Source organism: Staurois parvus, unplaced genomic scaffold (assembly GCF_062004578.1).
Source record: "Staurois parvus isolate SC_StPar_1 unplaced genomic scaffold, SC_StPar_1.0 ptg000030l, whole genome shotgun sequence".
NCBI classification, from domain to species: domain Eukaryota; kingdom Metazoa; phylum Chordata; class Amphibia; order Anura; family Ranidae; genus Staurois; species Staurois parvus.
The window spans coordinates 2,766,362-2,838,450 of NW_028317826.1; the positions used below are offsets into that span (position 1 = coordinate 2,766,362).

At 41.1% G+C, this 72,089-nt stretch overlaps 1 protein-coding gene across 1 annotated transcript; it reads left to right on the forward strand.

Moving 5' to 3' along the window:
* Positions 1 to 4,838: 4,838 nt before the first annotated feature.
* SLC30A8 (solute carrier family 30 member 8) lies at positions 4,839 to 59,093 on the forward strand. The gene is made up of 8 exons (XM_089659076.1): positions 4,839 to 5,094; positions 27,732 to 27,922; positions 32,453 to 32,599; positions 36,710 to 36,863; positions 39,635 to 39,818; positions 40,735 to 40,840; positions 46,366 to 46,500; positions 58,874 to 59,093. The coding sequence occupies exons 1-8, from the start codon at positions 5,024 to 5,026 to the stop codon at positions 59,017 to 59,019; spliced, it is 1,134 nt and encodes a 377-aa protein (XP_089515202.1). The 5' UTR covers positions 4,839 to 5,023; the 3' UTR covers positions 59,020 to 59,093.
* Positions 59,094 to 72,089: the final 12,996 nt, after the last annotated feature.

Genomic DNA, 72,089 nt, shown 5'->3' on the forward strand with positions numbered 1-72,089 from the left:
AAATGGTCCCATGGGAAAGAACCGCCCATACTGCAGTCGGCTCACATCGCGCATGCGCACCTATGTCAGCTCCGCTTATAGAGGTGTATGGGCAGAAGTGCCACTCACATCTGAGAAGCAGTCATGACACCCATCTGTTCTGGATGTTAATCCCATAACTAACCATCGTATGCATATACACCATCCTCAACAAAGTCCACAGGCCATCCAACAACCAAAACTCAAAAACACAGTCGCCGCTCGGCTTCCACCACCTCAACTCCACCACCTTGGTGGGTCTAGGACCCAAAATCAGTCCAACCCACCATATATTATCAATAGCTGAGTATATGAGTTACATCTATTCCAAACCAATGGGCAAAGCCTTGTTATTATATCAATCAGCTCACCCATATATAAATGGAATCTGTAGGATGTCTATAAGGGCAGCCCATTAGCCAAGGGTCCAAACATCCATCCAGACCAAACCACTAATAGGCATCACCAACCCCATAGCACCCACCTCCTTGAAACGTGTTACATAAATGTGGAGAATAATAAATGCAAGAATTAAAAATAAAATTTACATATAGATTAACATTAACGCCCCATAACATCATTTTCACAAATGGGATGTTCCAGTAACAGCAAGGACCAGATGGTTATAGCCTGGCCCAATCATATTAACGTAGCGGGGAAACATCAAACATCCAACGGGAGAACAGACAGACTATCCATAACATTTGTTTATATTGATAATTGTCCATCATGTCTACATTACCTTCCTTGTCTGCAATTTTTTTTGTCGGAGTGTTATTAAGCTGTAATCCCTCAAGTGCCTGTCATTGGGCCAAGGTTAAAACATAACTGTATTACTTTTCTATAGGTACCTCTTGGCCTGTTTCGGTGTATCTTGAAGAATCATATACAGGGGTTGGACAAAAATATAGAAACACTACATGATGCGCAGGTGAGAAAGTGACTACATGTTTCATGTTGAAAGTGGAAGTGATGTACCATTCTTTTGCTTACACTGTGTGATGAGACACCTAGCTAATAGGTGGGAAGCCTCACATTCATCATTCACTACGTGCGCTGCTAGTAATATGGAGTCATGTCAGAGATTACTGAGCATCAAAGAGGGCAAATTGTTGGTGCCGCTTAGTTGGTACCTCTGTGACTGAAGTTGCCAATATATTTGCTGTGTCTCAAGATACAGTATCAAAGGTTATGACGACATAAACAGTTTCTGGGAAAACGTCACCTGATAAGCATAAGCGTGGTCGACATGGTCCACTGACTGAAAGAGACAGGACATTGTGCAGGATTGTGACCTGGAATAAGAAAACAATGGCTGCATAAGTGACTGCAGAGCTCAGTCTCAGTCTTCCAAAGCCCATGTGCACAAAAACTGTGTGGAGGGAACTCCTTAAGCAAAACATTCACAGGCAAGCTGCAATTGCCAAACTGCTAGTGATTGATATTAATGCTCAGAAGAGGAGAGAGTGGTGCAACACCCACAAATCATGGACTGTTGATCAATGGAGGACTGTAATATGGTCCAATGGTTCAAGCTTTACACTGTTCCCAACCACCAGATGTGTTTATGTGTGGCAAAGACAATCCCAAGCTTACAACCAGGACTGTCTTGTGCCAATGGGAAAGCATGGTGGCAGCACAATCATGGAGTGGGCAGCCATATCTTGGTATTCTGCTGGCCCCATCATCACCTTTAAAGGTAGAGTCACTGCCAGCGACTATGTACAAATGTTGGCTGACCATATGAATTCCTCCATGGTGCAGACATTGGGGTAGATTTAGTAAAACTGGCACATTCAAAAACCGGTGCAACTGTGCATGATAGCCAATCAGCTTCTAACTTCAGCTTCTTCAAATAAGTTTTAAAAATAAAACTTGGAAGCTTCCATACAGTGCTGCACCAGATTTTGGATCATGCAGTTTTAGTAAATAACTCCCATTGCTTCCTGAAGACAGCCATTTAGATAATGCTCTGATTCACACAGTTGATGTCAAATTGTGGTTTTATGAGCATACACACAAAGTCTCACACCTTCCATGTGCACCGCAGTTGCCAGACCTCAATGTCATATAGCCACATGGTCAATTTTGGACAACAAAGTTTGGGCTCATTTTCCATCTCCGGCATCTCTGCGAGAACGTGAATGTTTTTTGCATGAAGAGTGGTATCAGATTCTATTATCCACAATCCTATACTTATACTTGTCAATTCCCAGGAAAATTCAGGCACTCTTGGATGCCAAAGGTGGTCCAACACCATAGATAGATAACGATTTAGTTATTTTACCTGGTGTTTACATAATTTTGTCAAACTCTTGCATAAGTTCATTTAATTGCCTCAATCACCAGCAGCCTATACATACCTTCCTCTCACTCCTCTACCTCTCCATTCAGCTGCGGGGAGCGAGGAAAGACATCTGTGTGTAAGCTCATTTCAGATCTCCAGTTGGTGCTTACACATGGCTGACTATCACTCCAACCCGAAAGTACTGGGCAATTCCATTGATTCATTACGGCTGAACAGAGAGGCGTGCAGCAAAGGAAATGTAAGAATGCACTACTGGGGGACCAGCATTCAAAGCATGTTGCTGTGTACTGCATAGGCAAAGCACAAGTTCACTTATAAATAACCCTTTTATTAAAGAAACATCCAGGCTACCTCTACAGCACAGGTGTTAAACTAGAGGCCCCCCAGCTGTTGCCAAACTACAAGTCCCATGAGGCATTGCAAGATTGACAGTTACAAGCATGACTCCCAAAGGTAGAGGCATGATGGGAATTGCAGTTTTGCAACAGCTGAAGGGGCAACTGTTTGACACACCTGCTCTACAGCATAAAGCTGCATTGAAGTTGTGTGGGGCCGGTGTGCTTATGGTTAAGCCAGCCATACATAGATCAAAAATTAGGCCAGTTCAGCAGGGACCAGAAAATTTTTGATCCATTTATGGGCACCGTGGTTTTATAGAATTTTACTCGTTCGATCAGCACTGCAGGCTATAGCCTGCAATGCTGATCAGTGTATTATGATGTAGAGATGTGCGTGACGAAAAAATTAGTTTCCTTTCATTTCATATTCATTTGTTAGTAAACAATTTTGTTTTGTTATATCTGTCATGTTAGAATGATACGTTTACCAAATTTGTTTTGTATATTCAGATTCGTGTCCTATATATATGCTGTTTGGAATCATTTAGTATTTTCAGAAGTTATTTTGGAAGGTTTGGCTATATTCATCTTAACTCATTAATTCATTATTTCGAGAGATTAATTATGCACTCTGAGTCATCCCTGCTAGTCCAACCCACAAAGAGAGGTGGAATGAGTTGATTGGATGATATTGACTGGAGTCATTTGTTATGTTGTGATTCTGATGGATCCACCTCCATCCAATCCAGACACAATATGTAGGAATCATCATATTATTTCACTTTTATACCTTACTGTATTTATTGAAATATGTCTCCATTTCATATGCAATGCATTTTTTATCATAATGAGAAATGTTAATGCAAAACAAATCGGCTGATTATTCAAGAGACAAAGACTACCACGCCTCCATCATCCGAATAAAATGAAAGGATCCAAGTCAATTTGGATCATTCGTTATGTTGTTACATTGTTTGGGATAATTCAAACATTAACAAAAGGCCCAAACTATCACATCATGTCATCGGAATGAAACAAATGAATACAAATTAATTCCTTAAAATTGATTTTAGATTTATTGAAATTCACTACTATTGTGATTCGGATATTCTGATGTAATGAAAATTTCAACTGAATTGCAATTTCTAATGAAACAAGTTGCACATGTCTTTTCTGATGGCGGGGAAGTCAGAATACAATAGCTCAGAAGGGAGGATTGCCCCATAAAATTTTTTGATGGGGGATTTGAGTTTGGTTGAGCGAAGTCTTCCTGCTGGTTGAACTGACCCATCTATGGACTGTCTTAATTTGTGACTGGACAATGCTGACAAATAGCCTTCAGGCACAGACCACTAAGAATAGTGTTTATTTACTTGTTACAAAATGGTGTCTATTAATGAGTTTAGTATTATTAGTATTTAAATAAGTTTAGTATTAGCTATTAGTACTTAAATGAGTTTAGTATTACATTAAAATTTTGTTTAAATTAGTATCATTTAAAAATTTTGTATAATTAAAATTTCACATAATTTAAATTATTTTCATATTAAATTGTAACTTTAATTCAGGATAACTTGATGGAAAGATAATATTTAATTTAATTAGTGAACATTGCAAATTCAAGGGACCTTTGACTTGCGACAAGTTACTTGGCACATGCCTTGAGTGTCTAGTGTTGTCTGAGGTCACAAGTATTAAAACTTTGTATAAATTAGTATCATTTGAAAATTTAGTGTAATTGAAATTTTGAATAATTTTAATTATTTTAGTATTACATTGTAACATTATTCAGGAAAACAATAAAAGTTGGAAAGATAATATTTAATTTAAATTAGTTAACACTGCATATTCAAGGAGCCTTTGATTTGTGAAAAGTTACTTTGAAAACAAAAGTGTTAAAAAAATGTCCCTTTAACCTGAGTTTGTCACATCTCAATAATGACTGTTTTTCTAAGTCATGTTACACATTAGCTAACAAATTTTCCCTGAGATAAAGCTAATTTTTCCATATCTAAGGTTTTTTTTGTGTGATGAGGCAGAAGAACATCTAATAATCTACTGCACTGGTCAAACAAAGCCTGCTCTAATTGTGCTCCCTTCCTGGGCTCAGAGCCTGATCCTCACATCCTAGCATTCCTGTTCTGAACGAAATCTAGAAACACCTACTCCTTGTGTATAAGAAGAATGCATGTAGTAGGCAGGTCTGAGAGAGCAATCTTCCTTACACTCCTCTGTATGGTTTGAGAAGTGGGTAAGAGCTAGGAGCACATTTACTAAACATGGTGCATTTCATCAATTTGGCAATTTTATCCTAAAGAATACCTGTTCCAAGGTTCACTGCACCGATTTCGCAATAAAGATGAAAGGTTTGGAGAAAGCCTGCCTGGTGAGCGACAAAGCCACAAAAATGTACTCGCTGACTGGCAACAGGTAACAAAACTTTACTTGCTGTTTCTCTATCTTTTACTATTTTTTTTTCATTAATTGTTTGTATTTTTATTTTGTATTTATGGAATCCAAAAAGTTCTAAAGACTAATATTTTTTAGCTGTGGCTATAGTTGATAGTTTTCAGTTATTTGTTAAATAGTCTATCACATTCTCCCTTTTTCTGACACTATCTTTTTGTCTTTCCCTCTCTCTATTGTATATATTTTTTATATTTTGTTGTTATGCTACATGTGGCTATAGCCATAACTGCTAGTTTGTAGCCAGTCTATCTATCTATCTATCTATCTATCTATCTATCTATCTATCTATCTAAAATTAAGCAGTTTAGAAAGAGAGAGAGAGAGAGTGAGAGGGAGAGAGAGAGAGAGAGAGAATGAGAGAGAGAATGAGAGAGAGAGAGAATGAGAGAGAGAGAGAGAGAATGAGAGAGAGAGAGGGGGTAAAAGAGAAAGAATGAGAGAGATAATGAGAGAGAGAGGGGGGGGGGGGTAAAAGAGAAAGAATGTGTGAGAGAGAGAGAGATAATGAAGGAGAGAGAGAAGGAGAGAGAGAAAGATAAAGAACAAGATACATTTTATTCTGGGTTTTACAAATCCTTTTTTCGCTAGAAAAGAAAGAGAGAGAGAGAGGGAGAACAAGATACATTTTAATCTGGGTTTTACAAATCCTTTTTTCGCTAGAAAAGAGAGAGAGAGAGAGAGAGATTTTATTCTGGGTTTTACAAATCCTTTTTTCGCTAGAAAAGAAAGAGTGAGAGAGAGAGAGAACAAGAGAAATTGTATTCTGGGTTTTGCAAATCCTTTTTTGCTATCTTTTGATTGATGTTAAGTTCTGTTGGATGTTATGCATTGTTGGTTTATTTTCAATACATTCATAGCAAGGCTTGCTACCAAAAAAGTAAGATATTAACCTCTCTTTGGGTTCAGAAAGTACATAGAATTTTTGAGCCAGGAAGCTTGTTTTTTAGTTTATATACTATAGTGCAGCCAAAATAAGTGAACTATTATGTCCTTTTAAATGTTAGCTACAACATTCATAGCTAATCTGTGGAAAACTAAGGTAGAAAAGAACATAAATAGTACAAAATATAAGAACTGAAAAAAGAGAACATGTAGCATGCAAAGTGAACAAAAAGCATTTTTTAAAATGTTCAAGTATATACATTTTCATAGTGTTTGGTTTAAAAGTAAGAGTGGCTTGATATTTACATGTCTTGAATGAGCACCAATATTATGTGTGGGGGCTGGAAGATATATTGGGGGGGGAATTCAATAAAGCAGATATGTTATTTTCTGGCACTATTTGCTCATGTTAGTGTGTTACGCCAAATTAAAAAAACATCTGCGCTAGTTTTGTTTTAACAGTGACTTCTCCACCAAATTCAGATAGTTCTAATTCACTCCACTTTTACATTGTGTCAGAACACCTACGGCAAATTCAAAATAAATTACTGACAGTTCGAACCTTATGAAAGTGGCGCTAGTTAAGATTTGCTTTCTTTTGGCATACAGAAACAAATTTTGCTAAGGTGCCTCCCGTGCGTTCTAAAAGTGGCGCAGCATATGCCAAATTCGAGTCCAAGTTTTAGACAGGTTTTTGAATTTGAAACATGCTGCACCATTTTTAGAACACAGGTGAGACACGTTTGCAAATCTGTGTACACCAGTCATATGCAGAAATCTCCCAATCTGTATGGGATGAGCAGGGCTTTCCCTTTCTCATTGTGAACAGGGTTAGATCTTTTAAATATGTGTGCACTAGGATGAATGAATCTGCTTGGATTTGATTAACGGGGCTTCACTGAAATCCACAAAACCCCAACTTAGCTGTGAACTCCATTGAAGTCTATGGGGGCAAATATGTAGGGACAGTGTCCTTTTTAAGCTACATTTTTAATGTTACTTTAAGGTCAACATGGAAAAACACCAATCCTTAATCCTGGGCCAATTCTGACATTTGTCTCATACATGTAAAAATCATATATATTTTTTTTTAATTACTTAGAGCTTTCAAACATTATATATGTTTTTTTTTAAGCAGAGGCTCTAGAGAATAAAATGGTGAGCGTTGCAATTTTTTATGTCACACAGTATTTGTTCAGAGGTATTTCAAACACAAATGATATATTTTTTTAATTGTATATTTGAATTAAAATTTTTTTTAACACAGTACCTTTAACTATTTTTTTATCAACTTTATTGCTATTTCAATGGATGAACAACATCCCTTGTGACGTCATGGGCCATGACAGATCCTCTATATGGAGAGATCTGGGGTCTATTAGACCCTAAATCTCTCCTCTGACCTCCAAAGCATCTGATCAAACTGAGATTGGTTTCATCAGAGGCTTTCACAAACCGGTAATGGCTTGTTTACATCAAACTGAAACCAGAAATGACAAATTCCTTGAAGAAAGAGATAAGGCAGGATATATCTGGACATAAAAATAAAAGTGTAATATCTGAGAGCCAATAGCCACAACCATTTTTCAGTGGTTAGACAGTTAGTGAATAGCTTAAATGGGAGAGATGAGGCATGTTAAAAGTTGAAATAAATATTAGAGTGTATTACTTGACAGACAAAAGCCACAAATATTGTTCAGTGGCTAGACACTATGTAAGCTTCTTGGTTATTCAAAATAGTGTACCTTGTGTACTGACGCTAAAGGGTGCTGTGGGGCCGCCAGTAGAAAAATGTCAGATGGCTGCTGCTGATATCAGATGACTACCCATCATTTTTTTGTGTGTATTGCATGACGCTGCAGTGTCTATTGTATTTGCACTGCAGTACTGATTCTGGCCGTCTGACAGTGGCAGTTCAGAGAAGAAAAAGACTCATTTTTGGCTCCTGTCACATGACATAGCCAGAGGGAGGACTTCCCGCATTCCGAACAACCACTGCATCTATTGAGGGAAGGAGGGGGAGATATGTACATATAGGTGTTTCCTTATAGTAATTTTTTGTGGATGAGAGTACTAAAAAGTGATTGGCTGAGGCTGCCAGATATGCTAGGTGCACCTCTGGTTAGACTGCAATATAAGAGGGTTTAGTCTTGAAGTAGAAATGCCTGTGCTGTTTGCTCCCAAAGCTGGATGGGAGTAACACCTAAAAGAGAAAAATGAGCTGCAAATGGTTGGCACTTCTCCTCCTGTTTCACTTTTTGTATCTTCTCCCTCCACAACATTCTCTTGCTGCATCTGCCACAACAGCTGTGGTCTCATGTGACGGGCAGAAGTCTCTCAATGGGTATCAGAGGGTTAGGATGTGTCAAACTGGGAATATGCTCATAGGTCACACTTAAAAGTGTCGAGTGAAGGCTTAAACCTCTGCAGAATTTTTAACTAACCAATATCTCCAAAGGCATCCTCCCCAAGGCAAGTGTCTCTTCTGCAGCTGCTGGAACAGCAGCAAAAATGGTCCCAAATCATCCCCATGCCCAGTGTCTTCATGCCAGTTTAGTAAACGACTGCATTTGTAACTGCTCCTTTTCTAGCTCATGGGATCACCCCTTCACATGAGTTCATGTCCTGTGCTGCAGGTACCCTATTGCCACTATTTTGCCAAGAAGGCCATCCTTATCCTCTACCAGCATGTAGAATTCAGTGAGGCAGCATGAGGTAGAGGAGGAATATGAGGAGGAAGGTTATTGTGCTAGCTGTGAGGAGGAGGAATAAATAGGGCAGGCTTCCAGGGGGATATTTACCCATCACAAATGGCGGGAGTTGTATGTGGATGGGGTAAAGGTTGGCATGGACTCATGGTCCACTTCTGAAGGTTGCACAAGGGTTTCCAGATTCGGGTTATCAAAGATCACTATTGTGTGGTTACCCTATTAGATTTGTGATAATGACAATGGTAAAATGGCTAATCCACTGCCAATAAGCCCAAAAATGTATCAGTTTGAGTTGATGCTGTGTAAGAACCTCTTTGACATATTTCCTGACAGTAGGATTTCCTCCGATGAGCAACATGCCTGCAATCCTCTGATCCCTGAAAGGGTTTTTTTAAACCACAGAGCTACAGGCAACACGTACATGCAGCTCCTGAACCAAATTATTGCTGATCACATTGGATCCAGGGCTGATGAGGACATTTTTAGAAGTGAGGACTCCATGGACTATCCAGACATCCAGGCTGGACAACTAGCTGGAGCTTGCATAGTATGTGCTGAAGATTCTGGCCTGCCCTGTAGGCACTGAGTTGTCTGAGAGGGCCCATCTGGAGCTGCAGAAAACAGCCACACTATAACTAACCTTCACATATAACCTAGCAGAAAGTTCCTGGCCTGGGTGGCCCAAGTGTGGGAGATTCCCAACAGCCATTTTTTTCCCTTATTTACTGCTTGTTAGTTTTTCTTTTATTTTCATATTTATTTATATTTTAATGTATTTTTTTCTTATTATTTGGCCAATCTCTTTGTGCTGCAACTCCTTACGTATAATCTAGTGAACAGTTCCTGGTCTGGGTGATCCCTAAGTGGGAGATTTATAGCAGCCAGATTATTTATTTATTTTATTTCCTTCATTATAGTCAGGGCACTGGACGCATATATGTAAGAGGAAAACCTATGGCCTTTAGGCTGCCCATTCTTCCAAAATGCAGGGGAAAGGGTAGACAGCAGGAAATGGAGTAGGGAAAGCCTATGACCAGGGGAAATGGCAAGCAGCAGAAACAATAAAGTGAAGAATCATACAGTCGTAGGCTGCCCACCTTTGGCCAAATCAGGACATTCTAACCATGTGAATAACATCACCATACCCACGGTTTGTGGCCAGGATTGGCATGTTTGTAGACTGTACCCCTTCAGCACAATACCAGTGTCATATCAAAGCAAACACTTTTTCAGAAGGATAGTAGTGTAAGTCACTTAAGGGCAGGAATTCTTCACCTGCTGATGAGGTACCAATGACTGGGGGCAGTGCTGGGGGCAGAAGCAACTGACATGGAGACACCAACATGTTTCCTGTGACTCCACTCACAAGAACTTATGGTTGAATGGTGAGTCCTCCTTTGCAGGTCACTGGCCAGGTAAATGCATACCATTGAGACCAACTGAACGTTACCCACAAGTAATCGGGCAGCTGGGGGTGGAAAAATGGGGGACAGCAGCCTTGGCACCAGCAGGAGATGATGGGTATGTGCCCTGGACACCAGGCACTATTTAAATTTAGTAATCTTGTAAAATCCACATTTAGACTCTTAGGTATCAATTTAAAAGGTTTTTTGACTCATTCATATTCCACGTGGTTACAGGGTTGTCTCCAAAAGAGGTGGAGCTTCATTTTTGAGACCCTTTTTTGTTTATTCCATGAGTGCTCATTCACACCTTTCCAATTTGTTGTGGTTTGTTAAAGTGCATTAAGTTGCATGTTAACCTTTATTGCGTTAAGGCATCCCATTCATTTGAATGGACTGCCAATGCACCACTATGGACAGAAAATTGGACATGTATTGATGTTACATGTTTTTTTTAAAACAGTACACCATATATGCGCCATTTCATAACCACACTTTGGTGTATGCTGCAATGCAGATATATTACCTAGACCAGTGGTTCTCAACCTTCCTAATGCCGTGACCCTTTAATACATTTCCTCATGTTGTGGTGACCCCCAACCATAAAATTATTTACCCAGTAATTATAATTCATGAGTGTCGTTTTACCTCCAATACTGCTGCTTTTAACAGAGTAGCTGCTTTCAACACAGCAGCTGCTTTCTACAGAGTAGCTGCTCTTTACACATCGGAAATATGTGTTTTCTGATGGTCTTAGGGGACCCCTGTGAAAGGGTCGTTCGACCCCCAGGTTGAGAACCACTGACCTAGACAAACACCTGCACTGCAACACACTGATGTGTATAGTGCATTGCAGTATTATGCATGTTACAAAAATGCATAGGTATTTGGGATTTAGGATCAACACAGGTTATAAACCAATACTTGTAAATAATATACAGCAGCTGCCCATCCTATTACTTGTTCCATCTTGCAACAGCTTGCGCAACCTTAGTCACTGTCTGTTGCTGTACTCACTGCATACATCATGTAATGGGTATTTTCATATAAGAATCCTATAACTGTATGCTAAAAGTGAATTTACTAATTTTATTACTACATTCACCCCTTAAGTGCACCTTTCAAGATTTGAAATAGACTGTTTAAAAAAAAATCTTTGAATTGTGACATACGAGTGTTTCCTGCAAACGTTATTCAGCAAAGCATAAATCCAAACTACATGCTCTTAGTGTATGCATTTCTGTGGGCCCTCAGCTAGGATAACAAAGAGAGTTTTTTATGAGTTCCCTAAATAATGCTCTTTATTAATGGTATATTGTGGCACATTCTTCTCTTGTATGGTAAGAAGGTACAATTGTATGACTTTCTGAATACCCTATTCGATCGTAAGCTCTTATGAGCAGTGTCCTCTCAATCCTCTTATTTTTTATTGTATTGTAACTGTACTGTCTCCTTTTATTTTGTAAAGCACTGCACACACTATTGGCGCTATACATTCAATGGCCACTTTATTAGCTACACCTTGCTAGTACCAAGAAAATATCCCCCACACCATTACACCACCACCAGCAGCCTGAACCAGAGATACAAGGCAGGATGGATCCATGCTTTCATGCTGTTTATGCTAAATTCTGACCCTACCATCTGAATGTCACAGCAACCAGTCTGCCCATTCTCCTCTGACATCTGACATCAACAAGGCATTTTCATCCACACAACTGCAGCTCACTGGATACTTTCACTTTTTTGGACCATTCTCCGTAAACCTTAGAGATGCCTGCGTGTGAAAATCCCAGTAGATCAGCAGTTTTTTTAAATACTCTGATCGGCCTGTCTGGCACCAACAACCATGCCGCGTTCAAAGTCACTTAAGTCCACTTTCTGTCCCATTCTGATGCTCGGATTGAACTTCAGCAAGTTGTCTTCACCACGTCTAGATGCCAAAATGCATTAAGTTGCTGCCATGTGATTGGCCGATTACAAATTTGTGTTACCAAGCAATTGAACAGGTCTACCTAATAAAGTGGCCGGTGAATGTATAAATACATGTATAATAATAATTTTTTAAAAAGTTGCTCCACCTTTTGCTTCAGTACAAAACCATCCTGCACTCTGCTCAGAGCAGGCTGATTTCCCTCAGATAAGAAATAGATTTTAGGTCAAATGGCTAAAACAAATTAAAAAAATATATAGTAGCTTCTTTTCCTGACAAAATATTTGTAAAGTAAATAAATTTTTGTGGTTCACCCATCCCTGCTGTGTGGTAAGGCTGCAATGCAACAGGATGCTGACTACCAATTCAGAACGAAGGTAGCAGTAGTAGACCATTGAAAAGAGGAGTCAGCATACAGTAAAAAAGCCTGTTGGTGGTCTAAACCACAGAGACACCCAGCAAGGATAGGCACAAGTCATCTGCTTAATTGAAACATCCAATTACTTTATAGTGCTGATGTATGAGACTGTGGTGGATTCCTATGCTCCAGTTTTTTCTTTAATTCCTGCTGTCTCCTTACCTCTGCCAGCTATTTAACACACACATGAGCCATGTGCTGGGCCTTGCTTGTGGGTTTGAGTGGAGGACAATTTTTTTTGAAGGATACACGTTTTCAGCACTGTAGTGCTGAAAGTCATAGAAGCTGGTACTGTATCAATGTAGTAGAGGTCTGCAGACATGTGGGCTCTTGCTGTGTGGATATTAGCTCATATGCCTGGGAGGACAGTATGATATCTTTTGGAGAAATTGGACTTTGTTTTTCTTGTTTATTCAAAAGAAGAAAAATAATAAAGCAGGAAAGGCAGGCTCAATAAAGTAGATAAAAAGCCTTCACACAGAACTACTGGAGTCTACTGGAGCAATTCCAGTGACTGTTCTATTCTTTTAATACGTTTTAGCTTTCTGGCATTTCACAATCACTTTTAATCTTGTACATCTCTTAGGAATCCAATTGGCACCAATATATTATTCTATATATAGTAGATTAATGGGTTAAATTACCCTATTAAATGAACTGTTGAAGTTGTATCACCTTTGTTTCAGCATTTTAATTTTAAAATGTATTTTATATGCAACTAAGGTACGCACCCCATATTTCGACATGGTATCAACCACTTGCAATCCCTTTCATAGCTGAATGAGAGAGAAGGGCTATGAGCTAATCTGGTGTGATGCAGTTGACATGGGTTGACATAGAACACGTTGACAGAAGGAGAAGAGAGAGTGAGGACCTTATCAGTCTACTGCTGCTGCTCCTTTACTGTCAAAGGCTAGGTTTTAAGGGCCTAGCAGTAACATTACTTAACTGCAGTAGGAAGAAGTGAGGTCACTCAGTTGGCTGTGTTGTCTCAGGTAGTAAATCAGCACCCTTATATACATTTCAACTGTGTTTTTATCTGCTGGTCTGGAGTTCAGCTCTAAAGCCGAACACCAAGTAACAAATCTGGCTTTTCCTGCAAAATTCAGCTTCAATATAGAATTTCCTCTGCAGTACTATTTGTCTGCTCTGGCCAACATCATTCAACCCATTTCCTCTGAGCCCAGGTTGTCTTGGATCTGCCCCCAGCCTGTGAGTGGACATTGAAAGGAAAAGCAGCACAGCCACAAGCTTATCTCTGTTTCACTTTGCCTTTTCTTCCTGTTAACATGCAAAAAATGAAATCTAGTGGCATGCTTTATGTTGGTGTTTATTTCCAGTACCCTTTTTGTGTTCAGCATCTGTTTGTAGCATAATTAGCTACAAAGTAACCTGCCTAGTAGAGTGGCTCCATTGCCTTGCATGGCCAGTTGCGTGGCCTGTACTAAAGGATGGGGGTTTGGAGACCCTGCAGTAGGAAAATTTGGAGGCCCCAGGCTAGTAAAGGTGGTGCCTGCAGGGCCCTTTTTTGCCAAGAGAGGGGGTTTTTGAAGGCCTCAGAGCAGGAGGGGAGGTGCCTGGAGGCCCCACACTAGGAAAAGGGGTGTTTGATCTATGGCCCCAGACTAGGAGAGAGGGTGCAAGGAGGCCCCAGACTAGGTGAGGGAGTGTCTGGAGGTCCTGGACTAGGAGAGGGAGTGCTGAAAGGCCCTAAAATGGAAGAGGAGGTGCCTGGAGGCCCTGCTGAATTCATGGAGAAAGAGTCTGGACCTAAATCTTGGACTGAGGGAGAGCCTGCCTGGGCCCTGGAGGGTGAGCCTGGTGTCGGTGAGTTCACAACATCTAATGCCAAACAGGAGCCGAGAGACAGGTTGTGTGAAAGATATATAAAATGCCTGACATCTCCTCTTTCTTGCTATCTGACCCAAATTACAATTAGGACTTGTTCAGCTGGGTCATATGCATCTGTGCCTCATGGAATGGCTGTGTTTACCTACATGGGGATTACACTGGAGTTCTGTGCATCCCCGTGTGGGCAGTCCCATTAAAGTCAATTAGGATGCAGTAGTTACACAGACACAGCTGCTGCTCTCAATGCCACTGAGCGGGTGCACAGCCCAGATACACCCAGGATTTGACTGCACCCACAATTTGACCATTCCCACAATTTGAGCACACCCACAATTTGGTGTGGTACATGGTGCACTCCGCTATATTTCTTCCTACCATTTTTTATCTTTGGGGGTGGGGAGGGAAACAATTACAGTCCCCAAATGCCAATTCTGCCGGGTACGTCACTGATAGAGAATGAGCTTTGTCGTGAGGAAGTGAGGGTTGGAGTTGAGGGCAGAGCTCTGTACTGGAGGTGATGGAGGAACTTTATAGTTGTGTTTCTTAGAATGACACCACCAACGCAGGGGCATTTTTTTCATTTCAGAGAAACCACCAACCCATGGACATTTTTTCCTTAGACACATATTTGCGCACCTGTTTTTAACTTTCCACTAGTTCTATTTCACTGCATGCTACAAACATAACAAAACATTTTCGTGCTCACCACTATTGGCACCATCCCCTTCTCCACTCCCCAGGGGAAGGAGGGGGAGGTACATTTTCACATCTTTGCCCTAAGCACTGGTTGACAATATCCAGCACAGCGATAATATAGCCTGGAGTTTCTTTCAAAATGCAAATGTAAGGTTTTTTTTTCTTTGGTAAAATGAAGGGAAAGGTATTTGTTGCCACGGTTAGTTACCAAGACAGGCAAAACCTTAATAAACCTCAGTTTGCACTGAAGGTTTGATGCTACTTCAAAATAAACTTTAGAACATATTAATGATTACAGAGATGCATTCATATATGTGTTTTATAGCTGCCTGGAGTTCAGCTTTAACTAGTATACAGGCATGATTTATTTATGTGTGAAGTGAAACTGCTCAATTAAAGTATCCATTCATGTGAGAAAGAAGCCTTTTTCTTCAAATTTCAATACGCATGATTGGTTGAAGTTAAAGTGGGTTCAGTTTACTTTACGTATGTTATTAAATTATGCCTAGTTTCACTTAAAGCCTGTCACTGACCAAAAAATTAAAAAAACATTTCCTTGCTTCCCACTCTCTGCCCTCCCACCCATTCACCAATTTTTTTAAAACTCACCTGAATCTGCCATTGCATGGCATGTGCGACAAACCTTTTCCATCTCTGAGGGCCAAAATGTTCTGTATGGTAAAGGTTTTTCTTCTGTTATGTTATTTGCTTTGAGTTTGGTTATTTCAACTTACATTGTAGCAGATGGCTTTTACACACAAATACAGTTTATTACACTGTGTCCTTAGTTAACCTATGAGTTGATGGGTCCTGAGAAGGAAGGGTTAACACTGCTGGTCAGATTTTCTTGCTTTTTTTCAGGAAGATTACAGCCTCGTACAGGTCATACCATATAAATAGGGGCTCATTAGTGCTCTGTAGGGGGGCCAGAGGAAAGACCCTCTTTGGGCATGGGTTCTATAGACTTATGGCTACCAGTTGCTTGACCCTTTTTATGGATTATTGCTACCTCGTGTGGATTTACTGCCAATAATGGATTCTTGCCTTGCAAAGGACTCTTTATGGACTTTACCACCTAACTCAGATATAACTATCACATGGTGCACTACAACGGGCGTATTTAGAGAAATCTCTCAGGGATGTTTTGAAGATGTTATCAAGTACTGCTCAAATGACTAATTTGACTACTTCAGTAAAAGAAGATATTTATTGTTCATCTAAATTGCCTGGTCTGAAGTTTCCAAAGGGGTGCATGCATGGCATATCAAAAGAACAGGGCTAATTCAAGGGGACTGGAGAGGTTAGAGAAGATACAGTACAAAGGTCTAATGAGCAGAGAGGCTGTCCTAAGGAGGCTATGTTAGCATTGCTAGTGACTATCATACTGATATCACATCCTGAAGCAACCAACCAGCCAGGAAACAGGTGACATGGGCAGGGTGATGGATACTCTGGTAGTGGTTATGCTTGACCCCTTCACTAGCTACCGGTTCCCCACATATTGAGTACCTAAGGACCTAGCCTTGGTTCATGGAGAGAAAAATGTGGCAGCGGCCTCAGGAGGAGAGCAAGCATGGGTTGATAAAGTGCTTCCTGTATCCAATAGCCACATATAGTTGTGTTCAAAATAATAGCAGTCAGACATCACTAACCTGATCAATCACTGTTTTTGGTAGAAATGATATTTCTACATGGCAAATAATTTACTAGCAGGGGTAGTAGAGTAATAGAAATCCAACAGACCCAACAGTCATGACATGCATGCTGCTGATTCTGTGTAATTGAATCACTAATTGAAAGGGGCATGTTCAAAATAATAGCAGTGTGGAGTTCTATTAGTGAGGTCATTCATTCTTTGAAAAACAGGTGGCAATTATTGCCCTTATTTAAGGAAGGAAGGCAGCAAATGTTGTACATGCTGGTTACAGTGCATTTCTCTCTGAAATTCTGAGGAAAATGGGCCGTTCCAGACATTGTTCAGAAGAACAGCGTACATTGATTAAAAAGTTGATTGGAGAGGGGAAAACATATAAAGAAGTGCAGGAAATGATAGGCTGCTCAGCTAAAAGGATCGCAAATGCTTTAAAATGGCAAGCAAAACCTGAAAGACGTGGAAGAAAGCGAAAAACTACCATTCGAATGGATAGAAGAATAGCCAAAATGGCAAGGACTCAACAATCAGCTCCAGGAAGATCAAAGAAGGTCTAAAGTTACCTGTGAGTACTGTTACAATTAGAAGACACCTATGTGAAGCCAAGCTATCAAACCTGGACGTCACCTTTTAGATAATCATACCTGACATTTAGCATATTTCTGTAATTTTTTTTTATTTTACTATTGTGGAGTAGTTAGGAGGGCTTGTGGGAGACAGATGTGACGGGCTGATTTACTAAAACTGCAGAGTGCAAAATCTGGTATAGTTCTGCATAGGCACCAATCAGCTTCCAGGTTTTGTTTTGTGAAAGCTTAATTAAACCAGCTGAAGTTAGGAATTCATTGGCTACCATACACAGCTGAACCAGATTTTGCACTCTCTGGTTTTAGTAAATCAACCCCTTAGTATGTGTGTGTGGGGGGTAATTTCTGTAGAAGTAAGGGTGGCAGGGAGGAGCAATAACTTCATCCCCCTTTTACATTGTAGTAAACTAGAACCTATATATTTGCATTGCTAAACTGATGTCTGTATTCTTCAGAACAATTTTTCTAAATCAGAAAAGTTATTTTTCTTCCATATTGCTCATAAATTGGACACACAGTTTTGGTTTATAGACTTCAACTGTACATCAGATGTCTGCAGTGTGCTCTCTATCTTCAGCATGTTTGAGGCTTGCTCTTTGTGTACCTTGTTTATACTGACATACAAAACTTAAAAAAAATAGGTTGCGCTTAAATACATACAAATGTGTAACAAGAAAATAAATAACAAAACAATAAGAAACAATATTTTAAATCAAAATACAATCCAGCAAAAACGAAAAAGTCCAAAAGTTCAAATAATCAATGTCCAAAATAATTCATCACCAAGTAAATCCACCACCAAAAATGGTTAAATAGAACTCATCAGAGTAATATGCTGATTGTCCGTGAGGACGTCGATGACGAAACGCTTAGGGCGGTGCCTTTGGATGTGAGGTTCAGAATACTTCTGGTTTGTCTGCACGTAGCATGTGCATGTTTGGCTGGGTCTGAGTCGCCTGTATTCATTACAGATGCTGTCTATACTGGTGTCAGTCTGGACACCCTGCTTGTAAGTGCATTTCTTCATTAAAGTTTGATGCTTTTTAAAACATACTGCACCATGATTGTTCGCTTTTTTCTTTTGAGTGACGGTCTGATCATCTCTCAGTTTGGATACTAAATCACCTTTGGAGTGGATTTTCAACTTTGCAGCACATCATCTGTTGGAGTTCATCCCTCATTTCTTCAGTGTTGTTGTCACCATATTATTCATTTCTCCCAGAATAACAAGTACTATATGCTGATTTTTCAACAATCAGCATATTACTCTGGTGAGTTCTATTTAACCATTTTTGGTGGTGGATTTACTTGGTGATGAATTATTTTGGACATTATTGATTATTTGAACTTTTGGACTTTTTCGTTTTTGCTGGATTTTATTTTGATTTAAAATATTGTTTCTTATTGTTTTGTTATTTATTTTCTTGTTACACTTTTGTATGTATTTAAGCGCAACCTATTTTTTTGACGTTTTGTATATTCTATAAATTTATAGGCTAGGTTTTGCAGCTTACTGTTTTATATCATTTCCGTGGCGCTGGTTCTTTATTTATATATATATACTGACATACAGCCTGTAAGCAGCACCTGTAGTTACATCATGTGCTTTAGGGGTCTCTTTAAAGTGTAACTAAATGCAATTTTTTTGTTTTCAGTTTGGATAGAGTAAAGAAGGATTATAACCCATGTGAATATTTTTTTGCCATCTGTATTCCATCTGGAAGATTGCCCTTCATTTCCTGTGCCATAGCTAAACCAAGAGGTGATAGGAAATTCTTGCAAATTAAGGGAATCACTTGGGCCCCCCAGCAGTGGTGTATTGTCTAGGGTGGTAATTTTCAGAGGGGGAGCACCGTCCCTCTGGAAGAAGGTTCCTGGTGAGCGGCCCCTCTGAACCATGCAGGGCCGCCATCGGAGGGATACCACCGGTTCTTCTGTAGGTGGCCCAGACAGCAGGGGGATCGGTGTGGTGGGGGAGAGATACACAGGGAGTGCCTGTGTACAGAGGAGAAGTTGTGGAGAGGAAAGAGCCCAGATGAGGTGAGCTGTGTTGTGTTCTCTTGACTCTCCCTCCTGTCGTCCATGCAGCACATGAGACAAGATCACTGATAGATCGTAGGGACTACACACACACACACACACACACACACACACTATGATTACCACCCCGTACCCACATTTCCTGCTGCCCGGAGATGAGCAGCCCTTGGAGGAGGTAAGGGGTGGTAATCATATTATGTGTGCAGTCCCATACGATCTATCAATGATCCTGTCTTATGTGCTGCATGGACTACAGGAGGGAGAGCCCAGAGAACACAACACAGCTCACCTCCTCCTGGAGAGAGAGAGAGAGAAGAAAAAAAAACACTTATATACATACACACACTCAGTGAACTCTCTCGCTCTCTGGGGGGGGGGCAGAATATTTGTGTTGCCCAATGGAAGATTTCCTCTCAATTACTGTTTTCTTTGAAAGTTTCACTTTCAAAGAAAATGGTAAACCAGACAAATAGAGAGGTTGAACCTCCTTAACGGGGAGCACCAACAGCAATAAAAAACCTGATAGAGGTTCTAATTCCACTCCACTCTATCAAAAGCTAAAAAGAAAGTTTGCCTTTACCTACACTTTAATTCTAAAAACTGAATCAGCATATTCTAATTTTAAATTAAAGCTTAACTCTGGGAAAAGTAAAAGTTTTCCTTTTCAGTGGGGCTACGGCAAGGGTAACTGCTGGTTTATGTCTAGAGGACCAGGCAAATAAATTTTCCTTACCCAATTCTCAGCTTCCATATTCTCCTCTGCGCTGCTAAAAGTTCCCTCACCTGCACTCTAGCGGTCTGATGCCTCTGATTTCATCAAAACCGAGAGTCTGATAACCAATTTACAAGGTTTCTTCAAAACAATTCCACACTTTCATATTTTTGTTGGAAACAGTGAGGGTGGGAAAAATAGTAATTGATCATGTCTGAGAGTGTCATGTGACTAGTCTGTCTGGCAAGCCGGCTGACCTTGCAGTTTAGTATGAGTTGTCATGCTGCTTTTGAAATTCTTAAAAAATACAGTTAAAAAAAGTGCATAAACTTTTTGAAGACCCCTCGCATTATTGCACAGCACACAATCCAGATTTAATTAGACATCAAATATTCTATGGGTTTAATGACTTTGGACATGGAATGTGTCTAATCCACCTTCTGCATTTCGTATTATTGGGATATTTGGTCTTAGAATGATAATAATTCTTATACATTTGGGTGGATGCTCGTTATTAATAAAAGATAAAGTTGATATAATCAGGATTTATAAATTATGAATATATTTTGGCCCTGGCTGTAAAAAACAAACAGCTAAAATATTTACAAGATGCCATAAAGCCTCTGGTAATGGAGATTTATGATGCTGTAAGAAGGCTCTCGACTTAAAATGGAACTTTAGGCCACAATTATAAAAGGGCAAACAGGCAGGAATTTTAATGAAAAAGAGTAATGCTTTGTTTTCTTCTGCATTGAAGTTACTTACCTGTCTGTCCACCCTTGTACAGTGAGAGCCCCACATGTGCAGCTCACTGTACAAATTCGGCAATGCTGAATCTGACTGCACTCCCCTGCTTGAGTGACGTCGGCTTTCGAGACCCACAAGCCAAGAGTCCAAAAATGTCACCGAGAAGCTCGGGAATGGTACATTGCTGGAGCTGAGGTGATTAAAGTTCCTCTTTAAGAGCCTTCTGTATTTCGTTAATGAGTTTAATTACCTTGGCTCAGGTCATGTCATAGACCCTATGAACTGGAATGTTTTAACCACTTTACTACCACGCTATAGTGGAGTTGTCCAGTTCTGGAAGGGTGTCATATGACATCCTCCCAGAACGTGCCCCCAGCAGCACGCACCCGGCACTGTCAGTGATTGCTGTGTCCTATGGACATAACTGATCACATGACTAGGTAAAATGACACAGCAGATAACAAAGTAAATACAGTTGCCGGTTATCTGCAGCACTTTCCTCACCCTGTCACAGCATGAGGAAAGTACTGCCGATAACCGGCAAATGTCACAGAGCGAATCTGCACTGATAATCAGGGCACTGGTTATCAGGGTCCTGATCACCAGTGTCCATCAGTGCCACCCACCAGTGCCCGTCAGTGCCACCCATTAGTGCCCAGCAGTGCCACCCATCAGTGCTGCCCTTCAGTGCCCCCCAGCAGTTGCACACGTAAGTGCCCATACAAGTGCACAGCAGAGAAATACAAAACAGCATGTCTCCCAAGTAAAACAGCACACAGCACTCATAGTAAACCACACACACGTAACCCTTTGATGGTCCAAAAGTTAACCCCTTCCTGCCCAGTGTCATTAGTACAGTGTCATTGCTTTTTATATTAGCACTGATCACTGTATTAGTGTCCCTGGGGATGTCAGTGGCAGTTACTCAGTTCCCACCCAGTGTCAGAATGCACAGCGCAGTCCCACAGTCCCGCTATAAGTCGCTGATCGCCGCCATTACTTGTATAAAAAAAATTAAAACAAAAATTCCAGTATATATACCGCCGTTTGTAAACGTTATAATTTTCACATAAACTGATTAATTTATATGTATTGGGATTTTCTTTAGTAAAGACATGTAGCAGAATACATTTTGACCTAAATTTATGACGAATTTAGGTTTTTTACATTTTTTTATTGGACATTTTTAATAGCAAAAAGTCAAAAATATATATTTTTTCCCAAATTGTTATTTTTTTGGTTATGGCGCAAAAAAAAAAATGCAGAGGTGGTCAAATACCACTAAAAGAAAGCTCTATTTGTGGGGGAAAAAGGACATAAATTGAATTTATGTACAATGTTGCATGACTGCGCAATTATCGGTTAAAGTAACGCAGTGCCGTATTGCAAAAATGGCTTGGTCGGGGGGGGGGGTTAATCTTCTGGAGGGCAGAGCATCAGACATCTGTAGATTACAGCTGCTGTTGTGAAAGACACAAGAAAGACCGGACTACACATATTGCAGAAAGGGGAGTACACTCCTCTTCTTTTTCCCCTTGATATACAACAAACTTAGTAGGTAGAGCTGTAGGCTTCTTTTCACATTTTACTTGCTAGTTATAGTGTTGAAAAAGACTGTTTACAAAGCTCAGTAGCACAACCAACTAAATAAGTTAGAAATTACTCTCCATCCTCTCTCTACCTGCTCCCATTATGATAGCTCCATACAGAGTTACAAATAGTAAATTAGAAGCTCATTGACCCAGCTACACACAGGGTGTTTCCCAGCATGCAGGCAGTGTTTATCCTTCCTTTTAGAAATCTCTAAAATACATTCTAAATAGAGTATCAGAAATGTACCCTGAAATATTTGTTCATTTGTAAAAGTTTATATAACTATCATATCTGGGGCAGCACAGTAGCTAAATTGTTAGCACTTCCGCTTGGCAGTACTGGGGTCATTGGTTTAAATCCCAGCCACGGCACCTCCTGCCTGGAGTTTGCATGTTCTCCCTGTGCCTGCATGGGTTTCCTCTGGGTACTCCAGTTTCCTCCCACACTCCAAAGACATGCTGGTAGGTTAATTGGATCCTGTCTAAATTGTCCCTAGTATGTGTATGAATGTAAGTTAGGGACCTTAGATTATATGCCCCTTGAGGGTTAGGGACTGATGTGAATGTACAATATATATGTAAAGCATTGCGTAAATTGACAGCGCTATATAAGTACCGGAAATAAATAATCTCCTTATAAAGCACAACTCCAGCTAAATTTTTTGTTTTTGGACAGATCAGGAAAGAGTTAGAATGTCTGTCAGTTTTTATTGACTGTGCTCCTGCTGGGAGGTTTCCCTCATTTCCTGTTAGGACAAGAAGTAATGGTAAATTTCTCCAGTAAGGAGACAAACTAAACCAGATACACACACACAGGCAAAGTCCTGTCACAGGGACAGGAAGTGAGGGAAATCTCCCCAATGTGACACAGATCACAAAAAAAATTAGAAATGCAGAAAGGAGCACCAGACCAAAATCAGATAAAAAAGTTCAAGATCACTTTAATTGTTGGTAAAAAAAAAGTTATATGAAAGCAGCTAATGTGTTTCAGGGGCCACTTCCCTTTCATCAGGGATAAACACAGGATTTGCTGCTCAGCAACTCCTGTCAAATTGATTCTCCATGAAGGGAAAAAACTAAATATATTTAATGATGGACTTTACTGGTGCTCAGGAACATACCAATTGTTCTAAGAAAAAAGTTTGTTTATTACAACCATTTAAAAGAAAGAACAAATATCCATTAAAAAAAATATATGGTCATCACTCATATATATAAATATTGTTCCACATAAACATGATGTTCTTTCAATTCCAATATTCCAAAAGAGGTCAACGTGTTTCTCATATGTGCTTCCTTGGGACCTTCATTCAGAAATTTTTAAGGAGTGTGACCTATATCCTTCCTCTCCTCATTGCCTCTAGTTAAGAGGCAAGAAAGTGAAGGACAGCAGCAGACCCGTAAGCCATGACGTTTATCAAGGATGCTGAAAAATTCGTGAAAAACTACAGATTTTCAAAATCATTGGAGGCACCATCGGATTACAGAATGAATTATGTTTTTTCGATTTTCCTTCGAAAAATTGTTCGGAATTCGACCCATGTATGACCTGCTTTAGAGAAACAGCATTGACTGTTGTTATACTTTTTTTTATCAACAATTAAAATGGTCTTTTATCTGGTTTTGGTCTGATGCTCCTTTCTGTATTTCTTTGGTTTGGGCTACTCTTGGGTGCCCATCAAGGGAATACTTGCTGTCTGGGAGCCACCTCACCAGAGCTATTGAGGTTGTTTGAAAATTTCCTTTTTCTGGCCACACTTGCAAGTCTAAAACTTCCTAGTGCCTCTTTTCTCTGTCCAAAATGAAAAAAAAGTTTTGGCTTTTGGTTTAGATTTTAACGTTTTAATGTATTTCCTTGTATTCAGTATTATTTGGTTGGAAACTAACTAGCTTGGAAGTAACTATTCACATAGCCCATTTAATCAGTAAGACCTAGGTATGGTTCATATATAATTGTGGCCATTCCAAGCTCTTGGTACTTCCCCAGGTTACCTAGTTAATAATACAGAAGTGACGTATGAAGGTGAAAATGATGACCCTGTCATATTATATTTACTATTTGTAGGCTTTTAATTGATCAGACTGTAAAAGAGCTGAAGCCAAGCTGTGCAATCTTATTAATGTCCTCATTAAGCTTGGCTTTAAATTGAAGTACCAGAGCTCAAAGGCATGAAAGCAGGACTGCCCGGCAACCAGGTGTAATAAATTAACGCCGTCATTACAGTCTTTTTTGCCGTCCTAATTGAAAGGAAATATGTTTGTCTTCTCATTTTCCAAAGCATAATAGTATGCATCACTCTTTTTTACATATCTGTATTTCTTAATGAGTGAGCCTGCAACACTGCGGAGAACTATCGGGATGTTAATTATGAAAGCTGATTGCTTCTGCATTGTTTCCTGATTGTGATTTATTCATGGTACTGTAAATCAGAAATTCCCCTTTGGAAAGCGGCCCAGGTGTTCCAGCATCAAAGGAGAAAAGCGCTATTGTTCTGCACACCCTTTGTCAAAGTGATACTCTTAATCCTACCTTAGTAGAGTGTTTTGGATACTTATTAGGAGGGTCATTGCAATGGATGCTACAATCACACAATACAGCGACAATAAAGAGGAGCTTTATAGAGTGTCTGTGGCAAAGTGTATTAACAGAATTCTCATTTTAATTACAGAGAGTTTATTTACTAGTCCTAATTAGAAAAGCTTTTTTTGTCAGTAAAATCCTTGTATATCTTAAAAAGTAACTCCTTTTGTTTGTGTATTCTCAGTTAATCTATTTTGCCCTCTAGTTTGGGGGAACTCCCTTCTTCTGCCTTGTTTCTTCCCTTGCTTATTTTTCCCCTTATTCTTCTCCTCTTCCCTCTCCCCCCCCCTTTTTATTTTAGTGTTTTTTGCTTTCAGTTTTGTTCAACCCATTTTCAAGGTGGACCAGCAAGTCCACACCCCAAAACCTTTTCTAGCCCCTGGGTCTAAGGACTCAGGCATCCAGTGTTGACCCCCAGCCCACTCTGGGGTTTGTTTGTTGTTTGACAGTTCATATTCTTTTGTACATCCTATGTTATTCATGCTATTCCATGATATTTATATTGTTTATATCCCCTGCGTGGGAATATTGTGGCTGTGTTTTCTCATTTGCATTTCAATAAAAAAATATTGTACGAGGAAAAGTAACTTCACTTTTACTGAGAAAAAATTGCGCATGCCTGTGGAATGGCCACAAACTATGGTACATTAAATTATCCATAGGCGATGCTTTAAAAGCCTTTACAGATTACCAGTTTACAGTTACACAGGCAGTCTGGTTCTATAATTGTTGCTTTTGCAGCAATACCTCACATGTGTGGTGTGATTGCTGTTTACATATGCAAGAGAACGGGGGCCGGGGGGGTAAATTTTCTATTTATTTTGTTACTACTTATATTTAAAGCTTATTTTTTTAAACTTAACACATAAATGAGCACTCAAAAGTGGTCCAGTAGTGCATAAATATATACGTGAAAAGATATGTAAGAAAAATTAAAAAGAATGAAAAATAAAGAAAGATAAGTATATAGTCCCAAGAAAAGTCCAAAGAATGATCCTTATCCGCCAAACGATTCTTCAAACCTCTCAAAGTAACCACCAAGTGAGAAAATAAAATGGTGTTCCCCCTATGAGGTGTACACTCACCAGCAAGTGTTGCCTCCCACTCTCATGGCTGGCAAAAATGGCTCAATATATATCTCTTGGTGGGATAAAGGGTCTATCAATGCCGGTATGCTTCCTCTCCTCCACTTTCCATAATTGCCTATCCCCAAAAAGGCTGGCAATCTTTTCAAGTGATAATGAATTTCCAATATGGCGGCACTTAGGGTAGCACAAAGGAACTCCTCCCTCCTCTTAGTACTCTATACTCAGATAAATGGTCTGTTTATAAATCTGTGATGTCATCATTTATTACTGAAGCTTCCTTGATCCCCCTTATCAACTTTTCCAGCTCATCCAAAGCATCTGATCAGAATTAGGTCGGTGATAGCTTGTAAACAAACAAAACAAAAAAGAAAGTGACAAAATCCTTGTCGCTTCTAGTTTTTGACGTCATTGAAAAGGGGCAGGAACTTATTGTACATAGGGACACAGGGAATGCGACCTGAGTCTGGTAAAGACGGCAGCAGTGGTGATGGGGGGGGACCCCTTCCCCTGCTTGTAAAAGTGATCGAGGCGCTCTATAGGCTCTCAGATCACTTTTACCTCGTAGAGAATCACCTACAGAAAAGAACAATACCAGGATCATGACTGTAGCTGCAGCCATAATCCTGGTATGACCACTACAGTGGATTGTGGGTGCAATTTCGGGCTTCTGCACACTCACTCTTCAGCTTTCTGCCTGCACCTCTGTTCTGGCTTTCAGTTTGAAAGCTGGAAGAAGTGTGAATGGACTATGAATGCACTGATCAGGACACTCACAGAACAGTGAAACTACAAGTCCATCTGCGCAGTGGCAGGTGAGACTTGTAGTTTGTCTATTCACAGATCCCTGTAAATGAAAGACGCAACTAAGCGGGGGAGAGGAACCCCTACCCGCTGTGATAGGGTGTCATACAGGTGTAACATGTTTAAAAGGTGAACCTTTAACTTCCTCTCAACTCTGCAGCATCTCTAACTGTTTTTAAGCCCCATACAAGGTACTCTGGGCACCACAGAACACTCAGCCATGTTATAAAGATTATGAGTGGGGGATGTGTTCTGTTGTCCCAAAATACTTCCTGTCCTAAGGTGACAATGCTGCTTTTCCATATTTTCAGTAGAATTAGTGACCATTGTCACTCTAGGACAATGAATGTGCTAATAGCAGAATCTGCAGGAAAAAAATAAAGGAAAGAAAACCCAGAAAGAATAAAATATATGCAGCCACCACATCTAAGGACTGGTGAGCCGCAATATTGTAATTTTTTGGGGGGAAATGACATAGGATCTAGGCAAGCTCCTACCCATATCAAGATCTTTAAGGGAGGAGGAGTGAAAGGAGTGCCTACTTTGGGAAGGTAAAACAAGGCTGTGAAATAATTTTTACAGCCTGCAATAACACCAGCCACCACTAGAGGGAGATTCACCCAAAATCTAGCTGGCTGGGGACACACAGCACTAATCTTTCTTGCAATGTGGCGATTCCAACACATTTCCTGAGATTCCCCAAGTTATTCTGTTGCACTGTAACTTTAAACCCCCAGGAATTAATCCGGACACTAACCCTAAGTTTACTCTTACATAAAACCTTACTTTTAATATCAGTCCCCATAACTATCAGGATTGAAGGCTCCCGCTTCTACAACGTTTGATCATAGTTCTATAGGTGTGTTTCCTTTTTATCTGCTAAAATCTCCTCTTTTTTTATACAGTGTAGACCAGGGGATGTTTACTAAAGAAAAAAACCAGGATGAGGAATGTCGCTCATCAGTCATCACATACCATTGTCACAACAATAATTCAAAAGCCTACGATGCCAGGCAGAAGGAACATAAAATAGCCAGGAAGAAGCTGTACATTGCAGCAGCAATTTGCTTGGCATTTATTGCGGCAGAGATTGCTGGTAAGTACAAAATGCATTCTTACCTTAAGGCCTCATGCTTTTTTTCATTAGCTTTTTTTAGTGGTTTGCCACGTTAGCTTTTGTTTTTAGCAAGGAAATACCTTTTTTGCCATTTTGAACTCCCACTTTACCACAATGCACCTCTGAATAGTCATTCTGTAGTTGTTTAGTCACCGTTTTCAAAGCAGAGAGAGCGCTGTGTTGCTCAGGAGCTATCTTTCTTTTTCTTGGTTTGTCCATTATGGATCCTTTAATGCAGAAAATAGATGAGGCTATGCTACTGATTCTATTAAGGATGGTGAGGAGACAGAGACAGCTGCCATCAACGACCATTCTGGACCCATCCTTTGATATCCCATTGTGTATCCTCCATATGTCCGTAAAAGGAATTTCCTGTTTGCACACAGTTTTGCTAACTGAGACAATGAGGCAGCAAAGGACATTGGGAAATGTTCCTGTTTGCACACAGCACTGGTCAGGCAATGAAGGCAAGAGCAGCAAAGCACACTGGGAAGCAAAGGACACTGAAGGAACAGTTCAGCCAGCTGAGACAATGAGGCAGCAAAGGACATTGGAAAGCAAAGGACATTGATGGAACAGTTCAGCCAACTGAGACAATGAGGCAGCAAAGGACATTGGGAAATGTCCATAAAAGGAATTTCCTGTTTGCACAACACAGTTCAGCCAGCTGAGACAATGAGGCAGCAAAGGACATTGGGAAATGTCCATAAAAGGAATTTCCTGTTTGCACAACACAGTTCAGTCAGCTGAGACAATGAGGCAGAAAAGGACTTTGGGAAATGTTAATTTGCAAATAGCACAGGTCAGACAATGAAAGCAAGAGGGGGGAAAGCACACTGGGAAATGTAGGAATTTACTGTAGAAAAATGGCAGTGTCCAAAAATATTGCTTTAAAAAAGCTTAAGTCTCAAAACGCTTAAACACTGGATAGCCATGTTTTTCAGAGATTTACAGCATTAGAACATTTGTACAGTTGAAAAACTCCTCATCAAATGCTGTAGTTCTGTGTTTTTTTTTCCAGCCTGAAAATGCCCCTGCCAAAAACGCTGATAAAAGCCTATGTGTGCATGGACATATGGGATAATATGCTGGGGAGTTTACTGGTTGCAGAAAAAAATGTCTGACTTCGAAAACAACACTAACATTTTCTGTAAATACACTTATTTTCACCAGTTGTTTTTTCACTGGGTCTTTTATATTTTTATTATATAAACGAAAAAAGACAGAACATAAAAAATATATATTTTTTACTTTTTACTAAAGGATATACCATAATACAGATTTCACCTTGAAGGAGATACAAAAAGTTTAATCATATAAATATATTATTTTATATTAGGGAGACTTTTATGGAAACAATTGTTTTATTAGTTGTTCAGATGTGGAAAATAGTACAGGATCATCTGCAGAATAGGAGGATGTGGCTTTTAGGGCATGCACAGCAATTTAGAGTAGAAATAGTATTGGTCTGAAAAATGGTATACGGTTGCCAGGAAAATGGGAGCAGTAGAAAAAGTGAGATGATGCCAAATGACCTCCAAGCTCTGATGAAGCCCCACCTTTTTGGGTGTAACGCGTAAGGTGAAGTCATGCTGAATGACATCATCACGCAATGCAGAAGGAATGGCAATACCGCTGCATGTTTGGTGTGTTGTGATAGGTGATAAATCTTGACTGGCCGCCATATTCCTGATCATGTCCAATGCCGGATCTACTGTTTTTTTAATGTAAATAGTGCAATGGTACATATTTTTTGTATATAATGGAAACAAAGCACTAGAAGCCTTCTTATTTTGTCTTTCACTGAGGAGGAGAGGAGGACGCAAGATAATATTATATTATTATACAGAATTTATACAGAGCCAATAGTTTGCACCAGGGGCGGACTGACAACTCATGGGGCCCATGGGCAATAGGGGATCATGGGGCCCCTGTGTCCTCGCCCACACTCAAAGCACACCCAAAAAGCCTATAGAAAAGGTGCCAGGGGCATTTCATGGGGCCCCCTACTGCCCCAGGCCCTCGGGCAGTGCCCCAGTGCTCAAATGGTCAGTCCACCCCTGGTTTGCACAGCGGTTTATTAAAAAAAAGGGAGCATCCAGTAGTCCTTTGGGTGTAAATCACTGAAACCTGTCAATAGGAGGAAGATCAGGGGTTCCTGATAGCCACTGGGAGTTTCATTACATCAAACTTTTATAGACCTCTATAGGTGAGCACACATTTTTAGTTGAGCACATAGTGGTTTGTGATGGAAGACAGAGGCTGATTCCCAAGCACTGTTTATTTAGAAGGAGTACTGTTCCACTTGAACAGGGTCACTGAAGGACCTGGTACTGAATTTTATGCACGATGGGACTTTTATTGTATTAGAGACACTTGTTGATTTTGATGGTTATTTGCATTATTCCTTTACTTACGAGTCATTATTGATGTTAATTGGGTTTTTTTTGTAACAAAATAATTGTTTCTGATAGGTAGTTTTCATTTTAGAGCTCTGCACACCTTTTTCGATATTTATTAGTTGCTATGAGTGAATCTGATTGTGTTAGCTGCTAAGGTGTTCATTTTAATCATTGTACAGGTGGCATTGCTTTTTTGTTGCATTTCTGTTCTTAACCACTTGAAAATTTTGAACATAACAGACACATCCAAAAAACTAAAGCAAGGTTTTTAGGGTTCATCTCTTACACTCTGATCCCCTCTTGCCAGCAATTACCGGCTTTCAAAATGACAGCCAGGAATTGCTCTGTATTACACAGCAGGAGCAGCTGTCAAAATGCAGCCACTCCTGTGTATAGTCTGCAAATGTCATTTAGTAAATACAATGCAACAAGGTATTGTTTCAAAGTACACACTTTTTCATCTGATCTGCTTAATCATCAATTATAGCAGGATTAAACCATGAGCCTGGGTTCACATATATGCAGTGCCGTATATCGCATGTGATTCACACAGGAACCGCACCGCATTCCTGTGCAAATCACATACGGTTTGTTTGCGGTGTGATTGGAGCCATACATTTTGTGTGGCTCTAATCGCACCACACCCGCACTGAAAAGGTGCAGGATCCTTTTTTGGGTCCGCACTAGAATCGGATCGCATGGGTATTCACACCTATGCGATCCGATTCTGCACATTGCACCACATTTTGCGGACCGCTTTCAGGCTGTTGTTAACTTAACATACACACTTGGGGTGCGATTCTGATGCGGTGCAGAATTCACACTGAAAATGCTGCGAATTCCGTACCGCATCAGTGTGAACCAGGGCTAAAACCAAAATATATTAAATTGTAGCTTGACAATGTTAGATGTGGTGACTGTATTAGTTTTCTTTTTTAGTTTTTTCCCCTGCTATTTTCATCTGGTGATCCAGCCAGTAAGTTTGTTATTTGTCAACTTTTTAACAGACCAAGTTGGCCAGCAAAAGTGCAGTTAAGAGAGTTGAAGCGAACCATTTACCACTGACAGTGGTGTTTACAATAGTCAGCTTTTATTCATTTATGTAACATTTTTATCCCAAAAGTGGGTTGGTAAACTGCAATATATTAACATTTTTTTTTGGGGGGTTAATACCACTTTACTGAGATCTTAACATTAAAAAAAAAGTTTTTTCCTTTTTTAATGAAAATTCCTATATAGTATTATTTTCATTCCCCCTTGTTATCCCTTAGTTAATCCTAATCAAACCCAATTAACTCCTTCCTCCCTATATTATTTTCCATTTTTTTCTTTGTCATTAATATTTATTTATTTTGTTGTTATTGTGTACATTTGTTATTATTTTGCATATAGTGTCAAAAATGTGCAAAACTGAAAAAAATAACTTTGTCATAAACTTTTTGTACCAAAAACAAAAAGTTAGTATCATTTTAAACTGGGGATAACATAGAATAAGTGTATTTTTATTTTCAATAAAACTACTTTTACAAAATGTTGCCAAAAGAATGCCTAGATTGTCCCCCAAAAAACATTGTATGCATTACTTTGTCATCTTACCCACATGGAAGAAAAATATATTTGAAATATATTTTTAAAATATTCTTTCCAAATATATTGATGTATACTTAAAATGCTACAATTTTGGCCATATTCAATATATATATATATATATATATTGAATATGGCCAAAATTGTAGCATTTTAAGTTTTCACACAAATGAAGCAATACAAAGAGGACTGGATACTTTTTCATACAAGCACATGGTACAGCAGGCTCATATCAGGAATAGGAAATGTTGGGTTTACATATTCTTTGAGTGCTGCTTCATTTGTCTCCTTACTATTACCAAGTATATGAAAAGCTGAAACAATATATAAGGAAGCAAAGATGGCATGGTGCTTTTGGCACAACATATGAGAAAAATTATATTGGGCTTGGAAAATGTCTACTATATTACATAAAAACCCCATTTCATTTAAATCCAATCAGGTATGCTTTGAAACTGCATAGCTGTCAATGGATCTAAATCAGGTTGAACAACCTGTGATTCTGTCTTTTTGTTTCCAGGTGGCTATATAGCAGGAAGCCTGGCAGTGGTGGCGGATGCAGCTCATCTGTTTGTGGATCTGTCCAGTTTCCTGATCAGCATCTGTTCTCTGTGGTTGTCTTCGAAGCCAGCAACAAAAAGACTCACTTATGGCTGGTACAGAGCGGGTACGCATGGCCATGGATAGGGTAAACGTCTTTCTAAGACCTGAAGCTGCTGACAGATCTTCCTTCTGCTGGAGATGAGCTCCATTGGGGTTACCACAGTCTTTCTCCCTGAATCCGCAGAGGCATGGATGGAGCGTATGGTCATTGAAATGCTCTTTACTTTTTCCAAAGAGAGTCCCAAGTCACATTTGTGATCCTGTCACTGGCAAGAACTCATGATATATCATATCTCCCCTGCATAGCAATCATATCATGAGAAAGTTTCTGCCAGCAGCAAGAAGTACAAGTGTGACCAAAAAGCAACAATCTTCTGGAGGTTGCAAATAAATGTTCGATTGTGCTTGGGAAAATATAAAATAATCTATTAGTTGGAATCACTTAATAAAGTGGAACTAAAACTCATCAATTTTACTGTGTCTTCAAAACAGATACATTCAAGGCATGCTCTGAATGATAACTGTCACAGTTGCTTGTGCTCTCAGGTGAACTGCCAGCCATTAAATGGCTGGTGTCATAACTGATCACACGTGCAGCACCAGATCAAACAGAGGCTAAGATGGCAGCTTCCTTGGTTGTAAAGGATAGGAGGGTTTAGTTCCACTTTAATTGTGTACAATGGGGGCCAGCAACCAGTAGATTCTGATCTATCATTAGATCTCGGCCAGGTGACTGGTAGATCACAGTCAGGATGGTGACCTGCCATTGCAGAGCATCAAACAGAGTGCAATGCAGAGGAATTGCTTGTAAAGTTGGAGCTGTAGTAGGGAGCAAGAGCTGCATAAGTCAATGTCTCTTCTGTAGTGCTGGCTCCTATGCTGTGTCATGGTTTGTGGGTGTAGCATGTGCCAAGCATGATCCATTCAAGTGAATGAGGCCGTTCTGCAAGCCTTGTGCAGTACAGCAAACAAGGAGTAAAACAGGCAGCGGTGTGTTGCTTTCTCACCACCTTCTTTAACCCCTTGGACCCCACAGAAGCATTCAGCTATGGGGCACTTGCAGAGTGGCCCCATTTACTTGAATGGGTCTCAATTGACAGGTGGTAGCACCCACCAAAAGCAACAGGGATGTAATTGCTGCTGCGGCAGTGTACACCTTTGGCTGCTACCTCAGCAGATAAAGGGGGTAGGGATTGGGGGCAGTAAAACCATGACTCAACCACAGGGTTTTACCACACCTCAACTTTACATGTCAATAAGTCCTAAGAGGGATGCAACTAAGGGCTCATTCACAAGTGTACCAGGCACTGCTGCGTATGAGTATGTTTGACAGGTGATAAGGAGGCCTCACCACTTTATTTAAACCCTTGATTGTCGTGCAATGTACGCGATTGTGACACGGTACTACGGCAATTAGAGGTTTCAGGTGTCAGTAGGTGACACTGAGCCCGGTGATCTTTGACTTCTCCCATGTTGTTCAGGTAGATCTCCACCTCTGTAAAGTTGCCTACCTGTGGTTTACAGCCTCCATGCACCCCAATATATATGAATGTTGATTGAATTATGTTAACCATTACAAATGATTCAGGAAAGAGATAGTAAACTCTAAACACAATGGGGCAAACTTAAACCTATAGCCAATTTTTTTTTTCAGACTGGTTTAGTGATCAAGCCTGGGTAAAGGTACATTATGCTCCAGTCAAAAAGATTTTAAATGTACAAAGGGAGACAAAAGCTTATCATTTATGTTCAGCTTTAGTGCACAAAGCTACCCCACTGCTTAAAATTGTCTTGGGGCAATCAATTTGGTGCTCTGGGAACAGTTTTTCAGCCATATAAGCAGGTATTTCAGGTATTCTCAAATCCAAGCTATTTGTTCTCTATGGGAGATAACATTGCACAATATTGTCTCGTGACCTTATGCTTAAAGGATATGATGCTCTTTTGGCCCTGCTACTCCTGTGGGTCACAACAGTACATTTAATTCTGCACTCTTGTGACCCCTATTGAGCTGACAATGGGCAAAAGTCAGTTGTTGGCTGGCCAGTTGAGCCTCTGCAAGGATCCCGACTTTATTGTTGGGATCCATCCAGATGCTGGGGTGGCAGTTGGCTCAGCCTCTTAGCTCACTAAAAGCAGTTCTCCCCTCCACACAGCCTGGGGGTCCAGTGAATGCTGGAGGGTCTCATCAGCCAACGAGACCTGAGTGATCAGCGGTCTTTGATAGCTCATTTCTCGGTGTAGAGGGATAGCTGCAGCTGGGATCCATGCTGCAGCCATCTAGGTGAGTACGACTGTTTGTTATTTTTATAAACCCACACTTCACTTTTAATCCTATTTGACATGGCATCTGCAGGGATCTTGTAGCAAAATGGCAGTGTATTTCACAAAAACTCAACTTAAAGAAAATCTATAATAGGTTTGTACATATTTTGTTTCTCTTTTTATAATCAGGTAAGTATAATATATTGCATGCCACAATTTTATAATCTTCTATATAGCCAGCAGGTGGAGCTGTAGTCTCCTTTTCACATAGTCAGCTACTTCAGCTTTCTGCTTTGCTGAATGAAGCTTGATGTATACAGAAGTCTAATAAATCACAGCTTTAATTAATCTACATACAATCCAGTGCTCAAAAAAGACTGCTTATTATCAACTTTTGTAAGGATTAGAACCCCTATCATGCTTTTACTGCTGTCTTTGTCCAAATGTGGGCTTGTACTGGGACTGAAAGTGAAAGAAAATAAAAAATAAATGTAAAAACTCATCTCTTCAAGATGTCTATCCCGACACCACCTAAAAATACTTTTACTTACTCCACCAGCTTATGCTTTACAATCTAAAAAGGAGGGGCAAGTAATACAAATGTTAGTAACTGTGATCTCCCATGAGCAGGGCCCTCCAACCCCGCTTGCATTTAATTATATTGTAACTTTTCTGTATCCTTTCATTTTGTAGATTGCAAAGATCTCCTCATAGGTTCTGTTGCATTCCAAGGACTCAATGGGGTTGATTTACTAAAGGCAAATAGGCTGTGCACTGCAAGTGAACTCCAAGTGCATTTGGAAGTGCACTGCAAGTGCCCTGAAAGTGCAGCTGCTCTAGGTCTGAGGGGAACATGCAAGAAAAAATCAAATCAGAAGAGCTTCCCCTCGGATATAAAGCAACTGCCCTTGCAGTGCACAGAATATTTACCTTTAGTAATCAAACACAATGTGAAGGGAAATCTTTTCAATGAAATGCACACAGCAAAATATATACTGCCCAGGGATTTAACTACACTTCACTACTCTAACCAAAACTAAAAAAGTTTACACTTTATAAAAACTTACAAATAATCAAAGCCTATAAACAGCCTAACCCCCCTCTCAATCAATTAAAATTGCCTACAAATAACATTGAGTTGCCATCCAGAATTATTAGTAGTCACAAATGTCAGTATATAGTAATCAATTCCATACCACAGGGCATCTTGAATGCATATGACACATAAATATGGTTCTCTAGCCAATGATCATACTAGAAATCATTTAGGGCGGTCAGTGTTGCTTTGAGACTCCTGTGCGACCGTGCGGTGTGATTTTCATCCCAATTTGTCTAATGGGCTGAAAACACTCTGGATCGCACAAAAAGTAGTGAATGCACTACTTTTCAAAAACACAGTGCACCAAATCACACGGGACTGCGGTTCCATGCAATCGGGTGAAGGCAAAAGCACTCAGTTTGTGATCTGCATTTGGGGTGTCTAATCCCTAAATACCTACTGCAGAATTATTGTAGGTAAAAACATACCCAGCTGCTATAAATCAGTGAAAAAATCTTGAAATAAAAAATAACTAGTTTGAGATAAAGTCCCAGGGCAAACCTACGTCAGCACCAAGAGTCCAGCTGTCCACAGTCCAGTGTTGCGGGGTGAATACCACTTCCTGAGTGGGACACAGAAAGCAACAAAACCTGACAGAGGTTCTAACCTTTCACTAATATATCTAAAACTGGAATGTTCTTTGGCTGGAATTACAATTTAAATGCTTATGCTGTATTAGCCCCAAACCACCCTGCAGTCCAACTCACTAGGGCTGTAATCATTCAGTGCTCACCTATTTGGACATTTTCTGCCTTGACAAAAGAATTCTATAACCAGCTTTCTACAAATACTTTTATTTATTTGTTTTAGAAATAGTTGGTGCCTTAATGTCCATGATTACCATCTGGGTGGTCACAGGCGTGCTGGTTTACTTGGCGTGTGAAAGAATTATACATCGTGATTACACCATAGACGGGGTAGTGATGCTCATCACATCAGCGTGTGCCCTTGGAGCAAATATTGTGTAAGTTCTGTTACTATTCTATAGTATACACCATCCTATGTATATACATACTGTACACCATATGATAATTATTCATTTTCAACTGTAAAACAATGTGGAAGTCTGCATGCAGTCACTTTTTATAAAACCTCAGGATAACAGTCCTACCTACTCTATCATGTTGGCAGTTGTGCAGGGTGTCTAAATATGACTGTGCAGTCCATGTGCTAGAGTTAGAACAGTGCTGCCAGCAATCAGAACTCAGTAACAGTCCTGGTCAGACACACCCCCTCCCTTCTTCTGCATTACTAGTTTGTTTGAGCACAATTGTGCTGAAGGGTGTGCCTGTTACTCAGCTCTGCCAGCACAGAGCACTGGAAAAAAGGAGAAAATCTATTACATTCAGACAGGCAGGCCCTTGCACTACATAGCTGTTGGTAAAAATAAAGGAGATTTCACAACCAGATTGTAATTTTCTATCTATCAATCTTCTATCTATCTATCTATCTATCTATCTATCTATCTATCTATCTATCAATCTTCTATCTACAGTAATTGGCCTCCTACTTTCTGTCGGACCATCGTGTTGTGGTTGGTGATCAGTCAGAGGAGGATGATGCTGGTTTGACACTCTTGGAGCCTACTTTTCCAAGAGGAGGGTGGGGGTAAGGACCTTTCCTAACCCCCTCCTCTATCCTACCCTCTAGCCCTTTTCTTTTTCACCTTTTCCTCTCCTCCCCCACCTCCCTGTTTTCCTATCTCTCCCGGTTTTTAGCCCCTTATACCCATCCTCCTCTGAGACAAGACAGGGTGGGTGGCTGTACAAGAAGGATCCTCCACACACATTGATTATTTTAATGACACGTTTATTTTGGCTTTCTGTGTTCTATTGTACAAGTTCATACACAAGTGTTTGCCTGATTGTAGCAGGTGCTTCTGAAACTCCTCCCCCCACCGGTGGTAGTGCAGCGGGTGCAGGTGGTGATGTCTCCCCCTCCCACTCAGTCCACTGCCACTGCTGCAGGGAGAGAGGCAGAGTGGCGCTTTGTATTCCTGGCACTTGCTCTCTCCTCCATCTACAGCACCAGGAAAAAGAGTGAGGATCGGAGCAGCTGTGACAGGGAGATTCATCCACTCTCTTGACCCCCCTCCCTACTAGCAACAGCAAAGGACCAATCATAGAGGAGAGGAGCAACATTGGATATGTAGTCCCCTGGAAGTGCTGACCATTGAGATATAATGGGACTGGAACTACAACCTCCAGCTAGCTTAGCAGGAGAAAACTGGATTGAACTAGATATCCTGCCAGAGCAATTTGGATTCTCTCAGAGTGTGACAGGAACTGAGTGTGACAGGATGCTGTCAAGGAAACGCCATCTAAGAGAGAATGAACCTGTGTCAGGGGAGCCCATAGCCATGTGAGGGACAGCCAGAGGGTACAGACCATGACCGAGTACTAAAGCACAAAGCTACCTAGGTCACAGGCAACCCAGAGTGAATAGAAACAAGATTGGAAAGACTACTGCGGCCGTGCGCTTGGCCTGGTACGATAGCTTTGTGGTCGCTACTTGTTACCACTGTTAGGGACTGATCCATTAGGAATTACCTTCCAGTTACTCCATAGATCTAATACTGCCTGCAGGTCTTGTTGACTACCTTAACGAGGCACCAATGTTTAGCCGGCTGAAGAGCCAGGACTACAGACTGGCCCTAACAATTGCTACCCTGAGGCCTTGCACCTTTGTACTTGGTTAAAGAGGTACCTCTTAAGAGACACTATATTCTATCCAATTCCTTAGAGTGCACTCTAGCCTAGTGAAGTATTATTGTCATTTATACTACTTTTAATGTTTATTAAACTGGAGTTGCAGTGAAACTGTAAAAAAAATAAAAGTCAGCAGCTACAAAAACTGTAGCTGCTGACTTTCAAAAAAACAGACACTCACCTGTCCCTCGGTCCAGTGATGTCCTCCCTGCAGCCCGTTTGACAAGCTGTCCTGTGTTTCCGCTGCCAGCATTTTCAGTGTGGGCACCCGGCTGTGACAGCTTGCGGCTTTTGGAATGGTCCTGTAGTCTTCTGGGACCTGTCACATGTCCTAGAAGACTACGGGGGGGAACAACTTCTGCTTCCGATCGCCTATGCAAAGTGGGAGCGGGTACCTGTCAGTTTTGGGTACCCACTCCCCCCACTCCCCAAAGGTGGTAATCCATAACAGGGAGCAGGGGACCAGTTCTTAAAGTGAAACCTTTTGGGTGGTTATTGGATATATTGGTTATTGCTGATTTACTAACTTGTCCTTTTGATCCTAGTTAATGGTATAAACCTGCTTTTTGCTAATTTGGCATAGTTTAGCAGACTGTGTAATGATATATATGTGGTGTGCTCAGTTATGTTCCATTTGTCATTGGTTCTAACCCATATCAATAGATTAAGAGCATTTACCGCTAAACAGGTGTGTGTCTATTTACTGTCAGCTACCCTCTGCCAGGCTACATGTATTTTACACTTCTATCTTTATTAATTTTTTCAGTGATTGTTATTCAACCAGGTATGTCAGAGGGGCAGAAGTTGTCCTTGGAGTCGAGGTGCAGAACAGAGAACCCAAAGTTACCAAGCGGCTCCTTCAGGGGTGGTGCTACATTGATTAATATAAATTGTCAAGCTGTATCTCTTCTTTAATTTTACTGTGCATGCAAAATTTGTATTGAAGGCTAAAGATGTTCAAAAAGTTGCCATTAAGATCCCAATCTCATTACATTGTGACTTTTCTTATCTTTCCTTACCTGAACAGTTTGGCTCTGGTCCTCCACAATGCTGGACACGGTCACAGCCATGCCGGGGATCAGCATCAACATATGGCACCTGATTACAAGCCTCAGACTAATGCTAGTATACGTGCAGCCTTCATCCATGTCATTGGAGATCTGTTCCAGAGCATCAGCGTGCTAATCAGCGCATTCCTCATATACTTCAAGGTCAGATCATCTCAGGGCTGAAAATTAAATCAGAGTCAACCACATGTCCTTCATAGAGTAAAGACAATTGTGTATTTTGACAAGGATATGAGACGTGCTTAAAATGGTGCCCTGTTTAATTCACATTTTCCAAACTGTACAATCTGTTTCAAATTTAAACCAATGGAAGACTACAATTTTAGTTTTCCCCCAGTACATAAAAGGTCAGACCATCCGGAAGTGATATTTAGTACAGCATATCCCTGAATTCTTAGACAATACAGTGGATACTACAACAATAAGCTTACCTTGCAATAATGACCATCCTCGATCCTGTCTACCTGTTTGTTTTTGATACTCCTTCTTACCTTTGTTTATCCCAATGCTATTGCATTCTCCATATATTAAAATATAACAACTCTCCAGCACTTGCCAGAAACTGAAATATCCGTTTGAACCTTGAACCCTTTAACCAATTCTTCACGCACTATCTAACCAAGGGGGGGTCCATTTAGCAGGAGATTTTTTATTGTAGTGGATGGTGCTTCATGTAACTAAGTCTGTCCATTGTATCCATCTGTGTGAGTTAGTTTGTAGCATGAATTCTTCAGGTGTTTGTTAGCTGGTGTCAATATCAGCAGGGGAACAGGAACAAGGGTAGCAGAGTCTGTGGTTGCAAATGGGCACAAGGTGTTCTATAGGGTCTACCTAGCTATAGCTAAGAACTCCATTTGTCAGCGTTTTACTGAGCAAATAAGTTGTTAAGTCACTTGTCCTGCAGGAGACATACTGTGAATGGGATTATAGAAGTTGAATGAAGGTTAGGTTCATATAGGTTGCAAGGAGCTTTTTAGGGGTTGGGGATGTTGAGAATGAAACAAAAGGCACAGTATAGGAACAGGAATCTAATTTTTTTAATGTCTTTTCCTTTTTCTAGCCTCAGTATAAGATAGCTGATCCTATCTGTACTTTTATATTTTCCATTTTTGTCTTGGCCACAACCATCACCATTCTACGAGATGTTTTAGTCGTTCTAATGGAAGGTAAGAAATATTACAAAATCCCTTCGCAAACACATGCACATATACCTGAAAGGAGTTGAAGGCATCTGAAAGGTCATAGACCTTCTTGGAGCAAAGCCAACCTCGAGATTCCCACTCTCTGGTTGTGGTGTTTTGGAAATTTGGTGCACTGATCCACTTTTGGACTGAAATAGGGCTCTTGTCAACCAAATCTTTAAATGCCAACCAGAAAGCTTTCCATCAAGGTCCAGGGATTAACCACTACTTCCATATTAAAGTGACACTGTTGCCGGGGTAAAAGGGTGTAACAGAAGAAGCTGTCTTAAAGAGTTTTGGATGTCCCATCCTACCCATTTAGGTGTGTCAGATCACTTGTCACCTGCTAGATGACATCTACAACTACATCATTGCTATGGGGAAAAAAACAGCACCCAGTAGGGCACACATTGTCCGAATTACAGCATCTGGAGCTCAGTAAGATATTTCCTTAACTTAACACCCACCATAAAATATGATTAAACTTCTACTATATAATAACTTAATTGATATTATAAAAAGAAATGAAAAAAGCAAAAATAACACTGTGAAATGAATAAAGCATGTAATGGGCATGTGCACAGAACAAAAAAAATGTGTATTTCAGCCTCCTTTTGACATCCTCTGTTAGCTCCCAAACCTCTCCTTTCCTCTCACTTCCATTTGTTGCATGTGTCAGCCTCCATGTGACATCCTCTTGTAGTGCCCCAACCTCTTTTTTTACCCTTACTTCTGTTTATTTGTGTTTCAGCTTCCTTGAGACATCCAGTGCCTGAGCCACATTGGCTTCTTCTGGACACAGGAGGAAGAATCCTCCAGACTGGAGTCACACAGCTCCCATTCTGTGGGGAAGAATACTACAGAGCCATGGTTCTCAGGCACTGGATGTCACAAGGAAGCTGAAACACAAATAACAAAAGTGAGGGGAAAATGGAGAGGTTCGGGTGCTAACAGAGGATGTCACAAGGAGGATGATTAAATACAACAAAATCCTCCTGCGCTAATAAAGGAAGTAAACCCTAATCAATAGCTGCTAACACTCTGAACTGATGCCAAACCAGTGTATAATTGTTATAAAAAATAGTGTAGCGCTTCTGGAGAGATATTGAAGGTGGAGTGATATCAGTCGGTACTGTGAAGGATCCAAGGTGATCCTGAAGGCTTTCTGGCCCTTTGGGGTCGCAGAAAGGAGGTGAGGAGGCACTGCAGCTGGAGTGAAAGAAGTGTGCTGACACTTTCAAGAATTAAGCACTAATTGCACGTTGCATGTTTTTACGAAACACTTATCAATATATTTTTGGACTATCAAAGTGTTTGGAATGTTCTTTTATATGCTTTGAAGTGGCACTATCACGCTGTTTGTTTGCATTCCCATATATAAGGGTCTCGATCATTGTTTTTTTGTATATGTCACTGGTATAGGTCACTTAGATGACCTTAGCACAATATTTATTTGTCACGGAGATATATGTTTATTTATTTCTATCACTTTCACTAGTCACATAAGTGACTGAGGCACCTAGTTATTTTGGCACATCATTGTATGTTTATTTAATCATTGGTATTTAGAAGCGCTACACTATTTTTTATAACAAGGAGGATGATATGTAAGCCGTGTAGCGGGGTGGGCTCCCCAGGATACAGTGAAGTCACAAACGAGGAAGGCAACCCCAACACCAGCTTTTGCCACAACAGAATTTTACTTAGATGTGGCAAATAAACACAACCACAAATGCTGGAAACATACAATAAATTTACATCCACCCAGCCCAAAGGCTGAGATCCTTGTACTGCACAGCACGGCGCCTTCTGATAGATGAAGGTAGAAAGTGAAGTAATTTACCTACTGAGGGGCACAAATAAGCTGCCGCACCTTACCTGTTACTATCCTAAAAGAGCAGGAATCAGTGTATGGGTGTATGGTATGGGCTAGCCTGCGGTGCAGCACAACAGCTTACAATCTTACACAAATCTACAGTATTCCCTCTCCCATAACTGGTCATGTAGCACGTGCCTGAGTATTCCTTCTGAACAAAACACCAGTCTGGCTTGAGTTTGTGGGATTTTATCAGCTCTCCAATGTGAAATGTCACTTTAAGTTGTGGAGTCCTTCCAATAATCAGTAACAACACTTGTGGCCTGACACAAACAGAGACCCTAACTAACTAACTACAGGCCTGGACTCAGTCTCAAGGCGCCAACACTGAAATGAGGTGCGTGCACGATCTTACCGACCCGAGTCTGCTTTGCATCCGCTGGTGACTCTGAACAGAACAAATGTCTCTCCAACAAGCATGCGATCTTGCCGTATATGTTGCTTAGTTCCTTTGGTCTCATCAGCTTCCTGGCAGCAATCACATCAGCTTCCTGGCAGAAAACTCATCAGCTTCACTCAGCTGCAGGTCTGGTTACCGAGGGATGCATGCACACCTGGATGTCATCGGATTCTCAGCTCACACGGCCCCTTCTTTCAGCATTGTCCAAAGCATGGCTGCAGTCTCCTCTTCCTGTTCACTCCAACTCTGAGTGCAAAACCCCACCTCTTCATGAATATACAAATATCTGTGCAGTCTGAGGCTGTGTTAGAAAAACAGTGACATCTTGTGGCTAAACCGCAGAATGTCAGTCAAAACATTAATTTACTTCCACACAGTGTTCAAACAATGAGAGCTGTTTCCCCATCTCACACATACATGCAACAAATGAGGGGAAAGGAGAAGTTTGAGAGCTAACAGAGGATGTCACAAGGAGGCTGAAATACATGTTCTATTCTATGCACATGCCCATTACATGCTTGACATCGATGTTCCATATGGAGTGGGTGAATGCTGTCTGAACTACGTTTGGAGGCTGTGGAGGAGGTTGGAGCGGTTGCCATTTGATCATATTTGTGACTTATTTGACCACTCTATAACATGATGGTCAAATTTATCTGGTAAGCCTCCCTTGAGCACTGAGTGGGATGACACGTGCTGCACGTGGGTGTATCTGATCACCATATTAATTGAAGATATATGACTGCATGTAAGGATATTTTACACTGAGTGGGGTGATACGTGCTGCACTTGGACATTTATGATCATCCTAGTGATTGAAGACATATGATTGTATTTAAGGACTTTTCACAGTGTCCTTTTAAACTGGGACTTATTTATTAATTTCACGGTGTTCTTTTTGCTTTTTTCTTTTCTTTTTATTATATCAATTGAGTTATTATATAGTATTCACATTTTTAGCGCTGCACTTTTATATGTATGCTTTGTATTTTGTGTATCAGAATATAGTGCTGGCAGCTTATGCTTGTATGAACAAGCACGGATTCTGATGCCACTTCACACATGATTAAACTTCTGTTTTTAGAGGTTGGGTTGGTTTTATTACACCGTGATGATAGGGGTCACTGTAATGCTGCAGCCCAAGGGATTGAAACTGAGGTAGGCAGAGGAACTGATCCAATCAGTCAATGGCATTTTTTTTATCAAAGCGTAATTGAACAAGCTGCATTTTGAAGCTGATAGGGCTACCATGTACAGCTGATTCTGAGTGCTTCAGTTTTAGTAAATCAATCCCAATGTCTGCATCACACACTTCAGGTCTCTTAGCCACATTGTTGAGTTGGAAATAATGGGGGATCGCTGGCCTGTCACACCCAGGAACGAGAACAGTAACATTGAAAAGCTTTCAAGACAGCAGGCAGATCTAGAGGGTTGCAAAACTTTCTTGTCTGCTCTTCTGCACTGGCTTTGACTGCCAACAATGGCTGTCTGCAGGCCTTCATTTATCTCTGTAATTAGTAGAGGACAGCATGTGCGCAAAATTGCCCCTGTGATTACAGGTAGGGCACACAGGCCTTGGGAAATCTCTGCTTAACATAGAGATGAAGGCCTACAGACAGCATTGAGCTTCAGTGTTGGAGATCAAGAAAGGAGATGTTGGAGCTTCATGTACATGAAAGGACAGCAAAGGCAGTTTCTGACATTAAGCCTGTCAGGGCTCCAGGTATGACCAGAGGTGTGTGGACTGACACAGGGAAACGCAGGCTTCAGATATGGTATAAACAATATAATTTATTAAGACTAACAATACAAAACGCAGTGCAAAACTAAACATACACAGTGCAAACAAACCAAACCAAACCACCCACCGATAACAATACATACAATACAAAGAGTAGTCAGGCAGGCCGGGTCAGTAGCAAACGGGTAAACGGAGTACCAGGAACAGGCGGGAGAGTGGTCGGGGTCACAAGCTGGGTTCAGTAACTCACGGGCAGCGCGGTGCAGAGGGTCAGGCAGAGAATGGTCAGGGTCACAAGCCAGGGATCAAGCAGGAGAAGTCAGCAGAGGTCAGGATCAGGCAGGGTCGGCAACAAGTCAGACAGGAACAGGAATACAGGATACAAGGTACAGGGGCCCATGGAAAAACACACACCAAGGCCCTGACTGTGAGTCTGGCCTTTCCTTAAATACAACCTCTGCAATCAGTTTCAGGTGTTTGGCTGATTGCAGGGGTGAGTCTCTGATTGCTGAGAGCACCCGCTGGCCAGCCCTGGTACTGCAGCCCACAAGGCAGGTGAGTCCCACCATTATTGGCAAGTCCATTCCTGACAAAGCCTCTGTAAATTATAATTGAACCCACCTATCTTTTACAGCCAAGAAAGATGCCAACGTTGTATCTGTTTAATCTGCAGTTGCTATGTTGCTGCCCAAGTGATCATTTATGATACCAACTGTTTCATATCTTGACAGTTTAATTGAGAGCACAAGCAGTTGTAATAGTTATCATTCAGAGCATGCGTTGAATGTAAATGTTTTGGGAAACAGTTAAAAGAGAAGTGCAGGATTAAAAAAAAAAGAAGCAAACTCACCTAGATGGTTGCAGCATTGATCCGATGCTGTATCTGTTCCCCGCTGGCTCTGCACCAAGAACTGAGCAATGAAAGGCCATTGATCACTCAGTTCCTGATCTTCAGTGAGCAGAGAGCAGAGATTATCAGTCACCAGTTCTCTGCTCTTCCCCTCCAGCGCTCACTGGAGCGATGGGATATGGAGGAGGTGGGAGCCACTGGCTCAGGCTCTCAGCAGCATGCAGAGAGGCTGAGCCAGCTGTCAATCAGGCATCTGGGCAGATCCTGACATTATTGCTGGGATTCCTGCAGAGCCTGGACTGGCTCTGTGATGTCACAGGAGTACAGAACTAAGTACACTCTTGTGATTCAAAGAAGTATGGTCAAAATAGCTTCTCCTTTAAATTGATGGGTTTAGTATCACTTAATGGTCCTGCAATAGGCACAGGGATCACAAGTACGGCACTATTTATCCCCAGAGATCTCAACAATGCATAAAAGGGTGCCTGTTGTTAACATCAAATGAACAGTCTATAGATTAAAAACTGGCTTTAATCTTCATTTCTAAGAACTCTAATGAGAGGTTGGAGATTGCGATCTCCCGTGTTTCATTGACGATTTTAGGGCAACCGCCCATCTAACAGGAAATCATTCTACTTTACAGGAGTTCCTCGTGGGATTAATTACAGTGTTGTGAAACAGAGTATTCTTACTGTGAATGGGGTTAAATCAGTCCACAACCTTCATCTCTTGGCTTTAACAATGAATCAAGTCATCCTCTCCGTTCACGTTGCCATAGGTCAGTAACTGTATGTGTACCAGGAACAAAAGTTCAATTGTTGCGCAATAAAGCTACTTTTTAATGTTCTTTTATATGAAGGCTTTATCTGTCATTCAATCCTGCAGCAGCTTTCATCAGAATGTGATTCTCTGCTACCACCAGCCGCTCAGCTCTGGGAGCTTTCCATCAGGGAATAACAATGCCTCGGGTTCTGAGTGACCTGTCTGCTGCTGCCTGGAACACAGCAAGCCATCACTCATATAGTCTGTGAACCAGAGGCTTTATAGTGTCTGACAGGGGAACTGGACAAACTATGGCAATGAACATTAATAAACATTGCTCAAGGCACGACTGAACCCAAGCACAAAAATGTAGTATATTGCAGCCATCACCTTTGTACTGCTGTTATAACAATGATGTTATAAAATGAATGGGCTGAAATCGCATTGCACCCAGATCACATGTGAATCACACAGGAACGGACAGTGTGTTCCTGTGTAATTCATGATGTGAACCAGCCCTTAAGGTAAAATAAAAACTATTTTGACTTTGGAATCACTTTACCATCTAATACTTCTACTACTGTCATATAATATAATATTAAAACAAAAAATAATTATATATATATATACACACACACACACACACACATACATACCCTACATTTACAAAAGTATTGGAACACTCCTCCAAATCATTGAATTCAGATGCTCCAATCACCTCCATGGCCACAGGTGTATAAAATCAAGCACTTAGGCATGCAGACTGCTTCTACAAACATTTGTGAAAGAATGGGTCGCTCTCAGGAATTCAAGCGTGGTACTGTTATAGGTTGCTGTGCAATAAGTCCATCCGTGAAATTTCCTTGCTACTAAATATTCCACCGTCAACTGTTAGTGGTATTATAACAAAGTGGAAGCAACTAGGAACAACAGCAACTCAGCCACGAAGTGGTAGGCCACGTAAAATGACAGAGCAGGGTCAGCGCATGCTGAAGCTCACAGTGCGCAGAAGTCGCCAACTGTCTGCAGAGTCAATAGCTAAAGACCTCCAAACTTTGTGTGACCTTCAGATTAGCACAACAACAGTGCGTAGAGAGCTTCATGGAATGGGTTTCAATGGCCGAGCAGCTGCATCCAAGCCTTACATCACCAAGTGCAATGCAAAGCGTCAGATACAGTGGTGTAAAGCTCGCTGCCACTGGACTCTACAGCAGTGGAGATGTGTTCTCTGGAGTGATGAATCACACTTCTCTGGCAATCCAGTGAAGGGAACTCTTAAGGCATCATCATACCAAGGTATTTTGGACAATTTCATGCTCCCAACTTTGTGGGATGCCCCTTTCTATTCCAACATGACTGCGCACCAGTGCACAAAGCAAGGTCCATAAAGACATGGATGAGTGAGTTTGGGGTGGAGGAACTTGACTGACCTTTGGGAACACCTTTGGGATGAATTATAGCAGAGTCTCGTCAGACATCAGTGCTTGACCTCACAAATGTGCTTCTGGAAGAATGGTCAAACCTTCCCATAGACACCCTCCTAAACCTTGTGGACGGCCTTCCCAGAAGAGTTGAAGCTGTTATAGCTGCAAAGGGCGGGGCCAACTCAAAATTTAACCCTACGGACTAAGACTGGGATGCCATTAAAGTTCATGTGTGTGTAAAGGCAGGCGTCCAAATACTTCTGGCAATATAGTTATATGTATATATGCAGAATATATAGATAGATACAGAACACCCTCCTGAAATTTCACATGCTGCTCATTTGATTGGCTCACTGCTAAGAATCTACAATTAATCATGAAAGTAGCCAGGTTTTCTCTCAATAAAAGTGGGGTTTTATTAAAGTAGGAAAAGTAGCAAGTTTGCAGTATTTAGCACTTGTCTTTCATAGGTTACCTCAGGACCACAGTACACAGGGACATATTTCTGCACCGTCAACATAGGGTGTGATATGTTGGCAAGACTACCAGTGGCCACATACAAACATCCAGACATCATGTTACTGGCAGTAACACATTTCTGTGCATAATGACAGATTCCTCCATCCATGCTATACAGTGAGGATAGACAAATTACTCACTGCTTCTATTGTATTTTGACAGCTGCTTCTGCTGGCTGTCAGAATACCCAAACAGTGGCTGTATCTGTAGCCGCTGCTTGCCCAACAATTTTCTGCCCGGCTCTTTTGATTTTTTTTTTCAAGTTGGTTAACAGGGATAAGCTTTAGCAAATAATATCTGGTTCATCAGGAACTGGACGAAATTCAAACAGCGTATTACCAGTTTAAAGACTAAGGTCACCATTAGAGATGAGCGAATCGAACCAGGCGAACCGGAATTCGAGTCGAATTTCAGGAAATATTCGATTCGCGTCGAATCCGAAATTTTGCCTACTTCGGGTGCGCGAATCGAACATTTCCCGATCAGCCGGCAAAAGTGTCCCTGCAGTGAGCTCCGCTATTTCTGACAGTTCTCTGACAGAAGGAACACATGTTTAGCGGTTGAAACATTGTATCTATTAGTTTCCATTTAGGATACAGATGTTTCAACCGCTGTACATGTGAAGAAGCTGTCAGAGAACTGTCAGAAATAGAGGAACTCTGCACATACACTTTTTGCCGGCTTGGAATTATTCTTCTTTTCATCCTACTTCTTCTTCTTCTTCTTCTTCATCCTCATCCTCATCCTCTTCTTCTGAGGATGAGGATGAGGATGAAGAAGAAGAAGAAGAAGAAGAAGAGGAAGTAGGATGAAAAGAAGAATAATTCCAAGCCGGCAAAAAGTGTATGTGCAGAGTTCCTCTATTCTGCACATACACTTTTTGCCGGCTTGGAATTATTCTTATTTTCATCCTACTTCTTCTTCTTCTTCTTCATCCTCATCCTCATCCTCAGAAGAAGAAGAAGAGGATGAGGATGAAGAAGAAGAAGTAGGATGAAAATAAGAATAATTCCAAGCCGGCAAAAAGTGTATGTGCAGAGTTCCTCTAAGTGTATCTGCAGAGCTCCTCTAAGTGTATCTGCAGAATAGAGGAACTCTGCACATACACTTTTTGCCGGAAACCGCTGTATGGAGGGAATGTCCCATAACTGTCAGAAATAGACTATTTCTGACAGTTCTGGGACATTCACTCCATACAGCGGTTGAAACATTGTATCTATTTTTTTCCATAAATGACATTCTGCAAATACACTTAGAGGAGCGCTGCAGATACACTTTTTGCCGGCTTGGAATTAATCTTATTTTCATCCTACTTTTTCTTCATCCTCATCCTCATAAGAAGAAGAAGAAGAAGTAGGATGAAAATAAGAATAATTCCAAGCCGGCAAAAAGTGTATCTGCAGAGCTCCGCTAAGTGTATCTGCAGAATGTCATTTATTGAAAAGAATAGATACAATGTTTCAACCGCTGTATGGAGTGAATGTCCAAGAACTGTCAGAAATAGACTATTTATAACAGTTCTGGGACATTCACTCCATACAGCGGTTTCAACCGCTGTATGGAGGGAATGTCATAGAACTGTCAGAAATAGACTATTAATGACAGTTCTGGGACTGTCCTTCCATACAGCGGTTGAAACATTGTATCTATTTGTTTCCATAAATGACATTCTGCAGATACACTTAGAGGAGCGCTGCAGATACACTTTTTGCCTACTTCTTCTTCATCCTCATCCTCTTCTTCTTCTTATAAGGATGAGGATGAAGAAGAAGAAGAAGAAGTAGGATGAAAATAAGATTAATTCCAAGCCGGCAAAATGTGTATCTGCAGCGCTCCTCTAAGTGTATTTGCAGAATGTCATTTATGGAAAAAAATAGATACAATGTTTCAACCGCTGTATGGAAGGAATGTCATAGAACTGTCAGAAATAGACTATTTCTAACAGTTCTGGGACATTCCTTCCATACAGCGGTTGAAACATTGTATCTATTTGTTTCCATAAATGGATCCATTTATGGAAACAAATAGATACAATGTTTCAACCGCTGTATGGAAGGAATGTCCCAGAACTTTCATAAATAGTCTATTTCTGACAGTTCTATGACATTCCCTCCATACAGCGGTTTCAACTTAATCTTTTAATTAATCTTATTTTCATCCTACTTCTTCTTCTTCATCCTCATCCTCATAAGAAGAAGAAGAAGAAGTAGGATGAAAATAAGAATAATTCCAAGCCGGCAAAAAGTGTATCTGCAGCGCTCCTCTAAGTGTATATGCAGAATGTCATTTATGGAAAAAAATAGATACAATGTTTCAACCGCTGTATGGAGTGAATGTCCCAGAACTGTCAGAAATAGACTATTTATGACAGTTCTGGGACATTCACTCCATACAGCGGTTGAAACCGCTGTATGGAGGGAATGTCATAGAACTGTCAGAAATAGACTATTAATGACAGTTCTGGGACATTCCTTTCATACAGCGGTTGAAACATTGTATCTATTTGTTTCCATAAATGGATCCATTTATGGAAACAAATAGATACAATGTTTCAACCGCTGTATGGAAGGAATGTCCCAGAACTGTTAGAAAAAGTCTATTTCTGACAGTTCTATGACATTCCCTCCATACAGCGGTTGAAACCGCTGTATGGAGTGAATGTCCCAGAACTGTCAGAAATAGTCTATTTCTGACAGTTCTGGGACATTCCCTCCATACAGCGGTTGAAACCGCTGTATGGAGTGAATGTCCCAGAACTGTCAGAAATAGACAGAAACTGTCACAGAACTGTCCTTCTTCTCATCCTTCTCCTTCTTCTCATCCTTCTCCTTCTTCTCATCCTTCTCCTTCTTCTCATCCTTCTCCTTCTTCTCATCCTTCTCCTTCTTCTCATCCTTCTTCTCATCCCTCTTCTCATCCTTCTCCTTCTTCTCATCCTTCTCCTTCTCCTTCTTCTCATCCTTCTCCTTCTCCTTCTTCTCATCCTTCTCCTTCTCCTTCTTCTCATCCTTCTCCTTCTCCATCTTCTCATCCTTCTCCTTTTCCTTCTTCTCATCCTTCTCCTTCTGCTTCTCCTTCTCCTTCTTCTCATCCTTCTCCTTCTTCTCATCCTTCTCCTTCTTCTCATCCTTCTCCTTCTTCTCATCCTTCTCTTTCTTCTCATCCTTCTCCTTCTTCTCATCCTTCTCCTTCTTCTCATCCTTCTCCTTCTCCTTCTTCTCATCCTTCTCCTTCTTCTCATCCTTCTCCTTCTCCTCATCCTTCTCCTTCTTCTCATCCTTCTCCTTCTTCTCATCCTTCTCCTTCTCCTTCTTCTCATTCTTCTCCTTCTCCATCTTCTCATCCTTCTCCTTCTCCTTCTTCTCATCCTTCTCCTTCTGCTTCTCCTTCTCCTTCTCCTTCTTCTCATCCTTCTCCTTCTTCTCATCCTTCTCCTTCTTCTCATCCTTCTCCTTCTTCTCATCCTTCTCCTTCTTCTCATCCTTCTCCTTCTCCTTCTTCTCATCCTTCTCCTTCTTCTCATCCTTCTCCTTCTCCTCATCCTTCTCCTTCTCCTTCTTCTCATCCTTCTCCTTCTTCTCATCCTTCTCCTTCTCCATCTTCTCATCCTTCTCCTTCTTCTCATCCTTCTCCTTCTTCTCATCCTTCTCCTTCTCCTCATCCTTATCCTTCTTCTCATCCTTCTCCTTCTCCTTCTTCTCATCCTTCTCCTTCTCCTTCTTCTCATCCTTCTCCTTCTCCATCTTCTCATCCTTCTCCTTCTCCTTCTTCTCATCCTTCTCCTTCTTCTCATCCTTCTCCTTCTCCTCATCCTTCTCCTTCTTCTCATCCTTCTCCTTCTCCTTCTTCTCATCCTTCTCCTTCTTCTCATCCTTCTCCTTCTCCTTCTTCTCATCCTTCTCCTTCTCCATCTTCTCATCCTTCTTCTCATCCTTCTCCTTCTTCTCATCCTTCTCCTTCTTCTCATCCTTCTCCTTCTCCTTCTTCTCATCCTTCTCCTTCTCCTTCTCCTTCTCCTTCTCCTTCCTGATCTCCAAGGGCATTTAAATTAAAGGTACAGTGTTCTGCACTAATTTAAAGGCTCTCTGAAGCCTAGAAACCCTTTTTATAAGCCATCTTCGTAGCGAAGAAATTCGCATCGAATCGAATTTCATACTGGAATTCGCCGAATCAGCCGAATCAAATTTTTCAATACTTCGCTCATCTCTAGTCACCATGTTACATCTAGACTTAGGGTGTAACATGCAACATGGTGCAAATGCCTCCGCTCCAGTGCAGTAATCAGCATGCTCATGGTCCATTGAGTCTTCCTCCAGATCTCAAAGTCTGGATTCGTTCACCCACTCCTGCTTACATGTCAGATTTTGACAGAAAAAAACAAAACTCCAGTCTTTTGCAAAAGCATGCATTTTTTTTTATAAAGGTGAACCTAGTTTTTAAAGTGATGGTAAACCCTCACATACACCCAGTGAAGTGACTGCCCTTAAGGTGATACAAAGAGATGAAGTAATTCCTCCTACATACGTTGTACCTGTTTATCTGCAGTCTTCTTTTCTCTAAATCCTTTCAAAGTGCAGAATGTATACATTCAAAGAACAGAGGAATACGGCTCAGGCAAACAATCCAGATCAATCCACGACAGGTGCAGGCTCTGGCTCTCCACCACACACGATGCAACAGGAAGAAGGGTCAGCCGCACACCGGAGGATTGATGATGGGGTAGGATCTCCTGGACACAGACTGTTATTGACAGTCTCAGCTTTGTTCTTGTGTGATGTGTGGAAAGGTTGTGTGCCTTCCCTCCCATTTTCTACTCACTGAGCTCTGCACAATGTTACGTCAGATCCCCACCCCATTGCTTTCTGAAAACTCGGGCAAGCTGTATACATTCTGCAGGAAGAAGGGTCAGCCGCACACTGGAGGATTGATGAATATAGTGTATATTTATTGATCCATAGGACACACAAAACACCAGAACATGAATACAGGACCTGTTAATGCATTTCACACGATCATGTTATGATTAAGCACGAGATCGTGTGAAATGCGTTGACAGGTCCTATATTCATGTTCTGCTGTTTTGTGTGTCCTATGGATCAATAAATATACACTATATTCATCTATCCTCCGGTGTGCGGCTGACCCTTCTTCCTGCAGAATGTATACAGCTTGCCCGAGTTTTCAGAAAGCAATGGGGTGGGGATCTGGGGTTACATTGTGCAGAGCTCAGTGAGTAGAAAATGGGAGGGAAGGGACACAACCTTTCCACACATCACACAAGAACAAAGCTGAGGCTGTCAATAGCAGTCTGTGTCCAGGAGATCCCACCCCTGTCACCCTTTTACCACTTGGTGTCAGGAAAACTTTTCAGAAGGGACTCCTGCAGATAGCAGAGGAATGAGGCAGCAGACAGATATGACACTTAATGCTCTGAACCGAGACAAGTACACACTATAGAGTGACATATTTCATGTTTGAGTGGAGATGGATTAGATCATCTATAAGGCTTTTTTTTTGCAGTCTAGGAAAATTCACCCATTGTGTGTTTCCTGTTTATCATTATCATTGAAAGTGAAAGTAAAAGAAAACCCCAAATTATGGGTTGTCCCCAGAAAAGTAATAGAGGGGAAATCTTCCAATGGGGACACTAGTTCTGGTGACCTGGGGGTCCCCAAGGAATTCCCTTAATTTGCAGGGATTTTCACTCACATGAACTGACAGGGGTTATAACCCTCCATTACTCTATCCAAAATGAAAAAACAGTGTTTTGTCTATAGTTCTACTTTAGGGCTACAGAGTCTACTGGTTTAGGAAGGGGACAGGACAAGACAGTATTATGCACTACTCAACTACTGGGCCATCATGCTTCTACTGGTTGGGTTCTCAAAATTGCTTGGTCTGCACTTTGATAGAGAGAAAGAGATATTTAAAAAGTGACCAAAATTGTATTTACTGTAAATAAAAAAGTAGAAAAAAGAAAGCAAAACATAGATTTGGGAATTAGGACACTTTTACTCTGTTGCAGGAATATCAGTCCTCAGTCGACTGGGAACAACTTTGGTGCTTAATCAGCAAGTTATGTTTTTCCTCATTCCTGTGCGCATACTAATCAGTCAGGTGGAAATAAATTCAGATAAAGTATGTCAGGCTCAAGAGAGTAAATAAAATTGTATGTATTACCTCAACCAAAGTCCTAAACCCGAGCATAAATTCATATGGAAATTAGAAGCTAAATGTTCTTTCTTTATTTGACTTGTGAAAGGGCTTATGTAATGTTTTCCATATAGAAGCTTGTCTTGCCAGTTAAAGTGGTAGTAAACCGCAGCTTGAAAAAAAAGTGAAAAAAAACCCTGCAAGGTAATGTCATACTGTGCTAGTATGCGATGCATATTAGCACATTATGAAGGACTTACCTTAAAACGAAGTCCTCCAGCGGCACGCTGTCACTGCTGCAGAGGCTTCCATCTCCACCCGGTCTTCCTTCTGGGTTTGCGAGCTCCGGCCGTCTGACTGGTCGAGTTGCAATAACGTCACTCCCGTGCGCATGCCCCGGGCCAAGACATGGAAATGTTTTACCATTCTTCCAGAAGCGCGTTTGTGAGGTCAGGCACTGATTATTATTACAGGTACTTACATAGCGCCATCAGTTTATGCAGTGCTGTAAATATATATTGTACGTTCACATCAGCCCCTAACCCTCAAGCGGTGTACAATCTAAACTCCCTAACTTACATACATACTAGTGCCAATTTAGACAGGATTCAACTAACCTACTAGCATGTGTTTGGAGTGTGGGAGGAAACCGGAGAACCCAGAGGAAACTCATGTAGGCACAGGGAGAACATGCAAACTCCAGGCAGGTGGTGCTGTGGTTGGGATTTGAACCAACGACCCTAGTATTGCCAGGTGGAATTGCCACTGTGCTGATGTTGGACAAGAAGGCCTGGCTTGCAGTCTCCACTCTAATTCATCCCAAAGGTGTTCTATCGGGTTGAGGTCAGGACTCTGTGCATGCTGGTCAAGTTCCTCCACCCCAAACTCGCTCATCCATGTCTTTATGGACCTTGCTTTGTGCACTGGTGCGCAGTCATGTTGGAACAGAAAGGGGCGATCCCGAAACTGTTCCCACAAAGTTGGGAGCATGAAATTGTCCAAAATGTCTTGGTATGCTGGCGTCTTAAAAGTTCCCTTCACTGGAACTAAGGGGCCAAGTCCAACCCCTGAAAAACAACCCCACACCATAATCCCCCCTCCACCAAACTTTACACTTGGCACATTACAGTCAGGCAAGTACCATTGTCCTGGCAACCGCCAAACCCAGACATGTCCATAAAACTGGCAGACAGAGAAGCGTGATTTGTCACTCCAGTGAACACATCTCCACTGCTCTGGAGCCCAGTGGCTGCGTGCTTTACACCACTGCATCCGACGCTCTACAATACACTTGGTGATGTAAGGCTTGGAGGCAGCTGCTCGGCCATGGAAACCAATTCCATGAAGCTCTCTACGCACTGTTGTGCTAATCTGAAGGCCACACAAAGTTTGGAGCTCTTTAGCTATTGACTCTGCAGACAGTTGGCGACTTCTGCACACTGTGCGCTTCAGCATGCTCTGACCCTACTCTCATTTTACGTGGCCTACCAGTTTCTGTTGTTCCCAGTTGCTTCCACTTTGTTATAATACCACTAACAGTTGATGGTGGAATATTTAGTAGCAAGGAAATGTCACAGATGGACTTATTGCACAGGTGACAACCTACCACGGTACCACGCTTGAATTCGCTGAGCTCCTGAGAGCGATCCATTCTTTCGCAAATGTTTGTAGAAGCAGTCTGCATACCTAGGTGCTTGATTTTAGACACCTGTGGCCATGGAGGTGATTGGAACACCTGAATCCAATAATTTGGAGGGCTGGCCCAATACTTTTGGCAATATAGTGTGTGTATATATAAAAAGAGCGTGAGTCACTCCCTTGTATATCTCAATCCAAATTCAAAAAGAAACAAGATTGTATCAATGGTGGGCTCCCATTCATCCACCAATATAAACATCAAATGAACTGAGGATACATACTCCAACCTGCAATAATCTTTACTTCAAAGAAGCATCATATACATTACAGTCCATATGGCATATAGCTTTGAAGTAAAGATTATTGCAGATTGGAGTATGTATCCTCAGTTCATTTGAGATATATATATATATACTTTTTTTCTTTTTGCTATAAAATAGTAAGAGGCTCAGGTTGACTTGGTATCATGCTCTTGCTAAACATGTACAGAAGATCTCAAACTAGAAGAAAAAGAAGCAGCACAAGGAGCCAATTAGTTGTGCTACAGTACTCATATACCAACAAGTAGCATTCTGAAAGGATGAGAGAGTAGAGTGACAAAGATGAATTTGTCAGTTTGCTTTTTCTGCTTCACTGGCTAGAGGAAAAACCTGAAAGGTTGAATTGCATAAGAAAAAAATGAGGACCCTTGTCCTGCCAAACAGAGCTGTTTTTTTATGGCAGAGCTGTATATTTCTTCAGACTGGATGGGACCTATGGAGTGTGGAGATAATAGGAATTTTACAACCCTGCTATGAAACAGGCTTGAATAGCAAGGTTGGACTTACCAGCTTTCCTGAATCTTTCAGCTTAAAATGGTTCTAAAGGTAAAAGGTAAAGGCCTCGGTCATTGTAGCGTCTGGTTGTGTGTGCTGGGGCCGGAAGTTGATGTGAGGTTGGAGAGAGCTGGTGTATCTATCCTGGGAGGTCTGGAGTACACATCACTTACCTGAGAGGGGAACCACAGGAGGAGTAAAGAGGATATCAGATACTGCTGGCGAAGGATCTAGGATTGATCCTGGAGGCTTAGTGGCCCATTTGTGTCACAGAGTGGAGGTGAGGGGGCATTTTAGCCACGGAGGATAAGTGTGCTGACACCAACACAGAAACCATCACTTTCATCACTCTGCATGAATTTTTGTTGTTTGAGCACTATTTGGAAGATTTATGAACTTTATAATTTATATATATATATATATATATATATATATATATATATATATATATATATATATATACACATATATTTTTGATATTTTGCATCTGAATCAGTTTGGTCACATTTTTGCACTGGTCACTTTAAGTGTGGTTTATTTATATATTTGTTTGAGGGGTTGATTTATATATTATATCACATATATTGATGAACTTTATTTTTTGAATGGAATATATGTATATATATATATATATATATATATATATATATATATATATATATATATATATATATATTATATTTTGCATCTGAATCAGTTTGGTCACATTTTTGCACTGGTCACTTTTAGTGTGGTTCATTTCCAGGTATGTATTTGTTTGAAGGGTTGATTTATATAATATATCACACATATTGATTGTTATATAAGGCATAGGTTCTGATCCATCAGGACCTCAGGTCACACAGGATTTGAACACTTTTATTTGAGCACATGGTTGCACTGTATTTATATAGTATTTTGCATCAATTTTTTAGTATATTATTTATATGATATGAGGTTGGTTTATTTAGCGCTGCACTATATTATTAATTAATTAGTTATTTCACTGATTGAGGTTCAGTTTTGAGTGTGAACTGCTTTATAATATATATAGTTTAGGTATACTCCATATAAGTGCAGGAGAACTTTAAATATATTTTTACTGGGTCATTTTTTGTTTCGAACAGTCAGCAGGCTGATTGAAATAAACTGGACGGATTTCCTATCCACACATTGGAAGTGGATGGGGAGGAATCCTCCCAGCTGCGCTATTGTATTCTGAAAGCGGGGACTCGTCCGCTGTCAGAATACACTGATCAGCACTACAGCTAATCGGCTGTATCCACTGATTGGATTAACATTTTCTAACATTGCCTTAGAATAAAGTAAATCTTTAGATTGACTTCTGTCAAGTTGGAATGGCAATGGATGGATCGAAATTTGACCAGTCCCCACTGAATCCCCATTGCAATCCATCTTTGTCAACTTTAGAGAGGATCTCCCTTACTGAAGATATTTTATCTCACTTTGTTATATCTCAAGACACTATGTAAGGAAACATCTTTGAAACAGAAAAGTGATGGCACAAAAAAGACCAAGTGGTCCATCAAATCTGCCCGTTTTGTTTTCTTTCTAATTGTATACATGTTTTTGTATTTTTTTGTTTGTTTGTTAACTTTTTTGTCTGAGTATAGATCTTTGTTTGTCCTAAGCATGTTTGAATAACATGGGAACATAACCTCAAATGTTCCTAACGAGACACAGGAAGCAAAAAAAAAAAATAGTGTGAAAGGGTCTACCCATCCCAGTTAGATCAAAAGAAAAAACAATGTAAAAAGTTTTGGCTTTACATCTACATAAGGAACTAATACATTTTTTGTTAATATACCATCTATAACCAGCCATCCCTTTTTTTTAACAGAGACTTCAGATGACTCTAAAAGAATTTTAAATGAAGTCACGCGGAATGTTTTTGACAATTTCCCCTTCCACTCGATCACTGTACAAATTGAATCAGCAGAGGAACAGAATCCTGAGTGTATATTCTGCTATGAGCCCACTGACTGAGCCAAAAGTCCTTCTACCAGAAAAGGGACTGTCCTACAGTTGCAAGAAAAAGTATGTGAACCCCATGGGATTACGTGGAGTTTTGCATGAATTGGGCATAAAATGTGCTCTGAACGTCATCTAAGTCACAACAATAGAAGAACACAGTCTGCTGAACATAATACTACACAAACATTAGATGTTGCCATGGTTTAATTGCACATAACATGTAAACATTCACAGTGCAGGGAGGAAAAAGTATGTGAACCTTTGGACTTAATAACTGGTTGACCCTCCTTTGGCAGCAATAACCTCAACCAAACGTTTCCTGTAGTTGCAGATCAGACCTGCACAAGGATCTGGAGTAATTTTGGACCACTCCTCTTCACAAAACTGTTTCAGTGTAGCAATATTCTTGGGATGTCTGGTGTGAATCGCTCTCTTAAGGTCATGCCACAGCATTTCAATGGGGTTGAGGTCAGGACTCTGACTGGGCCACTCCAGAAGGCATATTCTGTGCTGTTGCAGCCATTGTTTTGTTGAATTACTTGTATGCTTTGGGTCATTGTCCTGTTGCATCACCCATCCTCTGCGGAGCTTCAGTTGGCGGACAGATGGTCGTACGTTTTCCTGCAAAATGTCTTGATAAACTCTGGAATTCATTTTCCCATCAATGACAACAATCCGTCCAGGCCCTGAGGCAGCAAAGCAGCCCCAAACCATGATGCTCCCTCCGCCATGTTTTACAGTGGGGATGAGGTTTTGATGTTGGTGTGCTGTGCCTTTTTTTCTCCACACATAGTGTTGTGTGTTCTTCCCAAACAACTCAATCTTGGTTTCATCTGTCCACAGTATATTTTGCCAGTAGCGCTGTGGAACATCCAGGTGCTCTTTTTTGCAAACTTCAAACGTGCTGCAATATTCTTTTTGGACAGCAATGGCTTCCTCCGTGGTGTCCTCCCATGTACTCCATTCTTGTTTAATGTTTTCCTTATTGTAGATGTGTCAACAAAAATGTTAGCATTTGCCAGAGATTTCTGTAGGTCTTTAGCTGACACTCTGGGATTCTTCTTTACCTCATGCAGCATTCTGCGCTGTGCTCTTGCAGTCATTTTTACAGGACGACCACGCCTAGGGAGAGTAGCAACAGTGCTAAACTTTCTCCATTTGTAGACAGTCTGTCTTACCGTGGACACATGAACATCAAGGCTTTTGGAGATATTTTTGTAACCCTTTCCAGCTTCATGCAAGTCAACAATTCTTGATCGTAGGTCTTCTGAGAGCTCTTTTCTGTGAGGCATGGTTCACATCAGACAGTGCTTCTTGAAACCAGTAAACCCAAAACAGGTGTGTGTTTTTTAAGGGCAGGACAGCTGTCAGCAACACATCCAATATCATCACACTGATTGGAGTCAAGGTTGGCTCACTCCTGGCTCCAATTAGCTCTGGGAGAAGTCATTAAGATAGGGCCTCACATACTTTTTCCTCCCTGCACTGTGAATGTTTACATGTTATGTGCAATTAAACCATGGCAAAATCTAATGTTTGTGTAGTATTATGTTCAGCAGACTGTGTTCTTCTATTGTTGTGACTTAGATGACGTTCCGAGCACATTTAATGCCCAATTCATGCAAAACTCCACGTAATCCCAAGGGGTTCACATACTTTTTCTTGCAACTGTACATCTGCTCTACATCCTACCTACAATAACAAAATACAGACAATAAACTTGTGAAATGTCTAGTAATCCCTTGATGACTGGTCCATCTATATCATCTGGCAGTACAGAATATTACCTGGCAAAGATAACTTGGAAACTCTAGATGACATATAGAGACGACGATCATTGACCTACCTTCACATGGATGGAAAAACCTATAAGGTCTTGGGTCACAGAATATTACCTGGCAAAGATAACTCGGAAAATCTAGATGACATATAGAGATGACGGGAATTGACCTGCCTTCACATGGATGGAAAAATCTATAAGGTCGTGGGTCACAGAATATTACCTGGCAAAGATAACTTGGAAACTCTTGATGACATCTGAAAATGTCACGCATTGACCTGCCTTCAAATGGATGGGAATACTTATAAGGTCTTGGGTTACTTCTGAACATTTCTGATGGATGCATTTGTTGTATTTACAATGATAATTGGTTCCAGATTTAGTCATATTTACACTTATTAAAAGATTCTGGTAATTTGTAAAGCTTCTTTATTTTTAATGTGTGGTCGGGTCTAACTGTGTGTCAGCGATTTAATAGGACCAGGCAAGACAACATCTTCTGGGAAGATTCTAGTTTTATACAGTGAACATAAACAGTACAGCAAAGTGGCAACAATTCCAAGCATCTGTATGTACAAAGCACCTTACAGTTCTGTAACAAAGCAGTCAATATGCAGAACCTAGAGGCGGCAGTTTGACAGAGAAAAACAGGTCTCCTTAGGTTCTTGCAATCAACCTCTTTGATAGGGTGCTGCTCTGGAAAATAGGGTACGATCATATGTCAATCCAGATTCAGGCTTGAGCATGCGGTCCTTCTCCAAACTCAGAGAAGTATTCCAAGGGAACTCCAGACCTTCCCTGCACTGTCCCTGCTCCTTAGGAACTTTTCCCTGCTCTAGTCCTATCTCTCCCTAATCAGCATGTACCTATACCTATCTATGTACAGTACTCCCCGCAGTGCAGGCACACCAGACTGACCAAGAAGGGGCAATATGCCTGCTTGGTCTGATCATCGTAAGCATCCCTGTCAGTGTTAAATGGTTTCTCCCATACCTGTAAACTGATACATTCCGCTGGAGAGCTTGTTCTTTTGAAAAACAACAGACTTACTGGCTGGATCACCAGAGGAAAATAGAAGAAAGAAAGCCTAAAAAAAAAAACTCATTCATCACATCTAAGAATTGGTAAGCTACAAAATAATAAATGTTTGCTTCTGGGTTTAATACTGTTATAAAAGCTAAATAAAAGGTATACAGTGCGATTCTTGTGCAAATTACATGCGGTGTCTCGCACCACGTGGTGTGAACCTGGGCCTAGTCTGATAGCCAGCATCGTTCACACTGCTTCCTCTGAGTTGTCCTGGACCCTCTCCAGCCTTTGACTGGATAGCGGAAAAAAGGACTAGCACAGTGATGAGCTCATCTCTCTATCAATCTGTTCTCTCCTCCTATCATCATGTTACTTGTCAGCACATAAACTGATTGGCTCCTTGTGCTGCTTCTTCCTCTCACACTCCAGCCCTGCTGCACAGGGACAACAAGAGGCTAACAGCTTCTTGACAGCAGGCAGCTCAGCCCACACACACAGAGAGGACACCTGAACTGAGAGATCCCACACAGTGACAGATCCCACACAACACACCACCACCAACACTGACACAGATCAGCAGGCCCAGCAGGCACTAGAAGAGCAGGCTGTGGGATCGTGATGATGTCATCACTCACTGACACATTGCACATGTGATGGATGTCTGGCTGGCCAGGTCACACTCACACAGACACAAGACATCAGAGTCAGACATTACCTTCCTCCGCAGGCGCAGCTCATCCTCCACTGATGAATGGGAAGAGAAGGGCTGGAACTCCACAGTAATCTGCAGTCACCAGCTGGCTTGCAGTAAGGGACTGAGTCTGAGTGGAACACTGAAAGGAGCAGCAGCAAAGCTGCTATATTGGCCTCAGACACCAAGCATCTTCCTCTGTCCTTTCTTTCTCCCCTCTGTCACCCCTCCCCTCAGCTGGAGGATCATTCATCATGTGGCAGCATCTCACACAGAGAGAGTGCTGGCCTGTGCTGCGCCCAGGCGCCCCTAAGTGGCAGTGCACCCTAGGCAGCCGCCTAGTTTTCTTAGTGGAAGCACCGGCCCTGAGGGTATTACTTGGAAGATTGGACCAAATAACATAAAATGCATTTAGAAAACAATAAGGAAGCTTTTCCAAGTGAGCATGATCCAATACCATCACTGGTCACACTTCATGTGAGGACAAGGTCCACAATAAAGGGTTGTCAGACTATAGGGATATTTCCAAGGATGGATTTGCCTAGATCTGTCCAGCAATGAACATTTACTGATGTGTTAATGATTACAGAACTGCAATTATTTGTGAGTCTTCTATCTTGCCTAGAGTACAGCTTTAAAGAAGGGGTCCTTGGTACACAACAAACTGTCTAGATGGAAAACAGAATCTCTGTGCGCCCTTCGTTGTAAGCATTTCAAAACATATTTTTTTAGCTTTTCTTTTAATCTTATCTTTGGCTGGATTTCTGCTTAAATTCCATCTGTTTTCAGAAATCTGGTGTTTTGGGAACACAACCTACTAATCCGCATGAATATGTAGATTAGGTACTCTTATTCTTGCCCACTGTAGATGTTTCGGGAGAGAGGGAAGGAGGCACCACTAAGTGCAGTATGGTAAAAAACTTTAATGACAAACAGTAGAAATACACTCACAGGAGTAAATAAAGGTAAAGCATATCTGCATATCTGGAAGGGGGTCTCTCTTCTCCATCCCACAGGGATTCGCCAGTGGAAAAATTCCGATGATAATGCTGGAAGTGAAGTCCGTCTGTCAATCACAGCCAGTGTGCCAATGAGGAGAGGGAGTGGGGTTGAGCTGCAGCTCAGTGTGTGAATGGACACTCACCTGCTCAGGTGCCCCTACAGCAAGTTCTGGGTGCACCCAACAGAAGGGAGGGCCAGGAGCGCCAGCACAGAGCAGGTAAATATGACATGTTTGTTGTTAAAAAAATGCCTTTAGTATTGCTTTAAGTATAACTAAAAGCAAAACTTTATTTTGGTTTTGGACAGAGTAGAGAGGAATTAGAACCCGTTTAGTTTTTTTATGTCTTCTCTGACCCCCATTAGAGCGATTCACCCTCTCTATTGATCCTGTTTACCATTATCACATAGAGTAAAAGTGAAGGAAAATCATAATTTTGGACTGTCACCAGAACAGGAATAGATGGGAAATCTTCCCATGGCTACACTAGTTCTGGTGACCCTGTGTCTGGAGCATGTAGCGCTCCTGCTCTATCACAGATTCTGGTCTCATTCTAGCATCCTGGTTTTGGTTGTGATACATTCTCACTGTTTGTCTGTCCACCTGCAAGGCGATTGGTGTGGCCAGTCTCTGGGTAGAGACCAAATCTGATTTAAGCCAGCCAAGCCTGCAGTCTCATTTTTGTGATATTGCATTTGTAACATGTGCTCCAAACTTCCTGTTTGTTGACCCTGCCCGCTAGTTTGGAGTCCCTCATTGATGACCTCAGATCAGATATCGACTACTCTCTGAACTCTGCCTGCCTTTTGACTATGGATTTGACCCTGCCTATCCTGAACCTTGCCTGCCTTATACCTGAACTTTCATTAAACCACACTGCCTGTCTGTCAACTGCAAGTACCTGCTTGCTGTGCTCAGTTCGAACCTGCCCTGGCGCGGTGGCCAGGCACTATAGCATTGTGTATAAGTCCTGGGGGCAACCGAGTACGGGTAGGCCTGTTTGTCTTATGGGAAAGGGGGCTGCTATAGGTGAAGAACACAGAAGCCAGCTATAGTGTCTGATTGTAACACCCTGGTGACAACCAAGAATTCCCTTACTTCGAAAAGGATTTCCTCTCACTTCCTGTTTTGGCTATGTAACAGGAAGTGAAGGGAAATCTCCCCAATGGGACACAGATGCAAAGAAAAATGATGCGGGTTATAACCCTCCCTTACGGTACACAAAATGAAAAATGTTTTGCCTTTAGTTCTCCTTGTAGCACCCTCCTAGCTAGGCAAGTTTAGTGTTTTGGCTTCTGCTGTAGTCACAGAAACAGTAATTGTTTAGTATAGTCTGCCTAGGGCTTCTCAGGCTGGGAGTTGTATTACTGAAGGTGCTCAGATGGTTGCTGGGTCAGTGTTAAATAGTCTGGAACCCTGAGAGTTCTGTTTTTTTTCTTCCTGTGGGGATAGTCCACATGGTCATGGGAAGGGGGACTGCTTGTTCCTTGGACTGGAAGCCAGGCTGTGCTGCAGGAGGTTGCATCTCTGGACCAATCATTGTCAGGATCTGAGAGTAAAGATAAACTCCTGTGCTCCAGTGCCTTGTGGTCCCAAGCAGCAAGAACCTGGACTACTTCAGCCTACTTCTGCTACATGTGCCCAGCAATTCTTCTGGTCCTCAGCTCGGAGTGAATGTCTGTATTGCTGCTGACTAGAGATAGGGAAGACTCGTGTGCAGTTTGTGTTGCAAGAGTTTTGAAGTATCTTATACCCCATTGTCCTCTCAAATTGCAAGTTATTTAGCAATAAACTTGGACTGTTTATTGAACGAACCCGAGTGGATGAAATGCTCCTGTGTGCCTGACTGCCCAGCACTAATTAGAGAGAGAACCCGTGCACATCTACAGTGGTTCCTACAACAGTAGTGTACATACTATAACTGTATTTGATTTTTAGCTCTCAAAGAGAAAACAACGACTTGCAAGAAGGTTGTTACTGCATGCATAAAATCTAGAAGGCAGCCAATCACCATTCCGTTTTCTCTACAGAAAAGGTAACACTTTATTCACATGGGTGCACCTGGGGTAAGAGGTGTCAGCAGTGCTGATCTCTTACTGGCAATCATACTTGAAGAGTTCTCCCAGTTTGTGGGCAGCAATAGTTCCCTGCAAGTAACTCAATCCACTCTCTATGCATATATAAATAAATATTTTTCAAGGCAATCCAAACTTTCCAAGGTCAAATTCCACTATCTGCCCTGTACAGGCTTTGCAGGTTTAGATCAAGCAAGGACACTGCTCCTTCTGTATAAAGCTGAATTCACCATATTCAGCAGTTCTAATTTGAGTGTCCCCAGTGGATTCCGGTGCAGAAGCAATACAACTGCCTAATGCACAGAGACTTTTTTTTAATGCAAATAAACAGGCATTTATAGCTGTACTAGCAGAGTGTAGAGGACTGAACTTTTATACTTGGCCCTGGTATAAAAAAAAAAATTGATGGTAATTGTTATATTAACTCTATATTTCCAGAGGTGATCACATTTCAAATCCAGCTTTACCTTTTTTCACTTTACGTCAACTGCATACACAATAACTAAATGCCAAAATGGTAAAATATTAAGTGTCACATAGCTGTATGAATCAAAGCTTATATTGCCAGCGCACCATGGATCTTCAAAATAATGTCCAATAGTTTATTAAAGTCATCACATGCCTGATTAAGGGGTCCAAGTGGCTCTGAAATGTTGCATTGTTGTGGAATGTGCGGATGATGCATGGTGTGCTGGTGATATAAACTCACCAGCCACTTTATTAGGTATACCTGTTCAATTGCTTAGTAACACAAATTGCTAATCAGCCAATCACATGGCAGAAATTCAATGCATTTAGGCACAAAGACATGATGAGGGCGCAGGGCGCCCTATTTAAACAGGCTCTGTCTCTGCTCAAGTTGCCGTATGGTCTTTTCCTGTATCCTGTGTTTCTGAGAGATTGCCTTGTTGCCGACCCTGCCTGACCCTGATTCGTTGACTGTCTCCTGTCCTGATCCCTGGCTTGTCTGACCATTCTCCTGTTTATCCTTCTGCCTGCCACTTGTACCGCCCTGCCTCCACCGTTACCGACCTGGCCTGTCTGACTTCGCACACTCCGCCTCCTCACATCAGGCTCTCACCTGCTACATACCACCGGCAAGTGCTTCTACCACAGCTGGTTGCACCCAGGGGCCGCGACCTGGTTTCGGCCTGCTCCAAGTCCATCCCCACCATCTGGGGCTCTGGTGAACAAGCAGGTCGTGGCTTAGATTCTGCGCCTTGGGGAATCCCAGTCTGTGGAGCGCTAGAGGCTACCGCCGGCTGATCCTTAACAATAACTCAAGTCTAAATAGCTAGCTGAGTACTTGAGTCTGATGGCTGACACAATGTTCCTGACAGTAAAGCTGCTCTTACAATAGTCATTTTTTTTATTCAACCAGCGGGTTGAACAAAAAATCTGATCCGATATCAGATAGCTAAAAAAAAAAATGGTGTTAGTGGGAACTTATCTGAGAGGGAGAAATTGCTCGATGCTCAAGGAACACCTAGAAACCTCTGGAGGAACCCTGGTTGAGAAACCCTGCCTTATCATATAATCTAGTAATGCCTGTCTCATTCTTATGCATTCTACTATAGCATGGTTCACTGTGGGCTAATCTATTTAAAAAAAATGCTAAAATATGCAAAGGAGTCACTTAGTGACGTCGTTAACCAAATATGGACATGGACTTGAACATAAATTAAATACATACAGTATGTCAGTTTACTATTCCTTAGATGTGGTGGCTGTATAGTTTCCTTTTTTCTCCTAGGTGTTTTTCCTTCATTTTCATCTGGCAATCCTACAAGTAACACAATTTCTGTCCTAGGGTGACAATACTTTGCAAAAAGAACTACATATAGCTGTATAGATATGTACAGTTTTAACATGCACCTTCAAATCAAGTTTGTACATAGATCAAAGGGAAAACTGATTGTATTATGATTCAATATACAAGAAGAGTGATGAAAGTCAGATTTCCCCTGTTCAGCTTCAGGGGGACTAGGAGATGATGGTCAAACACAGTAATCTCATAAAAATTCAAGTGAAAGGATATGTTCACCTTTTGTTACATGCTACACCCATATTCAGGGTGTAACATGCAACATAATGTATACAGTTGTGTTCAAAATAATAGCAGTGTGTTGAAAAAAGCGAATAAAGCTCAAACTCCTTCTAATAGCTTTTATTTCCATACACACAAATGCATTGGGAACACTACACATTCTATTCCAAATCAAAACATGAAGAAAAATATATCAATTTTGTGTTGTTCCTCTAAAAAAAATTGAAGAAAAGTGAATATTAGACTGTTCAAAAAAAAGCAGTGTTTATATTCTTCTTTACAAACTCAAACATTCACTATATAAACTGAAAAATGTTTGAAGATTTTGCTTTCCTTTGAATCACTTAATGAATATTTGGTTGTAGTCGCACTGTTTCTGAGAACTGCTGTGCATCTGTCTTGCATGGAGGCAACCAACTTCTGGCCCCTGTGAACAGGTATTCCAGCCCAGGATGATTGGACTACATTCCACAGTTCTTCTCTATTTCTTGGTTTTGCCTCAGAAACTGCATTTTTTATGTCACCACACAAGTTTTCTATTGGATTAAGATCCGGGGATTGGGCTGGCCACTCCATAACATCAATCTTGTTGGTGTGGAACCAAGATGTTGCACGTTTACTGGTGTGTTTGGGGTCGTTGTCTTGTTGGAACACCCATTTCAAGGGCATTTCCTCTTCAGCATAAGGCAGCATGACCTCTTCAAGTATTCTGATGTATTCAAACTGATCCATGATCCCTGGTATGCGATAAATAGGCCCAACACCGTAGTATGAGAAACATCCCCATATCATGATGCTTGCACCACCATGCTTCACTGTCTTCACAGTGAACTGTGGCTTGAATTCAGTGTTTGGGGATCGTCTGACAAACTGTCTCCGCCCACTAGACCCAAAAAGAACAATCTTACTTTCATCAGTCCACAAAATATTGCGCCATTTCTCTTTAGTCCAGTCAATGTGCTCTTTGGCAAATTGTAACCTCTTCAGCACATGTCTTTTTTTCAACAGTGGGACTTTGTGGGGGCTTCTTGCAGATATCTTGGCTTCACATAGGCGTCTTCTCATTGTAACAGTAGCTGAGCAGCCTATCATTTTCTGCACTTCTTTATATGTTTTCCCCTCTCCAATCAACTTTTTAATCAAGGTACGCTGTTCTTCTGAACAATGTCTGGAACGACCCATTTTCCTCAGAATTTCAGAGAGAAATGCACTGTAACCAGCATGTACAACATTTGCTGCCTTCCTTCCTTAAATAAGGGCAATAATTGCCACCTGTTTTTCAAAGAATGAATGACCTCACTAATAGAACTCCACACTGCTATTATTTTGAACATGCCCCTTTCAATGAGTGATTCAATGACACAGAATCAGTAGCATGCATGTCATGACTGTTGGGTCTGTTGGATTTCTATGACTCTACTACACCTGCTAGTAAATTATTTGCCATGTAGAAATATCATTTCTACCAAAAACAGTGATTGGTCAGGTTAGTGATGTCTGACTGCTATTATTTTGAACACAACTGTGTATATATATATATATATATATATATAAATATATATATATAAACCTGCGCATAAGAAAATTGTAATATATGATAAATTATAGAGTGGAAACATATAGCAGCTAAACACTAAAAACCCTGATACCAGCGGGGATCCGCTACTGTGCATGCACGACCAGCCGACGCCCATTTTGGAAATGGGAAAAATTAGAAATTTTGCCAATCTATGCTCAATGATGTCCGTTCTTATGTGAGTGCAACCCATACTTCAAATAAATGTTGTCTCAATGGTTTTACACTATGTGGACCACTCTTTTTTTGCATGTTTCTTACCACGAGACTGAATCCCATCCGGAGTGGTGTAGTTATCCTAATTAGGGTCCATTATTTGGAGGATCTTTACTTTTCTCTCTTGGTGATCTGGAGGTGGATCCAGTTGTCCAGCTTTCTGGGTTGTTTACAACAAAGCGTGATTGATGACTCCTAACAGGGGGTGATGCCTTTCAGGTAAGCCTTTCCTATGTGTGGCTGTTGACACAACAGCTGTCCTTTGATTTCCTTTGTTTCATCACAGCCTCTGGGGACTTTTTATTTATCTGAATTTTTTGATGGACTATTTTGTGTATGACACATTTTTTCACAGTTTTTTTCAGTAATCATGTGTCACTTTATTAAGCGCTGAACTTTATGTATATATTGTTACATGTAACATGTTATGAATGGACCGGCCCCTGCTCCTCCCCACTCCCCGTTGTGACAACTAGCGCAGGATCTTCTCCTCCCCGTTAGCTGTCACAATTTTTTAAAAATGTGGCTGGCTTGTAGTTCTCAATGGACTACCATGGCGCTGTGGACTGCCGTGGTAGTTCATCGATTCTTCCTGTCAGTACATGTACTTGCCTGTACGTCCCGTGCATCCCGTACGGGAAAGCAGATATACTGACAGGTCTGCTGGAGACCTTCATGGCAATGCTGGTGCAATGTTTTAAAGGCTGCAAAAAATGTGCATTTATTATTTTTTGTAAAAAGGTGAACTTATCCTTTAATTCATTTCAAAGAGGATCTTCACCCTAGGAAGAAAAAAATTAAAAGTCAGCAGCTACAAATACTGTCACAGCAGACTTTTAATAAAAGGATACTTACCTGTTCAAGCATCCAGTGCCATATTCACCTGGGCTGGTTTTTCGCTGGTCTTCAGGTCCTCAGAGCCACCTTGTTCATACCTCCCAACTTTCTGGATGGAAATGGGGGACACCTATAAGAATAGGTATGCATTCATAGGACACACACCCTGCCACGCCCCCTTAAAAGGAGAGTAATTATGTAAAAAATGATTTATTAAACTCACAAGTGCTTTTTTTACAACTACTATTCCTTTATATTGGCTTGAAATGTACAAATGCAATCATTTAGAAATCGGATGAAAAGTTTAGCACTGGGGAACATGTTTTGATAGATATATAGTGCATTTTTAATACAGGTATAAAGATTAGACCAAAATGAGGGACAAACGAGGAAATAGGGACAGAGGGATTTTGTTCCAAATGAGGGACAGTCCCTTGAAGTCAGGGACAGTTGGGAGCTATGAATGTTTACTGAGGGAAGCAGCTGTGACTTTTTGTGGCTTCACAGCTGGCTTCCCACTGCCCATGTGTGAGCCATGCTGTGCTTTGTGAATGGTCCCGCAACATTCTGGGACCTGTGAGGAAGGGTGGGGGGGACTTCTGCTTGACTCACCTAGGTGATCTGGGCAGAGGTGGGAGCCCCCTCCCCCCAAAAAAAGCCAAAAGTTGAAGAGGTGGGGGAGAAGGCAGAAAAGTGGAACTTCCCCCTTTAGGATAAGTTCCTCTTTAAACTGCATCCAAAAAAGAACCCCCCAAGGTAAAGACATAATGTGCTAGTATGCATTGCATACTAGCACATATGAAGGACTTACCTTGAAACAAAGCCACCCAGTGGAGCGCTGTCATGGCTCCTTCACGCTTACATCTTCACCCAGTCTTCCTTCCGGATTCGCGAGCTCTGGCCGGCTAACTGGCTGAGCCGCGATGATGTCCTGGGCCATGGCACAGTGCTCTGAAGGAACGGTATGAGTATGCCGTTCCTTCAGAGTGCATGTGCCGTCTATCAAAAAGGGCTAATGTCTTCTAAACGGTGCGCCTTTAGGAGATATTAATTTTATCTACAGGTAAGCATTATTATAAGCTTACCTGCAGGTAAAATGATTAAAGAAGAGTTTACTACCACTTTAAATACCTGTATTGGTTTTAGCACACCACACAAAGATTATCTCCTGTGGGCAAATTAGGTAACAATCTCTTCTTTAAAGTGGACTCCAACTAAAAAATGTAGGATTTGCCATGTTATAGGGTACATCTAGGACTGTTAATTGTGCCTAAACAGTATCCTGAAAATTCTACCCTTTGTCTGGAATTCCTCATGAAAGACAGCAGTGCAGGACCTGTTATGTGAGTGTGCCTAGGCACTGCTTTGCCTACAGCATCTGCACAGAATAGGAAGCAGCAGTTTTGGAATTTGCAGAAAAGGGCAATTAAAATGTAGGCAGCAATTTTTCTTCCTAGCTATGCTATGTGAATGAGAACATGTAACAATGATAAAGGAAATGTTATTCTAGTTTGGCTGGAAAACTGGAAATAAGCATTAAGCCTAAAGCTCTTGCTATTCAGGTTTGTTCAGCACTGCAGGACACCAGCTATCTCCGCCAGACTTGCTCTCAGCGCCTGATTGCTGCAAAAGGGTAAATATAACATTTTTTGTATGAAATATTTACCTAACTGAACAATATTGAAAACACATTTAAAAAAAAAATGTTTTCTCCTGAGGATTATATATAAAAAATATGTGAAACAGTATAAATTACCTTTAGCCCTGGTTCACACTGATGCGGTGCGGAATTCACAGCGTTTTCTGTGCGAATTCCGCACCGCATCAGAAT

Excerpts from the sequence above, each read along its gene's own strand:
- SLC30A8 (XM_089659076.1), top strand. The coding sequence starts at position 5,024 with ATGAAAGGTTTGGAGAAAGCCTGCCTGGTGAGCGACAAAGCCACAAAA. Across the intron at positions 27,923-32,452 it reads TATTGCGGCAGAGATTGCTG|GTGGCTATATAGCAGGAAGC; the intron begins GTAAGTACAAAA and ends TTTTGTTTCCAG. Across the intron at positions 40,841-46,365 it reads TTTAGTCGTTCTAATGGAAG|GAGTTCCTCGTGGGATTAAT; the intron begins GTAAGAAATATT and ends TCTACTTTACAG.